We start from the raw sequence: 72,089 nt of genomic DNA, 5'->3' as shown, positions 1-72,089 counted from the left end.
TCAGCATTGTGGCCGTGTAAGGCAAACGCAGGGGCGGGGGAATATTGGTAAAAGGCTGATGCAGTGTCACTCTCAGGTGTGAACACAGCGACACGTACGTTGTGGTTGTGTGTCAGCAATTCCAGAACGCATTTAATTCAGAAAGTAAACCCCCTCAAGGGCAACAACAATACATACTTGAGGCAATCTTGATTTGAAGCTTTCGCGACTGCAGGAATCCATACTCTTTGGTTCTTTCGGTAAAGTCACGTAAAATCGAGGAGGAGGCCGCTTTCCTACCTTACAGTTACACGCTAATTTCTCACGTTAACATCACTAGCCCTGGCCACTTCTTTATGACCCATGGGCTACACACATTTCAAACCATTTAAAACAGTCTGCCTCAGCAGCACACCAAGGCTTTCCCACCTGATGACGGACGCTTGTGTTGCGCCCGAAACGTCGTGATTTATTTTATTTTATACCTACGTGACTACCGAAAGAACCAAAGAGTCTACTTGAGGCATCCAATAATAATAATACAATTCGCAGTCAACAAGCGACGCAATGCATACACACGTACACACACACACGCTCATACACGCAGGCACGGCACGTACGGAAATGCCCAGAGGTATGCTGGTGATACGGATGCCCAGATCGTGAATATCCGGAGCCCCGTATCGTTCCATGAGATGCTTCAGCAAGTCCGGCACCTTGAAGCGTGCCATCACTCCTTTGCCTCGGGAGCTGCGGCTCTTGGCCACGAAGGTCCTAAACTCTGCCGCAAACAACAACAACAACACGAGCGGGTTACGCAGAGCGCATGCTAGGGGAGCAACGACGACGCATTGATTCGGACGTGATCATTCATCCTGAAGATCGCGATATGCACACCGGATCGCGTGCGTAAGAATTTATGTTTTAGATTTGTATACGTTGCGTGTCATTGTTTCACATTGTCCAACACGCACCCACTCCAGTCACTAGAGCCGGCTGTGTTCACGTTTTAAAACAAGGCGTTGAATCTAGAATTTATTTACGAGCCCTCAATCGCGATAATCAATTGATTCGCGACATGGGTGGCTGGGGTGGCGCGTATCGCTTCTGTTTATGTCTGCAAGGAATCACTTGCTGAGCCTTCGTATCATTTCAAATACCAAACAAATTCATGCATCAGTAGCACTGGGGCCTTGAAAAAGGGAAAAAAAATCCGATAAGCGACGTTTCGGGCAATGACCCTTCTTCATATTGCATAGAAAGGCCAGAGAGATTGAGTGAACAATAAGAATTGGAAACTGCACTTCACAGCGATTACCGTGTTTCAAAAGTTATTAGGTAACCATTCATATGAACCTTATGGCGGGACCCCGGGGTCTCATAAGTCCCCGGCTCTTGCATAAACATTATATTATAGGTTATATATAATGTAAACATTATATTATATATAATGTAAACATTGTGTTATAATGTAAACATAAACTTTGCTTTTTTTCACCAATGGGTTTGAAGGATGGTGGCAAGTGTTGTCTTGTTAAACTATGCCTTTAAAACTGAAAACTACTTACCTACAGTAGCTCTATTTACATACACTATCTAAAAAATAATTTACTCCCCTCTGTCAATCATCGTGTTTCTCAGTGTGGATTTGTAAACACACTTGTTAAACAATACATAAAATAGTACGCGTTTTCAATGCGCTGTTCATATCGTAAAATGCGTTTTTACAAATGTGACTCTACAGCAGTTGCAGAGCCGCACTTTTATATAATTCAGGTCAAAGCCAGATAAACAGTGGAGGATAAACATCGCATGAAGGCGGGGCAATTGTTGTGCAATCATTTCAGGTCAAATTTACAGGTGCGTTTTATTCATGCCACACAGGTAGAGAGTTGAGAGTGAAACCTGGCCCACTGGCATCGTGAATCATGGATCATGAGTCACCCGGACTTGTGTTTGTTTATGGTTGCTATACAAGCCATCAAATCTACACCACGAAGAGAGTTGATGAACAAGTAGGAGAGTGTGTAACTGGATTACATTCATGTGCACAGGCGTTTCACATGTGAATATAAAATAAATAACGTCGACTCAAACGCCACTCTTTAGGATTTGGCACACTCAATAACATTTTAATTGATAAATTAAGACCAACAAACCATAATCAAATGGGTCATGCATCGATGTACCAATTGTGGTTACGGACTGCTAAAGAAGAAAATGATGAATGCAGATTCGAAGCGAGTTTAAACGTGAATCTACACCATTTAAATATATTTTAAACAACCCGTTGCAAACATGACAGTAATTTGAAATGTAGCACTGTACATCAGAACAATTTGAAAGACGTTAGAGATTTGAAACTGTCCAAAAAGAAAGGAGGAAAATAAATGTATTTTTACATAATACAGGTTTTTTGGGTAAGATTGCATAAATATAAAAATATGTCGGTAAACCCACCACCACCCGACACAGCCAATTAGTAAGGTTTGTCACTTAAACAGAACATGCCAATTCGTTACTAGTACAGCACACCGGTTGTGTGTTAGAGAGCAAAGCCGCAACATTAACAATCTGAGTACGTCGTTTCGCCAGTAATTACAACCAGCATCATCAGGAGGCAGCCAGAATTGTGGATTTTAAAATGTAGATTTATTTAAATCTAAATTAAAAAAACATATAGAGAAACTGGAACATTATTATTACAGAATTTGGTGAGACATGTCGAAAAGAGAATGACTCCAGCTTAGCTTACAAGAACTAAGAGACACAGTGTGGCCATGTGGCCTTAATGAGAGAGACTGACTCCAGCTTAGCTTGCAAGAACTAAGAGACACAGCGTGGCCATGTGGCCTTAATGAGAGAAACTGACTCCAGCTTAGCTTGCAAGAACTAAGAGACACAGTGTGGCCATGTGGCCTTAATGAGAGACTCACTCCAGCTTAGCTTGCAAGAACTAAGAGACACAGTGTGGCCACGTGGCCTTAATGAGAGAGACTGACTCGAGCTTAGCTTGCAAGAACTAAGAGACAGTGTGGCCATGTGGCCTTAATGAGAGAGACTGACTCCAGCTTAGCTTGCAAGAACTTAGAGACACAGTGTGGCCATGTGGCCTTAATGAGAGACTCACTCCAGCTTAGCTTGCAAGAACTAAGAGACAGTGTGGCCATGTGGCCTTAATGAGAGAGACTCACTCCAGCTTAGCTTGCAATAACTAAGAGACACAGTGTGGCCATGTGGCCTTAATGAGAGAGACTGACTCCAGCTTAGCTTGCAAGAAATAAGAGACACAGTGTGGCCATGTGGCCTTAATGAGAGACTCACTCCAGCTTAGCTTGCAAGAACTAAGAGACACAGTATGGCCATGTGGCCTTAATGAAAGACTCACTCCAGCTTAGCTTGCAAGAACTAAGAGACAGAGTGTGGCCATGTGGCCTTAATGAGAGAGACTGACTCCAGCTTAGCTTGCAAGAACTAAGAGACACAGTGTGGCCATGTGGCCTTAATGAGAGAGACTCACTCCAGCTTAGCTTGCAAGAACTAAGAGACACAGTGTGGCCATGTGGCCTTAATGAGAGAGACTCACTCCAGCTTAGCTTGCAAGAACTAAGAGACACAGTGTGGCCATGTGGCCTTAATGAGAGAGACTGACTCCAGCTTAGCTTGCAAGAACTAAGAGACACAGTGTGGCCATGTGGCCTTAATGAGAGAGACTGACTCCAGCTTAGCTTGCAAGAACTAAGAGACACAGTGTGGCCATGTGGCCTTAATGAGAGAGACTTACTCCAGCTTAGCTTGCAAGAACTAAGAGACACAGTGTGGCCATGTGGCCTTAATGAGAGACTCACTCCAGCTTAGCTTGCAAGAACTAAGAGACACACTGTGGCTCAGTAAGCGCGTTGTGACGGAGCGCGTTCCGCGTTGTGCGAAAAGCGTTCCCTAAATTAAAGAAAACGCGTTGTAGTGAAAACGCGTTATCGTGTGAACACGCGGGACAGACCCAGGTGTTGTGGGTTAACTCCCCGAGGTAAACTTTCTTCCAAATTTGTGTTTTATACGCCTTGTGCTCCGCCAATAATTGTTGTGAGTGTCGCTCCTCTGCCCTCTGTTGTTCATGGAGAGAGACTGCACCCTAGTGCCCAGTATCTTCCTCTGCGAGCCTCTTCAAAATGCTGATCTTGACACCGCTGGAAGCAGTCATCGGCCTTGACCTCACCCCACAACAGTGCAATTTTAACAGCTCAACATCAAAACACGATGATGGGTCGCTTGCACCAATCGCACAGCACCACAGCATTGACTCTCAGCTGTTACTTGTGTAGAGGGGGTCACGTGTGTCACCATAATTGCCCTAATCCTGAAACTCGTGCTGCGTAATATTTTCCTTGCCATATTATCTGTGACACACATAATGAGGACAACCGGTAAGTCAAACGAAACCAGAGTTGGGAAACCTGTTCTTAATATTATTAATTTCAGGCAATGTGAACACGACTTTTAGAAACACCGATGCAGCTATACACATGCCAGATTGTCCAGAAATTCAGTTGATACTAATAGGGTTTATTTGGCAGTATTGTACATTATTTAAATTACATTTGTTTGGGCGGCAGGGTGGTGCAGTGGTCACGCCCGTGCATGACATCTTCTGAAGGACTGCCTGGCTTCGCTTTTCTAATTATGGTCCCTTTCTCTGTATGGGTTTACTCCCATGGCAAAACAACAACAACATACAATGTAACTGGTACTAGCCAAACATCCAAATTACTCCTGCGAAAAGGTGGCAGGCCCCTCCTGAACAAGAGTCTTGAGACTCAGTGAGATTGCTTGTGTGGCGATAGAAACGTCGTGATCCATTATTATTTTTTCTACCTACGTGACTTTACCGAAAGAACCAAAGAGTAAGGATTCCTGCAGTCACGAAAGCTTCAAATCAAGATTAATGAGTGTTTACATGTGGGAGGAAATCGGAGCACCTGGAGAAATCCAAGCAAATGGGGGGGCCAACGCTCTATCACAAATCTACAGATGGAACAGGCGGAGTCCACATTATTCGACACCGCCTTCTCTACCTCCTTGACGACCAAGGGGTGGGAGTTGTCGCAATATTTTTGTAATCCACCAACCCTCACCTCCACGTAGTGGTGGTTTACAGGCATACATAGCCACCACAACCACCCGGCTAAAGTAGCTGTAATGCACATCTAAAATTCTACAAAAGTTGATGGGGCAAAGGTCGTAGGTCAATTGGTTTGATTTCTATGCGCATTAACCAGTCTCTAACGTATGCACATTTATATTCGCATTCAGCCGCCAATGGAACAGGTGGAGTCCAAAAGCTAAGTGGATGTACTGATTGTATCTTCATTGCGGGACTCATCCAGCAGTGGATTGACATGGGCTTCAGGTATCCACGTGTGGACGGGCAATAAACACTGGGGCCACCTGGCGGTAAATGTTTGCCGGTGCACATTGGGACCGGCTCACACGTCTCTGGCCCCAGGCAGCCCCCAGCCACTGGCGTGCAACACAGCGAAGGGAATCTCCCACCAATGAGAACCACGCACAACCCAGGGTGCAGTCCTATAACTTGGACTCCTAAACACAACAAAACCCATAGCCGCCAACCCACACGGTTTACCCGCATTGTTGGGGGAAAATGAGTGTGTTTCTCCCTTGTGATGGGACTTTGTAGGATGAACGTTGAGATTTATAAGGGGCACGGGGTGACCAACAAGGTCTGAATTGGTCTGTAATAAGGTAGGCACTGATAAGGGGTTGACAGCGATGCACACCCCACACAATACAAAACGGCAAGCGGCCAGCAACAACAAAAAATTATAATACATAACTGTCCAATGAGTAATTAGATCATTAAGATCAAAGAAACGTGTTCCTTAAATGGATCAAGTTTATTGTTGCAAGAGTTTGGGAAAACAGGAAGACCGGGTGTGGATTCCAGAGTGGAGCAGTGCAAACTGATTAATCTGAAAAGAAGAGTGAGGTGACCTGCATGGTGGTGAGTGGGTGGGTGAGTAAATGGGTGAGTGTTTGAGTAAACGAGTGGAGGAGTGAGTGATAGGGTGATTGAGTCAGTGACCGGATGCGTGAGTGACTGGATGCGTGGGTGACTGGATGCGTAGGTGATAGGATGATTGCGTGGGTGACTGAATGAGTGGGTGACTGAATGAGTGGGTGAGTGGATGAGTGCGTGATTGAATGGGTGACTGGATGAGTGGGTGACTGGATGAGTGGGTGACTGGATGAATGGGTGACTGGATGAGTGGGTGATTGGATGAGTGTGTGATAGGATGATTGACTGAGTGACTAGCTGAGTGTGTGATTGAATTAGTGACGAGATGAGTGTGTGATAGGGTGATTGAGTTAGTGGGTGACTGGATGATAGGGTGATTGCGTGGGTGACTGGATGCGTGGGTGACTGGATGAGTGGGCGACTGGATGCGTGGGTGACTGGATGAGTGTGTGATAGGGTCATTGAGTTAGTGACTGGATGAGTGGGTGACCGAGTTGTTTAGTTGAGTGCGTTCTTGTGACCTGCAGTGAGGCGCGGTGGTTGAACGCGGAGTGGATGAGATGAAGCGGTCAAAGTGTCTGGTAGACCGAGTCCCTTAACGTGGGTGGAGGGGGGAATCAACGAGGGGAAGTTCACTGCAACATTCACCACGGTGGTGCTAGTAGTCGCAGCGAAAAAAAAGTGATACAGGGCTGAATGAATGAAGGTTGAGGCGAGGATGCAAGATGGTGTAGAGGAGGCAAAGAGGAGGGTACAGGAGGTGAGGTGTTGAGGTGGCGTAGTGAGAAGGCGTAGAGGAGGTGTAGAGGAGGCGTAGAGGAGGGTGCCCCGCTCTTGGCGTTGATCTTGGTGAACACGTGTCCGCGCCCCGTCTCATAGCTCTGCCCGGTGCTGATGCAGCCTCCACCGGCCGAAGCGCCCAGCGTCCTCGCTGAGTACGTGCCCAGCTCCGCTCTGAGCAAGCTCTCCATTGCACGCTGTCTGCTCGCAGCAACAGACACAACGATAAACTCCCCCCCCCCCCCACCCGGTCCGGTGTGGCCTCTAAATACTTATTTCCTTGGGAGAGGTGATTTATCGGACGAAGTCTAAATGGTAAAATAACACACACAGCATCTACCGAAAGGGAATGCATACTGATGCCTATCTGAATGCAGATTCGGATCATCACCCCGCACAGAAAACCTCTCTCATCACGATGCTCATACATCTGGCTAAAACAGTGTCAGATGGTGAAAGTCTGAGGAGAGAGATTAAACATGTCAAAGAAATGCGACGATTGAATTTCTATACTCTTTGGTTCTATTCGGTAAAGTAACATAGGTAAACAAATAAAAGAAAGCATTATAATTTGTTTTTATTGCTTTATTTGATTTTTTCATTGCTTTATTTTTTTTACCTACGTGACTTTACCGAATAGAACAAAAGAGTATGGATCTTTGCAGTCACGAAAGCTTCAAATCTAGGATTGAATTTCTACAATAATGCTCAAATTAACAGAGCAGTGAATGCCAAACCAACATCGAGCAGCAATACTACTGAAAGTGATCAGGTTATTAAACAATTAAAATACCATATATCGTGGGAGTGACTGACAAATTAGCTCGACTTTTGGAAAAGCAAAAAGCTAAAAATCTAAGTACGATTTGGCACGGTACACAAAATTCAAAAAATTGTATCTTGTACTAAAGATGAATTGCCTAAGTCATCAACAGATGGTATGTATCGGATTAATTGCTTATGTGGCAGATGTTATATTGCACAGACGGGATGTAACATTAGCGCAAGACTAAAAGAACACCAAATAAATATTAAACACTCTCAAACATAACTGTTGGAAGTTGCAGTACATGCTTGCCAACAAGAACACTTAATTGATTTTGATAACGATGAAGTGTTGTGTAAAATTTCGATTTAAAGCTTTCGTGACTGCAATGATTCATCTTCTTTGGTTCTTTCGGTAAAGTCACGTAGAATGAGAATAAAATAATAAATTGATAAAATAATATTATTGTGTTATTTTATTTTATCAATTCATTATTTTATTCTCATTGTACGTGACTTTACCGAAAGAACCAAAGAAGATGTTGTGTAAAACTAATTATTACTGGCCAAGACTAATTTGAGAATTCATTGAAACTGAGAAAAATGTTATTATTTTAACCTCTCTGACAGCTACAGGCTTAGTGCGGCCTGGAAGCGTATTATTAAGTTATTGTGATTGTAAGATGAGGAGATGAAGGCAGAAGAAGAAGACGTGGGGCGATGTGGTGATGCGGTCGAACGTGGTGGCCCGAGGAGCGGAGGGAGAGATGGCGTGGGACGGGGCGGTGTGGAGAAGGTGGCAAGGACGGCGGACCCCACGTGAGTGGAACAAACGCGTGGAAGAAGAAGACATCTCACATTTATCATTACTTATAGAGGAAACATACAAATTTAATTATTACTAATCAATTATATAATTTCAATAATCCCCCTCCCCGCCTCTGATTTCTGCACCTGATGGGTTCAGTGATGACATCGCCTTTCTCTATTTAAGACCGGAAGCAGGTGGATGGCTTCACTATTCTGGCAAATCGCCCGATGATGCTGGATGTAATTACCAGTGAAACGTCGTACTCATCTTGTGGATTTCCTCTCCAAAACACCGGTGGGCTGAAGTAGTAACTAAGTGGAGTTTTGTTTACGTGACAAATTCCTTACTAATTGGCTGTGTCAGGTGGTGTAGGGTTATGACACATTTATACTTACACGATCTAACCCAAAAACCTTTGTTATGAAATTTGGACAATTTATTAAATATATTGTATACCAGAAAAAACAGCAATTGACTAAACATATACGGCAATAGATGTAACCTCGCAGCAGTGAACGTGACGAAATTTCATCATGGAAATGTCCGCTGCACAAAACCTTCCGTTCATCGCCCCACACGTGGTACCTCAGCCTCAGGATGAAATAAATCATCAGGGAGTTCTCCGTGAGCGTCGTGCGCGCTCCAAATCCAGAGTTGAGCCGTGGTCTCGGCACCCAGCCAGCTGCCTTCTCTTCTTGGGGCAGTCGGAGTCCAGCACGCTATCGAAGGACACGTGGTGAACGCTCAGGACGTGTCTCTTGAGCTTCGACTTCTGCGTCGCTCCGTACGAGCAGTCACTGCACGGGAAGGGCTTTTCCTCTGGAACACAAGACATCCACCGTTGAGCACACGCACGCGCTAATACATAATTTATTTATCACCATGCAGTGGATGCCATAGCATTACAATGTATATGGGACGTTTTATCAATCACGGTTGATGACCACAGGCCCAAAGGCCCAAAATGCCAAATGGCCAGCAACAAATACCTTTGATTAGCACGGTTGGCTACGTATGGTACGAAAGAAGTTCAACATACGTACAAATAGTAGAAAAGCAAGATACTGATTTCCTGAAAAATATCATAATACATTTTTGGGGCTTATTTTGAAGCCCCAACATTTTGCACTTCTTCGTGTGGTTGATGTTGATGCAGAGCAACAACTATAATTTAACATTGAGGTGGTTGAGCCAGATTATTCTATTACAGCTCATTAATTACACAATAATTACCTGCAATAGAACGAGTAAATACACATGGAAGTTAGGTGTTAGTACAATGAAGAGGAAATTCCCATTGTGGAAATGACTCGGTCTATACATTCAAAAATGTTCCCTAAATTTACCCACTTGTTTAAGTAAAATTTACCCCGGTTAAGAAATAGATACTTTTTGGAATTTGTCAAGCAATGTATTTTGCTCAGTTTCCTTCCAATGGTGCTATTGGCTCCATGTCATGAGATGAAGTATCCCTGTGCAACTCTCACACAGCAGTGAACCACCTCATGTAAGAGAACAGCTCGTGGAAGGAGATATCATTGCACTACTCATGACATCCCTTCGTGACCGTTTTTTATCCACTAGGAGGTTATTGCAATTTCCTACACATCACGCGACATCAGAAGTGTTTGCTGGAAGAAGCTTGGTAACTGGATAAGACCATCAATGAGAAGCCAGTTTAATCATGGCTCGGTGACTGAAACCCAGAGTTTCACGGTTTAACCCAACATCCGAGCAGCACCACATCAGATCTCTAGACTCCTCAGCGCAGGCATACAGATATGGTCAACATATGCGTACATTAACTAATTTGTGATATTATGAATTACATCCAAATGAAATGTAGTGTGTGCATTACTAGGACGTACCTAAAGGTGCCAGGTTGGGTTCATCCACCTTGGGGATGCTCTGCTCCACGCAGCCTCCTGCTTCCGTGCAGTCCATCCTCTTGATGTCCGAATTCTGGCTGTTGCTACTGCTGCAATTGGTGACGCTGGTGGTGGTCTTCTTTCTTTTAATGGGCTTAGGTCTACTTCGCTTTTCCTTCTTCTTCTGCTGCAAGGCCATAAACACTTTCATGCTCGTCATAGGATCGAGAGCAGCGTATGGTTTATTCTCACTGACTGGTGAAGCAGTTTGTTGATGTGGAACTAGGCCAAAGCATTCAAGAAAATTGGATTTCATGTCATTTATCTTAACGCCGCTATCTTTTGTCGAAGTGTAATCATGTTCAGGCTTCGGTCTGTACAAAAACTGTGCGTGAAGACTTTCATGAGTTTTCAGGATTTCAATAGGACTTAAAAATCCGCAGACTGAGCACATCTCATATGGCGACGGTGGATTCAACACCGCATTGGCAAAACTGCCGTTATTCACCAAGCCTGGTGCACCCTTTATCATGTAATCCTTCTCATGGGTCTTCAAATGCCTTTTTAATTTTCCTAGCTGATCAAACCTTTTTCCGCATATGCCGCACCATTGATCACGGGTCTCCTTGTGCGTTCTTACGTGGGCTTCTAGGCACCATGCCAGCTGGAATTTTTTCCCACAGACGTCACAAGAGATACGTTTTTTCGTTCTTGTAATTCTACCGGATTGAGGTGGGGTTGAGATGGGTGCTGGTGAAGTGCCATCAATGGTGAAGGCAATTCTCCCAGCACCACCTTGACTCGCAGCGGAGTTGCCCTCGCACATCTGAAACAAAAGACAAAGGTCACGCGCATGACACCCGTGTCACGAGTGTACTCACACAGGCATACTTAAGGTGACATAAGATTCATATATACTACAACTCATTATACCAGAACTCCACAATATTGCAGTTCCTATCATGTACGATTTTACTCCTCTTATCCACCCAAATAAGATTTTGTTTAACAACAATGACGAACTACCTCCATTTTCCTAATGTTGCCCACCAAATAGGCCTTTCTGTATATACACACCAACAATATAATGATGGCACCACACGTTCACTCCACTATTCACAACACTCTGACTCGCAATCTCCATATAAGATTGTAATATCATTTCTGTACGAGGGCCCGTCAAAAAGTTTTGAGAATGGACACTTTTTTTACAAACAACTACGTAAAATAGTCTTCAATAAAAGTACAGTATAGTACTATTAATGGCACTTATAACTGAACGTCATTATCTCTCATGCTAATTATTACAATGTTAACTAGTTACCCAGGAAAGCTTCATTGAGTCTAAGTACTGCATTTTCAGAAAGGTCCCATTGCATTGAGATGTTTGTGTGAGTGGAACCCAGAGAGACCCCACCTTGCATATGGGGAAATAACACAACTTCACACAGATGGATTCAACCCACAAGCTCAAAGGATTCCTTGTTTAACAAAGTATTCAGTGTAATGTTTAATATAATTTATTTGGTAATATATAGTATCGTAGTTGTATAGTCAATATATAGCAGTGTGGTATACAGTAGGGTTGGTAAAATAATACAGTGTAATATTATTATAATCTAAGGTATAGGGTAGTGTATAGTAACGCTGCGTATAATTCAATGTTGGGGTCTGTCTATGGCAGTTTATAATAAAACATTATTTGGAGGCATATTATAATAATTTTTGCGACATAGAAGTGTAATGTATAATGACGTATTGTTAGTAGCTCAGCTTAGTGGAGAATATATTGAGTACATTGATTATATTGATGTAGTTTATATTTAGTTCTTTCACATCGGTTTGTTGTATGATTGTTGGGTAGTTGCAGTTCTTTAGCGTCAATATACTAAATGCCTCTGTTGATATATAAACTCTGACTTTAACATAGCTACTTCCGTGACAAGTTACATGCTAATTCCTCGCATTAACATCATGCTAATCTCCCAGTTACATGCTAATTTCTGACGTTAACATCCTGCTAATATCTCACATTAACACAGCTACTTCAATGCTAAATTATTCTGTTGATATGTAAACTCCTTTGTCAAGGCGCTCTGCTCCTCCCACCCAGCTTAAAATACGCTGCCAAGCTTAGCAGTGTTCATTGGAGCGCTGTCTTTCCGACAGTTCTGTTTCTTCACCTGAGGAAGGCTACTTGTGTTGTGGCCGAAACGTCGTGAGAATTTAATTGTTTAATTTTAATTATTTTATTATTTCCCTTCGACGTGACTTTACCGAAGAACCAAGAAGATGAATCCCTGCAGTCACGAACGCTTTAAATCGAAATTTATTCAAATCAAGTTGTTTTCTTTTTACCACAGTACTTTATGGAATCCTGAAGAATAAATGCATTTTTAGAAGTATTAAACTACACTTGAAGATGTGTGAGAATGTAATTCTGCAGATGCGAGCACAGGCAAACTCGTATCTGCATATACAAATTTCTGGGCCTCCTCACTTCACCAAACCCGCATTGACCGGCATGGTGAAGTATGGTTAAACAACTCCCACGAACGACATGGTGTGGGGGAGGCCTCTATCAAAACGCTGGATCGACAAAGGGCTGATACATGTCACGACATTGTTGTTAAGATCGTTCTCTAGTCAGCACAAGCCGTCTATGTGGACAATAGAGGGCACGACACACGTGTACACGATGTTTGTGTGCGTATATTCAGCGTGTATATCACGTCATAATAATATAAGGTCGCGATTATGCTCAAAACGAACCAAATGTATAACATCACGAATAACTTTGGAAGTCTCCAGAGCCTGAACAATATTTGAAGTAGACACTGACCCAGTTACTATTAATAGCTCAGATGTGTAGGCTTTGACTTTAACACATCCATTTCTGTGACCAGTCACAAGCTAATCACTCAGTTATTTCAATGCTAAATTCTCCTAGTTATTTCAATGCTAAATTTTCCTGTTTGATTTTTACTAGGTGCCTCTGTGAATGTGTATGCTTTGACTTTAACATAGCCATTTCTGTGACCAGTCACAAGCTAATCACTCAGCTATTTCAATGCAAAATTCTATGCTAATTCCTTTGTCAAGGGGTGCCTCTGTGGATGTGTATGCTTTGACTTTAACATAGCCATATCTGTGACCAGTCACAAGCTAATCACTCAGCCATTTCAATGCTAAATTCAATGCTAATTCCTTTGTCAAGGCGCTTTGTTCCTTCTCACACAGCTTAAAGGTCTCGATCTGAGCTTGGCTTTGTTCGCTCCAGCGCTGTCCTCCAGACAGTCTCGTCCCTTCACCTGATGAAGGCCGCTTGTGTTGTGGCCGAAACGTCGTGAGAATTTTATTGTGTTATTTTATTTTTTCAATTTATTATTTTATTCTCATGCTACGTGACTTTACCGAAAGAACCAAAGAAGATGAACCAAGAATATGGCGTGTAGATGCTGCCATCTGCCGGCCACCAACGTGGCGTGTAGATTCTGCAAATTGAAAAATTAAAATAATAAATTGAAAATAATAAGCAAAAATCCAGATTCATATTCTTGGTTCTTTCGGAAAAGTCACGTAGATTTAAAAATAATGAAATAATTTTAATAAAAAATAAATCGGAAATAATAAAATTACTTTTATTTGTAATTTTTAAATTGGCATAATCTACACGCCATATTCTTGGTTCTTTCGGTAAAGTGACGTCGATTTGAAAATAAAAATAAAATAATTAAATGAAAATCATGAATTGTTATTATATTTTGATTTAAAGCTTTCGTGACTGCAGTGATTCATATTATTGGTTCTTTCAGTAAAGTCACGTAGAAGGGAAACAATAAAATAAAATAAATATTTTTAAAAATATTATTTAAATTTTTACTTTTGTTTAATTATTTATATTTTCTATCTACGTGACTTTACCCAAAGAACTAAGAATTTAGCGTGTAGATTCTGCCAATTTAAAAATACAAAAAAATAAATGGAAAATAATAAAAGCTTTTATTATTTTCAATTTATTATTATAAAATCAAAATTTTGTTTAATTTTTTTTCATCTCTGTGACTTTACCGAAAGAACCAAGAATATGAATGTGGGTTTTTTGCTTTTATTACTTTCCATTTCACACTTTTTATTTGATTTGATTTGATTATTTTTTTTATTTTCTATCGACGTGACTTTACCGATAGAACCAAGAATATGGCGTGTAGATGCTGCCAATTTAGAAATTAAAATAGATTGAAAATAATAATCAAAATCCAGATTCATATTCTTGGTTCTTTCGGTAAAGCCATGTAGGTTGAAAATAAAAATAATAAAATTAAATTAAAAAATACAAAAGATAAATGGAAAATAATGAAAGCTTTAATTATTTTTAATTTATTATTTTAATTTGTAATTTTTTTTTTAAATTGCCAGAATCTACACGCCATATTCTTGGTTCTTTCGGTAAAGTAACGTCGATTTGAAAATGAAAATAATAGAATTAAATGAAAAAATACTAAATCATGATTTTTTTTTACTTTTCTTTATTATTTATATTTTACCCAAAGAACCAAGAATCTGGCGTGTAGATGCTGCCACCTGCCAACGTTGTTGGCCACCAGATGGCAGCATCTACACGCCATATTATTGCTTCCTTCGGTAAAGTCACGTAGATAGAAAATAATAATAAAATTTAAAAAATGAAAATTATGAAAGCTTTTAGTATTTTCAATTTATTATTTGTATTTTTAAATATATTATTTTTATTTTAAAATCTACGTGACTTTAACGAAAAAACCAAGATTTCGGCGTGCAGATGTTGCCACCTGCCGGCCACCAACGTGGCGTGTAGATTCTGCCAATTTAAAAATTAAAAAAATAAATTGAATATAACAAAAGCTTAAATAATATTAAAAGCTTTTATTCAATTGATTATTTTAAAATAGTATTTTTTTTATCTCCGTGACTTTACCGAAAGAACCAAGAATATGAATGTGGGTTTTTTGCTTTTATTATTTAAAATTTCACATTTTTATTTGATTTGATATTTTTTTTATTTTCTATGGACGTGACTTTACCGAAAGAACCAAGAATATGAATTCCTGAAGTCACGTAAGTTTGTCACAATCTACACCCAACAATGGTGGCCAGCAGATGGCAGCATCTACACGCCAGATTATTGCTTCCTTCGGTAAAGTCATAATACTGGTAGGAACGAAGTTGTAAACTGAGTGTACCAGCCTGCAATAGATTAATGTGTCCGTCCGTCCCCTTTCAATACTTTAACGAAGTGAAATCTCGTGCTGTTGGGTGTAAAATCAGCAATAGGCAGGGCAGAGACTTGCCCTACCAGCCCACCCTGCAGGGACCTGTTAATAAAATTTTAATAATAAATTGAAAATAATAAAAGCTTTTATTTTCAATTTATGTTAAAATAATAAAAGCTTTTATTATTTTCAATTTATTATTTGTATTTTATTTTTTTGTATGTTAAAATTTCAAATAATAAATTGAAAATAATAAAGCTTTGATTAGTTTAAATATTATAATTTATATTTTTAAATTAAATTTAATTATTTTTATTTTCAAATCTACGTGACTTACCTGAAGAACCAAGAATATGGCGTGTAGATTCTGCCAATTTAAAAATTAAATAATAAATTTTAAATAATAAAAGCTTTCATTATTTCAAAAATTTTTGTATTTTTAATTTAAAAAGCTTTTAGTATAGCTTTTATTATAATATCATAATATTATAATCAAAGCTTTTATTATTTTAGGATTCTCCTCCACGGCGGCCTTTCTCTCCCCCAGTAGCGATGTTTACGACACACAAATATGGTTTTGGGGGGGGGGGCAGAGCTTTGTGACGTCAGCGAGCTCCGCGGCGGGAGCGAGCTCCGCGGCGGGAGCGAGCTCCGCGGCGGGAGCGAGCTCCTAGCGGGAGCGAGCTCCTAGCGGGAGCGAGCTCCGTGACGGGAGCGAGCTCCGTGGCGGGAGCGAGCTCCGCACCCGAACGCGTTGGCACGGCCATCTTTTGGATCGCTAACACGGCTGCTTTTGTCACACGTGGACATGCTACCACCGGCATGACTGCATCGACTTGCTCATCTCTCATTGCCTTCAACATATTCTCATTGACTTCGTTCATGTACTTTTACATGCTTTTCTCTTTAACTTTAACATGCCACTCTTGGTTACACATAGACTGACATTAACTTACTAATTTTTTCATTAACTTTTACATGCTTCTCTCATTAAAACACATTCTCTCTCTCTCTCTCTCCCGCCAGCCGTTCTTACGCTGAATTGCCTTTACCATCGATGGCACTTCACCAGCACCCGTCTCGACCCCACCTCAATCCGGTAGAGTTACAAGAGCGAAAAAACTCATCTTTTGTGACGTCTGTGGGAAAAAATTCCAACTGGCATGGTGCCTAGAAGCCCACCCATGACCAATGGTGCGGCATATGCGGACGAAGCTTTGATCAGCAAGGAAAATTCAAAAGGCATATGAAGACCCACGAAAAGGATTACATGATAAAGGGTGCACCAGGCTTGGTGAATAACGGCAGTTTTGCCAATGCGGTGTTGAATCCGATAGAGTCACTAGAATCCGATAGAGTCACTAGAGTGAGAAAACGAATCTCTTGCGACGTCTGCAGGAAAACATTCCAACTGGCATGGTGCCTAGAGTCCCACATGAGAATGCACAAGACCGGTGGTCAAAGCTGCAACATCTGCGATCAAAGCTTTGATCGGCCCTACAAACTCAGAAGGCATATGGAGTAACCCACGGAAAGAACTCAAGGGGCGCACGTGGCATGGTGAATGACGGCAATTTTGCCAATGCGGTGTTGAAGGTGTGTCAGAGCTACTCGGCCGCGAGTCATGGTGCTGGAAGAATTGCCTTTGCCATGGATGGCACCAGCAGCTCCAGCAGCAGCAGCAGCTTGTCGAGTCCTGGTGGTGAGGAGGCAGAGTTGCAGACAATGCCACCTTCTGCAAAGGGCGCACCTGCGTGCAACGAAGTTATTGCTATCACAGCGACCGCGCATGGAACGAAGGCGCCTGCTGGGAAACGCCACGCCTGACCAGCGCCCGTCTCGACTCCACCTCACTCCCATAGTCACTAGAGTGAGAAAACAAATGTCTTGCCAAGTCTGTGGGAAAGCATTCCAACTGCCATCATGCCTAGAGTCCCACATGAGAACGGACAAAGAGACCCCTGACCAATGGCATCTGCGGTCGAAACTTTGATCAGCCAGGCAAATTCAGAAGGCATATGGAAACCTACGAAAAGGACTATTGGATATTTCTTTGCTGTTCTATTACTGAAGTTATCAACAGAAGGTGTGTACCAGATTAATTGCACTTGTGGCAAATGCTATGTTGGGCAAACAGGATGAATGATCAGCACGAGACTAAAAGAACACCACAGAAATATGAAATGCTCACAAATACAACTGTCAGCAGTAGCAGAACACGCGTGCCCACAAGGACAATCAATTGATTTTGATAATGTTGAAGTTCTGTGCAAAACTTGTTACTACTAGCCAAGACTAATTACATAATCTATCGACATTTAAATAAATAAAAACAATTGTAATCGTTTGGATAGCTACCGACTTAGTGCTGCATGGAAGAGAATAATCAAATTACCGTTTGTACGGCTATTTTAGTACACACAATGGACACTAAGTACAAGATCAATGGGCTAGCATAATGTGCATGTATAATAATGTACGTTGATTCATTAATCCCCCCCCCCCCACTTTGCGCTCAAAGAGAGCACAAGTGTTGTCATCACATCTACGCCTCTATATAAGGAATTAAACAGGTGGACTTCTCCCAAATCTTGCTGTTGCCTGAAGAAGCTAGTTGTAATTACTGAAACGTCGTACTCCGATGGTAAATGTTGTGGCTTGGCTCTCCAACACACCACACACCGGTGTGCTGTACTAGTGATGAATTGGCATGTTCTGTTTACGTGACAACCCTTACTAGTTTGGCTGTCGGGTGGTGGCGGGTTTAACGGCACATTTATATTGTAATAGGTTTATACCCTTTTATCTGGCACGAAAACTGACACCTTTATGCAAACATGATCCCTTGTATAAATGTGTCAGTTTTGGTGCCAGATAAAAGGGTAAAAAATATTACTATATCTTGCTACTGGCAAAGGAGGTATCATAATGAAAATTCATACCCCGAGCTCTCAATACTCTGATAGTGCGCTGTTTTTGAGTTGTATGCCTTTTGGCGTCATCTGGTCCAACACCAGTGGAGACTAGGCTCTAAGAAAAGCCGTCTCGGGTGTGGACCAATCAACTTCAAGGACAGTGTATATCATTATCAGAGTTGTCTCTTTTTGTTTGCATTTTGACTGCTTGTGTTGTGGTTATTGCAAACATGATCTCTTGTATAACGGTGTCAGTTTTGGTGCCAGATAAAAGGGTAAAAACCTATTACTATATCTTGCGACTGGCAAAGGAGGTCTCACAATGACACATTTATATATTTACGCGATCCAACCCATAAAACCTGTATTATGGATATTTGTCGCGAAAGCCTACGTGTTAAACTGCCATGTATTTTTACGTCTATTGCTGTATTTTCTTACGTGCAATATATTTAATAAACCATATTAATTTATTCATATTTTTGTTCATAGTTATATCATTGTTGCGCGTGCGGTGTGGTCAGTGGATATTGTTCAGTGGATCAAACCGAGACAAATATTTTTGCAGCAGCTGTGGCTGCACATTGCAACAGCGCATTCCGTGGTGTAGAACGCACGCCCATAATCTGTATCTGTGTGCAAACACCAGGTATGGTTGGTAAGAAACACGTTTGGTTTTAAATGAATAGAACTCGAGCTTCAGCCATATTGTTCATTATAGACCCCACTTTGTAAGCATTAATCACGCAAACCTTGCGCCTGATTCATTTGAGTGGCTGTGCTCATAAGCAACAGGGCATTTGTGGCAAGGTGTTAATGTACCACAGATTAGCACGGTTGGCTACGTACACTGCGAAAGAAGTTCAACACATATTCTTTGGGTCTTTCCGTAAAGTCACGTAGATAGAACAATAAAATAATAAAAAGAAAGTGAATAAAAAAGTAAAATATATCACGACGTTTCGATCGCAACACAAGCAATCGTCATCAGGAGAAAAATGATGACGATTGCTTGTGTTGCGATCGAAACGTCGTGATATTTGTATTATTATTTTGTATTCACTTTATTTTTATTATTTTATTGTTCTATCTACGTGACTGTATCGAAAGACCCAAAGAATATTAATTCCTGCAGTCACGAAAGCTTTAAGTCAAGATTCAAGTTCAACACACATTCATACATTTTGGAAAGCGAGTATCCTTGCACGTACAATGCACTGGACCGCATGTTCGTGTTAAGTGAGTCAGGGGCTTTGTCACTGCCTACCCCATGATATAAATAATCTCAGGGAATTCAATTGCAAGTGTGCAATCTCCCTTCCGGTGGGCATCGAGGATGAGTCATACCCTGGCTTGCCAGGAGGCAGTGGAACACAACTGTGGAATCCTTTCCATCTGCACGGGATAGAACGTTGCCCCCTTGCTCACATTCGTTCGTTTTCTGCGAGTGTACTGGTTTCCCCCCACATGTAAACACTCAGTAAGTGGCTGCAAATATCGGAATGTAAAGAGAACCGCAGATCTTGGGCGATTGTTGGGAGTGCCGGCTCACCGCCTGGCTGCTGTCTCCCCGCTTGTCTGTGGGAGACATATAGAGGTACTGAATTAGATTTATATTCTCTACATAACATGATTCTTATCTACACAAAGCACTCACCGCGTGGAGTACAGCAAGTGATATTCCACGAAATAAAAAACCATGGTTGGAACGATTCACCACTGCCGGAGAGTCAAGGAATTGTTATGATTCAGGATCATGAATGCAAACTGTCCCCGTTCTCAAACCTGAGTACGATTTAAAAGGTCATAGAACGCCTTTGTCGGAAGCAATTACTTCCCCATGTCACTGCGATGGGCAGATTCATGCCGTTGCAGTCGGCTTACACATTGTCAGTAGATCCCCCATACGCAAGCGTACGCATTTGGGTTAACCCCTCCTCCCCCCTCCATGCATACATACTAAATGGATGCCCCCTAACAGCTACACCACCACTCCCCACACGAGACAAGCATGTGACTCTCGGTGTAAATGGAGCCGGAGCGCGAATAAACGTGCCGATGCCCCAAGTACAGTTGCCACCATTTCCACGACAGAGCAAACCCAGGCACATTTCTCAGCGAGCCCAGGTCTATTGTTAAAACTGTGCAGTTCACGGTAATAAAATTCAACTACAGCTATACCCGGGGTACCAGATCTTGGCCCAAATCAATTCCTGCAGCCACCCGAACACTGTCCGGGGGTCAAACGCAGACAGGTGGCAGCCCCAGTCGAGAGGTCACATCTGTGCCGACTCACGGTAAATGTGTGCAGGGCCAGCAGGAAGAGCCCCGGGATCTCGGAGCGCAGGCACTGGTTCCACGCGCTGTCTCGGTCCACGTCCTCGCGTGACGACACTTCAAAATCACCTGACCAGAAGGAGGGGGGTGGGAGGGAGAGTAAGAAGGTACGAAGGGGAACCTTCTAACTCTTTCACAGCGACGCGTTCTTCGAGTGCGTCACCCTGCAGCCAACCTCTCTGCTCTCGTGTGTGAACGTGGGTCAGTTTGGTTTAATCGTTCAGAATGAATGGGGCATGACCCTGGCCCTTGTGCAACTTATTATTTTCCATGAGATAATACCAAACACATAATTCATGTGTGTGTGTGTGGCCTGCAAGCAAAACCTACATGCTCTCGAGTCATATATCGGGAGCAGTCACAGGTGGGAAAGCATTGCCACATTCCTAGAAAGGCTCAGCTCTCTCCAACTTATGTTGAAAGCATTTATGCATTAGTTCTGCCCGTACCTCTTTGTGCCTGTGTAGTGGGCAGGCAAGTGTGGTGGAGCAGCAGGTCCAGCACACGGGGTGTCCAGCAGAGGAGAGGAACTCCCCGTGGCCGTGGCCGGGGAAGCAGAGGTCGGCGGTGCTGGGAGCGGCGTCAGTTGCGCGGCGTCTGTGGGAGAAGGCACAGGCCTCTGCTGAAGATTATCATCCGCAGACACATCACACGGCTTGCCGGACACGTCACGCACTCGGCCCTGTGATTGTGGAGGTGAGACAGGTTCGCGCGTGGCAACGAATGGCTTGTCGCTGGACAAACATCGACGGCAACATCGGGAGAACGCGGCACGAACTCGTGCAGAGTTTCTGGCACCGTATGAATTTACACTCCTTGTAGGTATGTGCGTTGAACCTCTTTCGCGCCGTACATCAGCCAGCCGTGCTAATCGGAGGTGCAGATGGATGCAATTGCAGGAAGTGGAGCAGAGGTTTCAAAATGAAAAAAAAAATTGATACAGAAATTACACAAGTCCAGGGGACTTCACCAAGGCAGTGTTATCCCAGACTCTGACAGAGCACAAAGGAAGATTGGCAATGGCAAAAAATGGCTTCATAACTATCATTGTCAGATGGCACACTTGCATCTTCAGTCTTCAGTCGGCGTCAGTAATTTAAGAATGCACGCATGATGCGTGACACCAACTACAATGGCATCGATGCTGACTAATCACATCCTCTCCAAGATGTGGAACTCAAGAGACAAGGATGCCTCTTCCAAACAGGACTACCCTTGACAATTGCGTTATCGCCTGGGTAAAAATAAAATGAACTAGGAGATTTCAACTTGAAAATCCAAACCATCGCACCAACAGTAATGGATGGAATCCTATATGAGGCGCACACTGCAGTAGCTTCAGGTGGACTCTGGTACCTGCTTAAACGTCTGTGTGAGAAGCATCTTCTCCCACTGAAATTCAAACAAAGTTGACAGTTAGACAGGACATGTTTTAAAACATCCGCAGTAAAATTCAAGTATGTATACCATTAAAGTAAACTATTTTTTACTTACCAGGTAAGGCCCATTGAGAGCTATATAGCTCTTTTTCAGAAGCGACCTGGCCACAAATTATAGCTTAACGAAGTGGCTTATCACGTGGAAATTTATAGTAGCCAAATACTCTAAACGCATTACTTACAAATAGCTCACAAAGCGGTTATCCTCCCACTACCCTTGGGTTACCTCCTGTCCCGGTCCAGCCGAGACAGTCTGTGAATTGGCATCTGTGTTTGGGTGGCATGAATTAATTTGTACCGAGATCTGGTACCGGTACTGTGCTGAACTTTACTACTGCATGGTTGTTGACAGACCTAGACAGACTGAAACATAGGTCTGGGTTTGATCTCCATAGTGGAACAGGTGGTAACCCGAAAACTAACCCAAACCCTTCCACATTCAACGATAAACACTTTCAAACCGAGTTCGCTCGGAAATGACCCCACTAAACCGCACGTATGTAAACGTTTGACTTCAGTGGTTCCTCCGCCGCGTGCGAACGATGAAGTGCACGGCCTCTCGTGATGATGACCTCACACCCGCATGGCTGCACGAAAGGCGGTGCTGACGAGCATGAGGCAGGTGGAAGAGGCAAAACGAGGAGGCAAGATTTGAGTGCTGTAGTCGGTGGGGTATAGTGGGGCCTATTTCCGAATGATTGATTTATGTGGAAATGAAATTGGTCAAGAGTCCGTTACTTTGTAAACATTAGCATGTATCTACTTTAATACCAAGTCTGCAGGGGTGGGAAAGATGAGGTCTGTTCATTCTGGTGGGCAAAGGGAATTTAGACACTCCAATTTAAGTCTGGTGGCATACGGATGAAATGCACCTTACAAATGTAAATAATGATTATTAATCCATCTTCTTCTTCACTCCCACGGTGTTTCCAACCAGGGTTAGGCCATGTAATGATCTGACGTGCTGTACACTTGTACAGTGTTACTGAATTATTGTATCATTATGAATTCAGTGCCCCTTCTGCGACCTTTCCCTAGATCCCCCTCTTGTGTATAACCTGGCCTGCTGACGTCAGGGCCGTAAGCCTCAGATCCCTTTCCCTGCCAGCAGCAGGCGCTATGCTGTTACATTACGATTCTATGCCACTACACAGGGACTCCTCTACTTACGAACATTCGACTTACGAACTTTCAGAGATATGATCAAACCTGTCCGTATGTCCAGTTTCCTGTTCGGACCGAGAGTCGCAAGTTCAACCACCGCACAATAGGTGGTGATGGTGGCATCTACATCTGCAGAACGTGAAGAACCAGAGGCAACTGTTAAAGCCATTCCCCGTGTTTAGTGTACAAGCCGTAAAACGTGTTTGAAATCAACGGGAGTAAAGTTGGACTCACGAACAAATCGACTTACGAACAGACCTATGGAACCGAACTCGTTTGTACGTACAAGAGTCTGTATATGGTGGTCACTCTGAACAACACAGACCCAGCCTCCTTTTTACTATTTTTGGTCCATTAGGACATTACCAGATGCATCTTTCTGTGCTAACGACCACACAATACACATTAGACGTGTCACAACAGTTCACGTTTAATAGTCTAACCTTGTCTGGAGTAAGTCGCATACGGTAGACATTTCTGCACATTTGCAGAATTACATGCCTATGACAAAGGAACCATGTGTATTGCATTAGACAGGGGTGCAGAATTACATGCCTATGACAAAGGAACCACGTGTATTGCATTAGACAGGGGTGCTTGATCATGTGTGGATGCAGATTCCCGCAGCAATAGAGGGAATAGGTTGTTCGCAGCGCCACTGATTAATCAGAATCAGAATCTATTTTATATCCTGGAGGAATCCGATGAGCTATGAAGATCTTTTTCACATATGTCCAGTAGGGGAGGGTCAGCGAGCTATTTCCAAAACCGATGAGAGGCAAGATGGAGAAAATGTAAGCAAATTGCTAAAAATACAAAGTACATACATTCCTGCCAATTTGTCAACAAATGCAAGCTTGGGCAAGGTAGCAACACAACAACCACAGCTCCAGACCACGACAAGACTCCACAAAGTCCCTCAATTGCATTGCATTAAAATTGAACGTTAAATGAGCGATATTTGAAATAGCGTTACCAAATGACAATATTCCCTTCGAATACCTGACTAATGAATGAGGCTAAGACGCTTGCAGTAATGTTCAAATATGCATCACAAGCCATTCAGAAGTGGTAGGCCTCACGTGACCACAGGGCACCACAGTGGCAATATGTTAACTACCTCGCCTGGTACGCAGGAGGCCGTGGATTCAATCCCGACCCTGTCGCCTGCTGTATATTTTGAGGTTGCATGTCTCTCTCACTACATTTAGAATAAACATCACGCGTTTAGAACATTTGGCCTCTATACATTTCCACGGGATAAGCCACTTCGTTGAAGATAACATTTGTGATAGCCAGGTTGCTTCTGAAAAATAGCTCCATAGCTCAGTGGGGCCTCAAACTGGTAAAATAAAAAAATATATAGTTTGTATTCTTGGTTCTTTCGGTAAAGTCGCATAGAAAGGAAACAATCAAATAATAAAAATATAAAACAATAAAATTCTCACGACGTTTCGACTGCAACACAAGCAATCATCAGGTGATGATGATCATCATCAGGTGATGATGATTGCTTGTGTTGCAGTCGAACGTCGTGAGAATTTTATTGTTTTATATTTTTATTATTTTGTTTCCCTTCTACGTGACTTTACCGAAAGAACCAAGAATATGAATCCCTGCATTCACGAAAGCTTTAAATCAAAATATAGTTTAGTTTAAAAGTTATAGTTTGAGAATGGCGGTCCGATGGGAGGGAGTGAAGGGGTATTGTGAGGAGGCGTCATCGGGAGTGGAAGCTGCTGGTGGGAGCATGGGAGGTGTGGGGAGTGTGAGGTGCATCGGCATTGTGGAGAGGGAAGGGGTGAGAGTGTTGTAAGCGATGGGGCTGGGGGAGGAGTGTTGGATATGACGATGTGGAAGCTGTGTCGGTGATGAGGTGTGTGCTTGAAGTGAGGATTACATGGGGAGCGGTGCCGAAGTGGTTAGCGCACCGTGCGACGGGATCCGGCGACCCGAGTTCTATTCCCACTCACGGCCAACATCGGTGACGAGTATCTGAACCAATCTCGGTCCCATCCCAGGTCTATTCTGCCTTAAAATGAGTATCCAGGTTCGGTGAATGAGAGGAGACAAAGGCGGCCAGGCGTGGTGCTGGCTACCCATCCCATCTCAGTGTGTCACCCCATGGCACCTGGGTAATGGAGGTGGTGATGAAGATGGTGACGACGGTGATGATGATGTTGATGACGATGGTGATGACGAGTCATTCACTCAGATTCACAGAGCCACACTCAGAGACTCACAGTCACTCACTCAGACTCACAGAGCCACACTCAGAGACTCACAATCACTCACTTAGAATCACAGAGCCACACTCAAGAGACTCACAGCTACACTCAAGAGACTCACAGTCACTCACTCAGACTCACAGAGCCACAGACTCACAGAGCCACACTCAGAGACTCACAGAGTCACTCACTCAGACTCACAGAGCCACACTCAGAGACTCACAGAGTCACTCACTCAGACTCACAGAGCCACACTCAAGAGACTGACAGAGTCACTCCGAGAATCACAGTCACTCACACAGACTCACACTCACTCAAGGAGACCCACAGACTCACTCACAGACTCACAGAGTAACTCACACACAGACTCACACTCACATACTAGTTCTGACACACACACAGACTCGCAGAGTAACACGCACTCAGAGACTCACAGAGTCACGCTCAGTCACTCACTCAGGGACTCACAGTCACTCACTCAGAAACTCGCACGCACTCACAAAGCCACACTCAGAGATTCAGACACTCACTCAGAGGCTCAGAGCCACACTCAGAGACTCACGCTCAGTCACTCACTCAGAGACTCACAGTCACTCACTCAGAGACTCACAAAGTCACTCACTCAGAGACTCAGAGCCACAGACTCACAGAGCCACATTCAGAGACGCACGGAGTCACTCACTCAGAGACTCACAGTCACTCACTCAGAGACTCACAGAGTCACTCACTCACTCAGACACTCGGAGACTCACTCAGACTCACACAGACTCAGAGTAACTCACACACTCACAGACTTACACAGTAACTCACAGTCACTCCCACTCAACTCAGTCTCACCGGGTAACACACACAGACTCGGAGTAACTCACATGAACTCACAAAGTAACTCACTCACACAGACTCACACAGACTAACAAACAAAAACAAAGATCCCCAGTGAACCCTTAACAGACTGTAGGGGCAAGTGCTGTTAGCGAGCACCTACGAAGGCCGGCACGGCACACGAGGGGGTGGGTGGCCAGCACCACGCCCGGCCGCCTTTGTCTCCCCCATTGGCGATGTTTACACACAGCAACCAGGTACTCATTTGAGGCCGAGTCGACCTAGGGGAGGCCCAAGACCTGTTCAGATAATCGTCACCGGTGTTGGTGGCCGTGAGCGGGAATCGAACTCGGGTCGCCGGGTTCGTAGCGCAGCGTAGCGCTAACCGCTGCGCCACCGCTCCCCACACCCTCGCTCACAAACACAACGCAGGCAGCGTGGGCAGCCCTGGTCCATCCACTGCTGGATGAGGGCCTTGCCATGTCGTGCGAGTTATTTGACCAGAAGCGCAGTGCGTGTTGTTAACATTCCCCGTGTGGTGGATAGAATCGGAGGGCTTTCCCCAGCCATCACCCACCAGGAATGGTGAGTATAGTCAAATACTTCCTGTGACCAACACGGCGTTAGGAGACATTCATACAACCCACAGATGGACTAATAATTATTGTAAGTACTGTGGTGTACTTAAAATAATGTGTGGATGAGGAGGAAGAAGCTCCAGAAGTCGCACTTCAGCAGCCACCACTGCCCCTTCGCAGTATCAACAACCACGCAGACAAATGCACTGCCACATCCTACAACACGCGTTTGTTCCTTCAAAGTAGTGAATTAGCGTCCCAACACGCTGGTTCACGAAGATGGAGCGGTCATATAATGAGCTGGACAGCGACAACAACTTAAATCAGCGGTAATAATGCGGCAGACACGCAGGAAGCAATACTTAGGTAGGCCGCGATGAGACCACGGGGCTCGGATGGCGACCCTGCCTGGGAAGGTGCACACAAACTCCTCACAGAGTGAGCACCACAATGTTGTCCTTACAACACACAGTGGTCTCGCTTTTCTTTCATATCCACGAGCACAGCAACATCCAGCAACACATATCTCCTCACATTGTGCCCAGGACTGCTTTAAATAAAGATTTTAAATAAACTTTCCCGCCAAAAAATGTTATTGAGGCGTGTGTGGGTATCGATGTGGAACTTGTGATCACATTGCTAAGAGCCGAAACACAAGGGACCCACCACCCCACACATCCTACTACTGTTGCTGCTGTTGCTGCCTTGTGAAGTCTATGATGATGATGAGCAGCAGCAGCGAGATAATGAGGAGGTTGAATGTGATGATGATAATGTGGAGTAGAGTCAGGGGGGTTATGCCCAAAGTTCTCTGTCCTCACCTCCCCACCACCGCCACGTCCCAACTCTGAACATCCACACATCATCATCATCGACCAGCAATGACCAACAGCAGCTCACAGCCCATTAAATACACCACCAGTAGGACAATTGTATGGAGGAGGCCAAACAAACATCTAAAACTAACAAAATAACAATTGCCACCGAGAACTGTTTCACATAACTCGTGCACTCAAAGTCCTCAGACAATTGCAGTTATCTAAAGGTTCTAATTGTGCCCGAGTGTGGCTGCGTCTTGCCTCGACAAAGGCATCGCCAATCCGCAAACTCTCGACGGCTCCGGCTGGCTCTCTGAGCACAAACTTTGACATTTGAACCTCACGAAATGTCTCTGCACAAGTTCCAGCGGTGTCTAGGTGGCAGTAAGTGAATGCACGCACGTGTGAACGAGGAGGAGGAGTGTTTCTATTATGAGGACAGTGCTGCTGCTGCTGTTGTTGTTGTTACTCTACGATGTTAGTAGAGCTTAGCTAGAAAAGTCTTTGTCAGGAGGCCCCAAATATCCCCTCCACCAAACAAAACTGTCGGGAACAGAGACTTGAAACTCAGTAACGCTTCGACAAAAGTGCGTCAATGTTCTCATCGCTAGTGCACACGTGTCGTCATTACCTTATCAGTGCCCTACCTTATTACAGACCAATTCAGACATTATCGGTCACCCCTTAACAATCTCCACCGTTCATCCTACAAAGTCCCCATGACAAGGGAGAAACACCACACAGAGACATTGTGTTTTTTTAACCCCTATTGAAACGTCCGTACGCCGTAAGGAGCCGCAAACTCAATGTCCCCGCCGCGCAAGAAGACGGCGTAGAAGACCGCGCGGGTCGGCAGGGGTCACGCTGCTGCTGCTGCTGCGGAGCTCCGCTGTGAGTCGACGCAGAAGGGCGGCGGCGGTGGTGGTGGTGAGAGCCCCGACTCCCGGAGTCGCAGTGACAGTCGCGTGGCACGGCAGTCGTGGTGGGGCTCTCTGGCTGCTGCTGCTGCTACGGGAGATGAGCGGCAACTCCGCGATGTCTGCTCCCTCCTCCTCCCTTGTGGTGTCAATGGGGGGGGGGGGGGGGGGGGGGAGCGCTCCTTGAGATCCTCTCGGCAAGGCCTGGCCACCCCTGATGGCTCTCCTCCTGCTCCTCCTCTCGGCGGTGTCACCACCTCGTCCACCTCCTCTTCAGCCTCACGTTGGGATTTTGCTCCACGTAGCACACCACTGTCACTGAGAGTTTACCGTGACAACAACAACAACAATCCTTGTACAGAGACGCAATACGCCCGCCAATATTCCTCTCCCACGATGATATGAGGCCTGTTACTTTCGTCAATTACCCCCTCAAAATATCGGATGGGAATCACTTTGAGATAAAATCACCATCTTAACACGTTAACATAACTGCTCCTCAGCAACAATATTCACCCAAAATAAATATTTTTATTGATGTAATATTTTAAACGATAGTCAACTACTTCGTTTTTTTAATACCAGCAGACAGCACACATCTATACAGTAAACATACAGAACGATAATCTGTAGTGGTGTCCACTTTAACATTATTTTAAGCCAGCTTCCTCATTGCTGTGCATTCGTCAGACACTAAATTAATCTCCCTATGCCTGTCCTTAGCCCAAATAACTTATATCGCCTTGTAACTCGTGTCATAGATCACATTTAGCCACACACAGAGATCACAAATGAATACAAATGTATGCAGCTGCCCCCCCCCACCCACCCCCAATTTTAGTCCAAAATCTAAAATGTGTGCATATTTGTGACTTTGGTTTAAAGAGAAAAAAATATGAAATTATATAATTATATCTGTGAAAAAGTTATTTGCAGCTCATCAAATTCCTCCAGTATAAATACACATGCCGATTCTGACATTCATTGTAAGTATGTAATGTTCAACTTCTTTCGCACCGTATGTAACCGACCATGCTAATCGGAGGTGCAGAGGAAGGGCAACAAACTAAACACAAACAGCGTGTTCACGGTGTGTTTAATGGTTCCCTCAGCCAGTGGGATTCACACTCTTGGCTTAGGACCACTCATGGAGGGTGAATGAGCATTGCCTCCGCCCCTGCGTGTTGCGATGTTCAGAGCGAGGTGACAACTCTCATTCCGTGCGTTCTCCCCCCCCACCCCACAGCATCAACAACAAGAGACAGCAGCTGGAGTTGGAGATCATGAAGATCCTGCAGAGCAAGGGGGACCCTGACAACAACAACATCGTCACCCTCCTGGACAACTTCACCTTCCGGGGACACAACTGCGTCGTCCTGGAGCTCATCAGGTGAGTGTCATGGCGTCCGATGAACACCGATCCAAAGACAAAGATTAACCAGTATAGCCTGAGAAGATTGTTGGGGCAAGTGCTGTTAGCAAGTAGCACCTATGAAGACGGGCAAGGCACACGAGGGGGTGGGTGGGCAGCACCACGCCCGGCAGCCTTTGTCTCCCCAGTGGCGATGTTTACACACCGCACCAGGTACTCATTTGAGGCTGAGTCGATCTAGGGGAGGCTCAGGATTGGTTCAGATAATCGTCACCGGTCTTGGCCGTGAGCGGGAATTGTAGAGCAACGCGCTAAACGCCGCACCACCGCTCCCCCAAACACCGATGCGTCCGTGTGTTCACACACATGAATCATTTGGATGTAGAATAAATGTCTGTAGGCTTTCAGAATGCCCTAAAATTATTGTCTTTGTACGCGGCTCCATGGTCAGACATAACTGTTTATAATGCCTTCCTGCCTCATTGACTATCTTTTGAGTTGAGCGGCAACCCTGTATGGTTACTCCGTGCGGCTTCGCCTCAGTCAAGCACGTGTGCTCCCGTTCAAGGGGCCAATCAGGGAATGGGTCACAAGCAGGAAGAAACTGTAACCGTTCACGTTTTGTGCCGTCACGCAGCGGAGACCTCCTCCAGAAGCTGGACGAGACCTATGGCTTATACATGACGGAATTGAAGCCGTACGTGGGCTCCATGCTGCGGGCCCTGGCAAAGCTGAAGGCGATGCACATCATTCACGCGGATCTGAAGCCGGTTAGTAAACTAAGCAGCCCGCTGTGTCTTTTGTCCGTCAGTATGGAGTTAGTGCCTCAGTTCGTGCAGTTGTAGAAAATGAGAGCACTCTTAAATTTTGATTTAAAGCTTTCATGACTCCAGTAATTCATATTCTTAGCTCTTTCTTACCGAAAGAACTAAGAATATGAGAACACTCTTGTAAACCTTAGTAACAGGATTTCGAGATATCTTATTCTACACCGCAACAACACTCATGCCACGACTTGCTATTTCATAAACACAGATAGCCGAAACTTGCATAGAAATACAACTTTTCACGTGGATCTCTGTTTGCTCTCAACAACCAACGCTCCGCGGAACATTTAATATTTTCTAATTTGCGTTAAACAACAACGACCACTGCCCTAAGCAACAATTCCGAATGCCAAAGCTAAATGATGGGCGTAGCAGTGGTGCGGTAGTTCGCAAACTGCACTCAGAGGTTAATGACCCGAATTCGATTTCTGGCCACGGCTTAAACCAGGGTTTGGATGATATCTGAACCGGTCCTGGATCCCATTGCCTTCAACAGCCCCCTGAGCAGCATGGTGAGGTATGGCCATACAACCCCCTTGATTAACACGGCATGGGGTAGGGAGATCTTTAAGCATGATGACATTTACAAAGGGCATTAAGTGTTCAACAAAAATGAGTACATGAAATCCTTGAGTAAACCGCCATGAACCAATTCAACAAGACGCAATCTCACCGACACACCACGAGTTTCACTGACAACCACTCTGTCTTTTTTGCAGGCAAACATCTTAGTCAAAGACCACATCAGTGGCAATATCAGGCTCACGGATTTTGGCCTGAGCATCAGCGAGACCTGCCCAAGTGAGTGATCTAGCTGCCCTGTGTGTGTGTACGTGTGTAGCAGCATGTGTGTGTGCGTGTCACAGTGTTTGTGGGGAGCGGTGGTGTTAACGGTTAGCACGCTGCGCTACGAGCCTGTTTAAGCTATATGGGGGGTCTTTGTCTTCGTGCTGTGGTGGCGTGCTGGTTAGCACCGCTTAAACAAAGTGTGGTAGTGACACTGATACCCTTCAAACGTTACATTTCGTCAATCATTTGGCCAGGATTTCAACTCTCAACCTCCCAGTTTTGAGGAGGGTAGTTGTCAAACAAGAACCAGTAAACCGGTAACAATTTTCATAATCGATTGCTGGAATTGAAAGTCTGGAGTCAGTAGCCAATCCCATTGGAATTTTCGTCGCGGATGGCTGATTTACGTGTGATTTACATGTGATTTACATTTGCAAATGTACAGATCGCATGGCAGCAATAAGTACCTTTGTCCTCATTCCTCACTTAACCTTTTCCCGTTCCGAGACGTCTGCACGTTACAGGGTGGTGGTAGGTGTCCCCGGTTCATCACTGAATCTTGAAACGCGCAAAGCGGCTCGGCGTTAATTTTATTCAGAGAGGCGTCGCAGCGCCGTTGCTTTTAAAGAAGTTGTTACTCACCGCAGAGAACTCTCGCGACACGACAGCTGCACTCTATGATAGCTGGCACCAGTGTAATGAAAATAATTTACATTTCTAAGTGCTACCCAGCTGATACACGCATTTACGTGGGCGATCTTTGTCATTGTGCGTATTTTGAGTGCCATACGTGACTGCGTGTGCATACCCTCATCTATTCTGCACTTCACAAGTACAGGTGAATAATGTGCAAGTGCCACCTTGTTTGGTCACCTGTCTGTCCGTGTGCCGCTAGGAGCTTGGTGTCTTGGCTCGATGTGGTACATGGCCCCCGAAATGTACTTTGGGCTCCCGATCACATGCAGCGCGGACATGTGGTCACTCGGATGTGTGGTGGCCGAGATGCTCCTCGGGAACCCGCTCTTCAAGACAAGCTCGGAAGACCACATCGGCTATCTCATCCAGGTATCTGATGCGTAGGAAAACACCACTGCATATATATCCAGTTGGTTATAAGGTCCTGCTGTTGAGCTACAAGGCTGTCAGTGGGTTAGCCCCACAATACTTACAGGAGCTGATCCACTCATGTACACCAATGAGGTCCTTGAGATCTTCTGATCTCCTACTCAGTTTTCTGAGGTCAAGTCTCAATTCCTGTGGGCGATCGGGCTTTTTGCCAGTGCAGCTCCAAAACGATGGAACGCGTTGGCCTCTGATAACAAGACAGAATTTTTAAAGCTATTTAAATCTCGCCATGAAAACTCACCTAGGTAAAATGGCCAATTCCCCATAGTTTTGGTCGTCTCATTTCCTCGTTTTGGTCGTCTCATTTCCCTGCTTTCCATACACGGGGCACATTGGGATCATCGGATTAAATGCGCCTTACAAATATTAATTATTATAACATATACATACTGATGAATTCTATAATTTTTATTGTAACAAACCTTGAGCCCGATACGGCACCACCAAACCGGGCGTCATATTTCCCATGGGACCGTTCCAACTGCGCCATATAAAGGAGGAGGGACGGTTTAATTCGAATTTGAAGCAACGATGGAGTCCACGATAAACAACAGCAGCAGCAGCAGGGGGTTGGTTATGACTGATGGCGCACGACGATCCACCAGCGTACAGACCCGCTGTGCGATGGCTCATGCGACAAAGCTGGTTACGTGCAGGGCTGTCGTCATCCTCTGGGCCTTTCACTGGTCAAAAAATGTCGCTCAGCTGCCGGTACACGGGAGAGGAGTGGACGTGTTCACTGCGTGATCACGCACCATTTGCATGAGTAAAGAAGGAAAGAGAGATTTCGGGTTCATCGGTAATACCAGATAATCAGAGCGTCAGGCTGATGTCCTTCGGAATGATTACTATTATTATGATTATTGTGGTTTGTTGTTAATCCCCGAGGCTTTCAGAGCCTGTGTTGGAGAGCAACGAAGCCGCACGTAGTAACCACGTCATCAATTAAAGACCAAATATGTATGCTTCGCCTGATGATAGAGATAAATATCTGCAAACAGTATGTACAAGAGCAGGCAAAGTTCATTGTTCATCGACGTTTCAATGAGACAAAGTGCAGCGTACGTACGCTCTGTTCACTCGAGCGACGGACCTCATCCAACTCATCCCTCTTGTGATCTTGGTTTCAGATGTTGGGGCTCCCACCCAAAGCCATGATTGACGCCTCGACCCACAACATTATCTCCTTTGGTGAGTGGACAGGGGGGGTGGTGAGGTGGTGGTGTTGGAGTTCGTAGCTGTTGCTGCTGCTGCTGCTGTCACTGCCCGGAGAGTCGTGGCCATGCAGCCGCGCGTCTCGTGCTCTGTGCTTGAATAGAAAGGCATGGAAACTGCTTCGCGTAATGTAAAAATGAACTGTGCTTTATTTGGGTTTAAAAGTCACAACGGTCTTGGCAACGTACTCGTCAGTACGTGTTGAATTAGTGTGACAGTAAGGAGTCTTATGAAAAAAATACTTTAAAAGGAACGGTAATGTTTAGGTAGCACAGTATATTTGGAAAACCCATAGGGATTTGCAATCCAACAGAGGACGTGTGTATTAATTACATGGAATTCTGGCCATCACATTTTTCATGAAGATGAGTGGCCGTTTTTTTTTTATTTCAGCATGACTTAGCACAATTTTTAAAAATTGTGTGGCAGATGCGACGGTATCCTAAATCAGCATAGAGCAGTTCTACCATAGTACAAAACAACCACAGAGAACAACCCTCCACACAAACTGTGGGTCCTTGATTGAGAAATACATTATGCTTAAAAGCATGCTTGTACAACAAATTACCATCCTCTCCAAGTGATGCAAATAATAATATAATTCTAAAATAAACATCAAAGTGTCTCCTTGCTCAAACAAGTATCAGGAGGTTCTCGTCTCCTCCGGTGGCCCAGAGTTGAGAGTGGGAATTTCACTTTCACGCTTAGGAGCCATCCTTTCCACACGACTACTGCAAACGTCTCACAAACGGTTACAAATTTTATCGACCCTGGAGGGATGACAGGCTGTAGTCGACCGCCAACATGGAATCATATTTGCAAACATCGCAATTGGAGGGTTAAGGACCGCCGCCGCATTGTACTGATCGCCACAACTAATTCAGTGTTTCTCTCTTTTTCTCTCTCCGATAAACAGACAAAAAGAATCGCCCCGTCGTCAACGGGAAACGGATCGTCCCGTGCTCCGTGTCTTTGAAGGCGGTTCTGGGAACCCGCAATCAAAAGTTCATCAATTTTCTCCGCGGGTGCCTTCAGTAAGAGACTTGTTACTATTGTCTACATTTCACCTCGTACAAATAATTACATATAAATCACTTTGCGTCTACCATCAACATTACTGGAAACGATCTTAGACCTCACGTGTCGTTTGGGCTAGGACTGCAAAGTTTTGTGTCACACCGGGGCATCGTTTCTTCATCTCGTCGCTTTTTAAAATAAATATCGTTTCTGACAAAAGTGTTGAGGATAGAATTGCGCATTTCACCCCAGACCACGATTCAATGAAGCGATTTTAGAATGCAACAGGCACCTGACTCCCTCCGTTTGCCTCCTTGGCAGGTGGGATCCCCAACGTCGCCTCACACCCACGGAGGCCCTCAACCACCCATTATTGTTGGGCAGCAGGGCCGTGCCACCGCAAGCGAACTTCCCGCCTTGCCCAGCCATGGACACGGAGCCGGTGGCGGCCTGCAGCCTCTCGGCAGTCCCCCGTCTCAGCCAGGGAGATTGCCAAGTCCCTGCTGCAAGCGAGCAGACTTCGGAGTCCACTTGGTCAAATCAGAATACTGCAGGCTCAGTTTCTGGGAGCGAGTGGGCTTCGAACTCAGATTGGGGAATGGAGTCGGAGCGGGGAGTAGAGTCGGTGGGTGACTGTGCGGTAACACGCCTGTCTGAAAAATTCCCCAATCAAAGTGGTGGCACCAATGACGTCATCGCGGAGGAGGAGATGGAGTCGGCCACGAGACAAGAGTGAGTCTCCACGCAGAAATGCACCTTGAGAAAAATGTGTATTGGGGAGGTCATTCCGACAAAGTGTCTCCTGATATAAATTAGCATATAGCAAACACCATCGATCATCAGAAATTAGTTATTTGAGTAAATCACACAATCCTATAGCAAGGGCAAGTCGATTCATATTACAACCACTGTTGATTCCCACAATATGGTATTCACGATTGAGAGGAAGTAAAAAATATTGAGGACACATGAGATTTGGGTTCTGTATCAGATGAGACAAGTTCTGTATTGTAAAAACGGGGAATATGTTTCATGAGAAGTTGTGAAATGAGGATTCTGTAATGGCATTCACCTCTTTAGTTCATCTCACTTGAAGATGTAAATATCCCAGGGCTCCACAGAATGTAATATCTTATCCCTAACCTCATCTCCACCAATCTGCAGCTAAATGCATTCCTAGTAAAAAATATATATCTTAATTATAAATATATGAATTGCACTGCATCCCACTTGGAGGTGCTGCAGTTAGAGCACTCCACGATCACTGTACACTTGCGAGTTCAAAATCCAGGTGAAGAAGGTTAACAGCTTATTTATCAACCCGAGCTATAGTCAAATAATAAATCCCATTTTGTGGGAAGTCAACAGCGGTCATCCTATTATACACCAACATTGGCTCCTGTTATAGGAATGTAGCATTCCGTTACTGGCCATAGTGAGAGATGTGTGGCATCCTCCTACCTCGCATTTGAGCGGCCGGACACATATGAGGTGCACTGCAGCAACCAGTGTAAGCACAGCCGAGAATGCACGATGGGGCAGACGGTGGCGTAATGGATACGCGCATGTGTGTACGTTGAAATAATTTTGAACGCGTACGTAGCCGATTGTGCTAACCGTAGCCGACCGTGCTAACGATGGCGCGTGCGTCCATTTGCCAGGCGGGGCCCTGCTCTCCAACCAGGCAACAACAACAACGAGGAGGAGGATGATGATGCCGTCGACAAGATTGGGCCAAAGGCGTCACGCGGGCCTGGTCGGAGATTCTCCCGCCTGAGGCGGAATATTCGGGGGATTCTGCGATTCTTACGGGAGCGCTGTTTCTGTTGCCGTGACGATACCGCTGAATAAATGCTGTCATGCGGCTGGGCCCTCCCTGCCCTGTGTACATATTTTTCAATGTTACTGTCGTTTTTATCTCACTTCTTTCTGGTCCAATGACTCCAAGACTCACGGTTTAAACTGAAGATCCCAGTGGTCCTCAAAAATATTTACGGGGACTTCTTCACTTAAAAAACATTCAACTTAGAAAGTCTCAGAGATACAACGAAACCTGTCCATATGTCCAGTTGCCTGTTTGTACCGAGATTCATAAGTTCAACTGCCACGCAATAGATGGTGGTGTTGGCATCTACATCTACACAACGTGAAGAACCAGTGGCGTCTACGTCTACAGGAGATTATACAACTCTTAAAGCCATTCCCTGTGTTTAGTGTACACGCCGTACAACATGTTTGGAATCGACAGGAGTAAAGTTGGACTTACGAACAGACTTCTGGAACCTAACTCGTCCGCAAGTAGAAGAGTCCACGTATATGGTGGTCACTCTGAACAACGCAGACCCAGCCTCCTTTTTACGATGTTTGGTCCATTAGGACGTTACCAGACGCATCTTTCTGTGCTAACGACCACGCGATACACATTAGACGAGTCACAACAGGTCGCGTTTAATACTCTAAACTTGTCTGGAGTAATTTGCATACGGCAGACATTTCTGCACATTTGCAGAATTACATGTCCATGGGAAAGGAACCATGTGTATGGCATTACAAGGGGTGCTTGGTCGTGTGTGGATGCAGGCTGTTGGCAGTGCCACTGATTAATCAGAATCTTTTTTTTCATCCTGGAGGAATCCAATGAGCTATGAAGCTCTTTTCACATATGTCCAGTAGGGGCGGGTCAGCGAGGTATGTACAAAAACGATATGAGAGGCAAGATGGAGAAAATGTAAGCATGTTGCTAAAAATACAAAGTACATAGATTCCTGCCGATTTGTCACCAAATGCAAGTTTGGGCAAGGCAGCAACACAACAAAGCACCAGACCACGACAAGACAACAATTACATTGCAAATGTAATTACATTGCAAATTAAAATCGAAAGTTCAATGCGCAATATTTGAAACAGCGTTACTAAATGGCAATATTCCCCTTGAATACCGAATGAACGAGGCTAAGACGCTTGCAGTAATGTTCAAATATGCATCGCAAGCCATTCAGAAGTGGAAGGCCTCACGTGACCACAGGGCACCACGGTGGCTGGGAGATGTTAACTACCTCCCCTGGTACGCAGGAGGTCGTGGGTTCCATCCCAACCCTCACGCATGCTGTATATTTGTCTGCTATAAATGTCCACGTGACGATAAGCCACTTCGTTGAGCTATCATTTGCGATGGCCAGGTCGCTTCTGAAAAACTGCTATATATGCTCAGTGGGCCTTACCTGGTAAAATAAAAATAGTTTGTCAATTAGTAAATAAATGAAGTATATAAGTTACAATTGCATTCATACATACATTTCCAAGCTTGGGAAAGGCAGTAAAACAATAGCAAAAACATCCAAAGTCCACACCAAGACAACATACAGTGCCTCGGTAAAATTGTACTTTAAAATTGAACTGTGGATACATTGTTAAGAATACAAAAAATAGTTTAGTTAGAAATCATTTTGTTGATGAGGACCTGGGTAGTGATCTGCGATTATTGAGTGGGGGTTTGGGAGTCGCTGACTGGGAGGAGTGGGAACGGGTGAAGCCGGATCTGCCACGCGTTGCGCTCACCAACTCGAGCTTCGCCGGGACAGCAACAAACGAAGAGACGGAGAGAGGAGCTACCCCGGGTTTACATCGCCACGACTCACGACGCACACAACACACACGGCACATGCCCAGGGGGAGGAGGACGATGACCACCCCACAGTGCGATAGCTACGACTCCCCTTTCATTTAGTGAGCCATCCTCACACAACGCTGCACGGAGTGTGCAGCGTTATCAATGAACACGGCACTACCACTGCACAGAGTGTGCAGTGTTATCAATGAACACGGCACTACCACTGCACGGAGTGTGCAGTGTTATCAATGAACACGGCACTACCACTGCACGCGAGCAATCGGCTGCTTAGTGAGTTACACGGCACGGTACGGAGCTATTAACGCGACACGAACCACAGCGTGTTCCCGGGGTACTCAACTACCTTAGTTTCTCAACTACCGGGATTACTCAACTCAATATTTCAAGAGGCGCAATGCACTGTGGTGAATACGAGACAGTGGTCCTTCATAAATAACATCACCAAACAGTCTTTAAAGAGCAGCATGCGGCACCGGGAGACGCAGATTGCCAACCCCTAAGCTATTCTATTCCAGCGCATGAGGGCAACATGTTCAGGAGCCATAAGCCAATGTCCGAGGTCTGCTGGTCACGACGAGAGGGCTTCAGGAGAAACTTCGTGTAGGGTTACTATTCCTACTCCGTTGAAGGAGCACAGACGACTGTGGTTCACAATATCGTGCATAGTTTGGGTTGCATGGTCACAATCACACTGTGGCTTGACTTTAATTTTCTATTGCGTCGTTTCACGTTGTACGATCTGTTCTGGATGACCACAGTCAAACACTGGAGAGTTTAAAATTTTCCATTTGTGCATCAGGTATCCGCAGCTGCCATGGTTTGTGCAGATGCGGTTTAGGGGGACCATGATCTTCGTGGAATATCAAGCCCAGGGATCTTCTGCGTTGGGTTTTTCACAAGGTGTGTCAGTTCTTTTGAACTTACACTGATCATGTCGACTCTCTGCAGTGGCAATGTGAAACTATTAAAATAAAAAGCGATACAATTTTTTAGAAGTTGATTCTTACACGTGCAATTCAATACATGAATTGTCAGCTGAATAATAAATATTAATCGATTTAACCGATGTATCGCGCTGTTACTACTAACTAGCACAACTCTTTATTACGATCACAGCATGTACAAAGTAACATTTTAATAAAAAATATACTTCCTGAAGTAATGATGGTTTATTCATACTGTGTGCAATATCAAGCAACTTCGGAATGATTTCTGAAGCACTGCTGCAATGTTTGGTGCACTGCGATACTAACGCGGCGATCCGAGTTGGATTCCTAGCCATGGCTAAAGTCAGTGGTGACTGATATCTGAACCAGTCCTGAACCTAATCCCCGCCCCCTTCACCAAGCGTGGTAAAATTTGGTGCAACAACCCCCATGACCAAAGCAACGTGGCGAGGCCTTCATCAGGCAGTGGACTGCCAGAGGGGTGTTACACACACAATCATCAGTTTGTCTAGACAATCACTTGCCTTGAACATTGAATCCTTAAGTTACATTACCAATGGCATATTGGTGTGGCTCACTGACCCTTTGATGTGAAAGATTAAAGAACCCCAAGTGTCTGTCGCCGACTCAACAATTTTGAGGAGCGACCCGTGGCGGTCAGGCAGATCACGAGGTGAGCAGAGGGGTGAGGAGGAGGGCACTTTGGAGGGGGCTGCCAAACCTCGAGTCGCGAGCACACAGCGCCGTCTCTTCGTACAAGACGGCGCACCGATAGGCACCGCCGCTGCTGCCACCGGGCTTGGCCTTCTGCGCCAGTTTTACCAGGTTGGCCACGGGGCCGTGCCCAAGGTTGCGGCAGGAATGCACGCCGTAGTGCTGCCCCACAGCGCAGTCCACGGCCGGCAGCTGCAGAGCACACAGCCAACAACAGAGACCTGGAACCCTCTCTCTTTCGTTTGGAGGCGGCCGAGTTGCTAGCAGCCCTTTTCCACTGGCGCATCCGATCCGTGCCAGCGCGTAGCACCCCCACGGAACGGGTGGTTTTCCATTGGCCATTTGCTGTGCCGATATAAAATCAAACTGTAATACGTCGCCCTTACAAGACCTCTCAAAATGGACCAGGAGCCAAACAGGTCCAGAGGTGGTGCTAATAATAAAGTGTCCATTGCGTACGACGTGAACAGCGTTAATGTGACTGCACAAATTTATGGAAACATGGCCGAGTGGTGGTTCTCGGATCAAGCCCAGCATCCGCCCTGGTTAATGTTGCCAGTTTATTCACCACAAACAAAGAGATCTGTTTCACAATGTATGATAATAATCCTGTGACGCCGTATTAAAAAAATAGAATTGGCCACGTGTAATCGCATCATGTTCCAAATTTGCCAAATCAGATCAAATACTTGCAAATTACTTTACCGGGGAAAAAACCACGTAGGAAAATCAAACATCGCTCCCGAATGGCAGACATGTCCATTCACAGGCCGGTAGTGCGTGCACCACGTGCCAAATAGGAACAGCTGCCATTGGGGGGGGGGTCCCCTCGGGTAGACTGCCGTAGAGCAATGGAATGGTTGAGATGAGACGTTGCTGTAAGGCGCTTTGAGTTGAAGAGTTTATTTACGCGAGCGCCCTATATCTCCAAATCCTTATCCCCATCTCTGAGCCGCCCCTGTGGCCCCTACTGGGGCCCGTGTCTCACCGCTGCGGTGTCGAGGCTGCCGCACTGGTGGATGAACTCCATGCAGCTCGTCGCGCTTTGGACAGAAGCTTCCCGCTGTGGCTCCAGATCCACCCAGGGCAGAGATCACAACCCCAGTCTCCTCCAACAGCTACCACAGACACAACAAATCCGTCAACATCAGTTGGTTGACACCGAGGCGACCGCAAGGCAAACACCGGCTTAAAGCTAAACGATACGCATGGAGCTGCATCTCACAATGCAGTGCACAAAAACTGATTAAATATTACAGATTTAAGTTTGCAAATTAACACAAAATTCGTTCTCAATTTTAGTTTTCCAAATGCACTATCGGCGTAATGTCAAGAGACAAATAAATCATCCATGCGTAAATCTCGCATAGCCGTGCAGGCCCTGTGTCATAAAATGCGATGGGTGGCCTTTTATCTTGTACACAATAGGAGCCAACACTTTCACATTAGCTGTGTTATGAGATTGTGCGGCGCACGAGAGTCAAGCTGAAATTGTTATTCTCAGAGATGGAATTAGGAAAATGAAGTGCAAAACCCAAGTTTAATGAGACTGTAATTTTGTGCAGTCGCTGGTGACTGGGCTCGGACGATCGACTTGATAAGACTTGAGACCTCGGTTTCAACCCAAGCGGTCAAAATCCAGATTCAAGCCCAGAATCGAATTATTGTCATCGCACCGCTTTGATATCTGAGCCACCTGGCCACTTTGCATATATAGTGTTATCATAAATGTTATCTGAATGTCACCGCTGTACACTCAATTTTAACGGTGATTTCAATATCTACCTTTGGGATGTTTGCCAAATTCACAGATATTTTTTAAGAGTGACAAGAGAAAACCCATGCATCTTACGTGACACTTTGTTGTGCTCTGCATTGGCAGTGATTACATAACGCTTAAACGTATTCGAGTTATCGACAAATGAATTTTAAGTTCGTAATAATAAACTAATATTACGGCGCACAATTTTGGAAACAAACTTAACATTGAGCGCCACTCGGAGGCGGTAAGTACACTCAAACTTTGCACGGGCAGTGTCGTACACCTACTTGCTGTACTGCCTCTTACCAGCTGGAGGCGGGTGGGCTCACGCACGCCACGTACGCACCTGGGCGTTGCGATGGAGGATGTCCAAGGAGCCGAGGCCCAGGCTGGGGAGGTCGCACGAGTCAAAATGCTCGGCAAGCTGCTTCTCCACGCGTAACAGCGCAGATAGGCTCGGGGGCTTTGCCATCTTACTTACGTGGCTCAGCAGACGGACCAGATGCTCGGCTACTGCCTCTGCGAAGGAGACAAGCAATGCCATTGTAGGAGAGGACAACGATGCTGTAACTCGCTCCAATAGGCTCAACAACTGCAACTCTCTCTCTGCCCCCCCACCCCCACGTCTCATCTACGGCCTCCCGATAAGTTTCATCATCACTCTCCAGATGACTCAAAAAACAAGTTTAACACGAAGGCCTTCGCGACCAATGATTATCCATAATAGAGATTTTTGGATTAGGTCACGTAAATAGTGCATATTAACGCGTATTATTTAGTGCATGTATACATGATCTAACCCAAAAATCTAGATGATGGACTCAAAAAACCACTGGCAGACTTCTCACACCCGTATGCAAGACGATATCGCCCCAATATTCAAATTGTTCAACTATCCCCCGAACCAGTCCAGAATAAATTTCAAGATCACACTCAGCATTTTGACAGTCCTCCGTGGTCTGATCCCTTATGTACAATACGAGAAACTACATTTTATTCAGATTGTGCTTTCGATATCGTGTCATGAGACGGAGTATCCACTCGGATCTCTCACGGAGCAGCAGAACCCGTCCTATTGGAGAATGGCCCACAGAAGAGAACTTCACAAAGCTACCTCTGACATCGCTTCTAGTGACCTCTGGTCTACAGAGTAAAGGGAAGCACATTCTAACCCACTCTGAACGTGAGAGTAATGTCCGTCACATGAAAGTTGAGCCGATATTGGACTTGGTCAAATTAGCAGGAAAGTGTTATCACCCAGCACGTGCATCGATCGGTTGATCGTTAGTTTGTGGCATAGAGATCCGCAAAAAATAGATATCTTTGGATCATCCGAGATTTTTAATTATCCGCAGCCATCCTCCACGTCATTAGCGCAGATAATCGAGTCTACTGTATATGCAAATTTGTCTCCTTACTCCCCGGAGTAGGCGGCGGTCTGGTGTCGGGAGTGCTGATGTTGCCGAGAAACGCGGCCGGTTTCTCCTTGACCACGAGGTCGCGAGGAGTCTCGAGGGAGCTACAGCACAGGGCCAACTGAAACATATTCCGGGCCGGCGTGTCCCCTTTCACCTGCCCCAGGAAGTCCTGCACACACTGTCGGTAGAAACAACAAAGGACCCAAACCACGTGCAGGCATATCACTCTGTTGGGACAAATAGAGGGTGATACATGCATAGATGTCCGACCGATTTCAATGCCCCCCCTTACTTTTGTTTCAACGTGTGACTGAATTTTGTGAAAGCGATGGCCCTAAATATTATAGAGGAGTGTTAATTCAGTGGTAGAGCAAGTCTTTTGATAATGGTGGAAGTATCCACAGACTTGAAACGTATGGCGATTATCACTTATTAAATAATTCCGAGGACAAATGTATTATGGAAAATCTTTGACAAATCTAAGCAAATGCATGAATGTTCTCGCAAGGTAATTTTGTTGCATTAAGTCCAGACGCCATGGCCCCACCTTCTTCAGCTTATTCACAAAGATGTCCTCGGCGTTCTGGAAGACCTGCAGCACCATCTCGGCCGCCGGCTGTGTCGTGAACTGTCGGCGAAGATCGGCGCTCGTCCCTGGCAAGGGGAACGACTCCAACAGGTATTTCTTGATCTTGTGTGGCCGGCCCTCCACCTCCTGCTTAATGTCACACTCGATGCGAGCCAGCCCACGGTCCATCGCCTCCCGCTCGCCTTTCTGGGCCTTGCCGATCACCTAAACAAACAACACAATGTTAGCAACTGTGGCGGCCACAGGTGCAGGGCAGTGCTGTAGTTGCGATGATGGAACACGTGATGGACGAGTGGTTCAACAGCGAATGCAAGGTGTGCTGCTAATGCACGATTGCAATCGAGAGATGGGATTGGTGGATCATCCTAGCAGCAGTGGCTTTTGGCAAGCCATCGAACAAAGACAGTCACCGCATCACTCGCTTTCAGATGGGCTTCTGCGGCCAACTGGAATGCTCTTCCTTCCGATATTAGGAAGCCATTGGAGCTATGCACTTTTAAATCTAGATTGAAAACAATTTCTTTAGAACTGCTTTTTGTGTTCAGTTTGTTGCCCTCCACACCTCCGATTAGCACAGTTGGCTACGTACAGTGCGAAAGAAGTTCAACATATATACATGTGGTTTTACCCAATCCAGTCATTTCTGAGTACTTGTTTAGATTTGCAAATTTTGATTCTGACGCCGGCACACATGTCCTCCTCATTCATTAATAACAACACGGGATATTTGTTTTACATTATTTGTGAAGCATATAGAAATGCAGTTTTGGATAATACACCCGCAATATTAACTAGGGCGACTCCTGGGATCGAATCGCGAACCTCTGAAACAAGCGACAAATGCACAACCACTCGGGAAAGAAGATTTCTGTAAGGAGCGGTACAGTAAAATAGGCCTCAGCCTTCTATACGATATATATTAACATGATGTACTTACACGAGCAGTTACTTCAGTGCTCTTGTCACAGCACTGCACCCCCAAAACTGAAGTCGTGTTGGAAGTCTGTCTCAGACTGCATGACAAAAGGATACACCACATTCACTTGACAGGGAGACAGGTGTGAAACTTGTGTGTCTGAGCAACTGAGGATAGCTCAGCATTGTGGCCGTGTAAGGCAAACGCAGGGGCAGGGGAATATTGGTAAAAGGCTGATGCAGTGTCACTCTCAGGTGTGAACACAGCGACACGTACGTTGTGGCTGTGTGTCAGCAATTCCAGAACGCATTTAATTCCGAAAGTCAACCCCCTCAAGGGCAACAACAATACATCTTTGAGACAATCTTGATTTGAAGCTTTCGCGACTGCAGGAATCCAGACTCTTTGGTTCTTTCGGTAAAGTCACGTAAAATCGAGGAGGAGGCCGCTTTCCTACCTTACAGTAACACGCTAATTTCTCACGTTAACATCACTAGCCCTGGCCACTTCTTTATTACCCATGGGCTACACACATTTCAAACCATTTAAAACAGTCTGCCTTAGCAGCACACCAAGGCTTTCCCACCTGATGACGGACGCTTGTGTTGCGCCAGAAACGTCGTGATTTATTTTATTTTATATCTACGTGACTACCGAAAGAACCAAAGAGTCTACTTGAGGCATCCAATAATAATAATACAATTCGCAGTCAACAAGCGACGCAATGCATACACACGTACACACACACACACGCTCGTACACGCAGGCACGGCACGTACGGAAATGCCCAGAGGTATGCTGGTGATACGGATGCCCAGATCGTGAATATCCGGAGCCCCGTATCGTTCCATGAGATGCTTCAGCAAGTCCGGCACCTTGAAGCGTGCCATCACTCCTTTGCCTCGGGAGCTGCGGCTCTTGGCCACGAAGGTCCTAAACTCTGCCGCAAACAACAACAACACGAGCGGGTTACGCAGAGCGCATGCTAGGGGAGCAACGACGACGCATTGATTCAGACGTGATCATTCATCCTGAAGATCGCGATATGCACACCGGATCGCGTGCGTAAGAATTTATGTTTTAGATTTGTATACGTTGCGTGTCATTGTTTCACATTGTCCAACACCCACCCACTCCAGTCACTAGAGCCGGCTGTGTTCACGTTTTAAAACAAGGCGTTGAATCTAGAATTTATTCACGAGCCCTCAATCGCGATAATCGATTGATTTGCGACATGGGTGGCTGGGGTGGCGCGTATCGCTTCTGTTTATGTCTGCAAGGAATGACTTGCTGAGCCTTCATATCATTTAAAATACCAAACAAATTCACGCATCAGTAGCACTGGGGCCTTGAAAAAGGAAAAAAATCCGATAAGCGACGTTTCGGGCAATGACCCTTCTTCATATTGCATAGAAAGGCCAGAGAGATTGAGTGAACAATAATAATTGGAAACTGCACTTCACAGCGATTACCGTGTTTCAAAAGTTATTAGGTAACCATTCATATGAACCTTATGGCGACTCGCGCATAAACATTATATTATATATAATATAAACATTATATGTAAACATATCATGTAAACATTATATTATATATAATGTAAACATTATATATAATGTAAACATTATATTATATATTATATATATAATGTAAACATTATATTATAATGTAAACATAAACTGTGCTCTTTTTCACCAATGGGTTTGAAGGATGGTGGCAAGTGTTGTCTTGTTAAACTATGCCATTAAAACTGAAAACTACTTACCTACAGTAGCTCTATTTAAATACACCATCGAAAACATAATCTACTCCCCTCTGTCAATCATCGTGTTTCACAGTGTGGATTTGTAAACACACTTGTTAAACAATACATAAAATAGCACGCGTTTTCAATGCGCTGTTCATATTGTAAAATGCGTTTATACCAATGTGACTCTACAGCAGTTGCAGAGCCACACTTTTATAAAATTCAGGTCAAAGCCAGATAAACAGTGGAGGATAAACATCCCATGAAGGCGGGGCAATTGTTGTGCAATAATTTCAGGTCAAATTTACAGGTGCGTTTTATTCATGCCACACAGGTAGAGAGTTGAGAGTGAAACCTGGCCCACTGGCATCGTGAATCATGGATCATGAGTCACCCGGACTTGTTGTGTTTGTTTATGGTTGCTATACAAGCCATCAAATCTACACCACGAAGAGAGTTGATGAACAAGTAGGAGAGTGTGTAACTGGATTACATTCATGTGCACAGGCGTTTCAGATGTGAATATGAAATAAGGTCGACTCAAACGCCACTCTTTAGGATTTGGCACACTCAATAACATTTTAATTCATAAATTAAGATCAACAAACCATAATCAAATGGGTCATGCATCGATGTACCAATTGTGGTTACGGACTGCTTAAGAAGAAAATGATGAATGCAGATTCGAAGCGAGTTTAAACATGAATCTACACCATTTAAATATATTTTAAACAACCCGTTGCAAACATGACAGTAATTTGAAATGTAGCCAATCGTTGCGCGTGACGCAAACGTTATTTTTATATATATAAATAAATAACTATGCCGTTTTCAAAATAAATTTATGCAAACCGACACACCTGATGATGACCGTTTGAGTTATGGTCGAAACGTCGTGAGAAATTTTTTTATTGTTTTATATATATTTTGTTATTTTGTTGTTTCTCTTCAACGTGACTTTACCGAAAAAACTAAGAATATGAATTACTGCAGTCACGAAAGCTTTAAATCAAAATTTAATCGCCTCTACGGGGAGGGTTTTCACATAACTTTAAGATCCTTCAACAAACTCCGGGATAAGAAAGCTCAGCTGATCGAGTCTCTCACCTTCCTGAAGAGATGCCGCGACTCTGGGGTAATACCAATCGCATTTACACTCACCTCTGCTACTGTAACTTCTTCTAATGCGAAACGAATTCTTTTCAAAACTAGCTTAGCTCTTATCTCAGAAAAAATCAGACTTATACGCACAGAACTAGATCAGTTAGACAAGACACTCTACAAATCACACTTATCATTGACGGCAATAATGTCCACATCGGATTGGGAACATGTAGACAATATGACTGCCTCTTCAGCTGCTACTATGTCGACCAAATGTAAGGAAAACCTGATTTCCAAATTTAACCTCCTCTTAAACAAAAGACCGGACCCACACACCAAAAAGTTAGACGTTAATAAAGTCGTAATTAATCGCAGTAACAGTTCTATTTCCGATGGTCTGAAATCCGTTTTAGCTAAAGGTCTAAACTTTGCAGTCACACCTAAACACATACCAGTTAATGATATAATTGCCCAAGTAGACGTTGCTCTCAGGGGCCTGGGTCACATCGCTGCAGACGTAGCAAGATCTGAAATCGCTGCAACCCTCAAAAACGCTAAGATGCCAGCTAGCAACCTCAGCAAAGATGAGCGTTTTGAATTATATAAATTAAAAAAGAGGAATGATATTGTAGTTCTCTCAGCTGACAAAGGCAATGCTACTGTTATCATGGATAAAATAGAATACAACAACAAAATTAAAGAATTACTCGACGATGGTAGTTATACAAAAATAAAAAGAGATCCCACCAACAGCCTCGTCACACAAACCAACAAAATAATTTCTGATTCAACCGCATTAATTGATCAATCTAAACAGTTTTCGTTGAAACCTTCTGCTGCCAGGCCACCAAGATTATACGGCTTACCAAAAATACATAAAGTTGATACACCTCTTCGTCCCATAGTTTCTACTATCAGCTCCCCCACCTACAAACTAGCTCGTTTTTTGTCTGAAATCCTGCGTCCTTTCACTGGAAAGACCACCTCTGCGGTACAAAATTCTACTCACCTGGTATCAACAATCAAGGGTATTTCCCTGTCCCCAGACGACCTGCTTGTCAGTTTTGATGTAGTTTCCTTATTCACCAAGGTTCCTGTACCTGACACCATTGCAATCATTGAAGACTTGGTTCATCAAGGACTAAACACTGAGGTACCCCCCCTGGTGAGACACTGTTTAACCAATACATACTTCACTTGGAATGGAACTTTCTACAAACAAACTGAGGGCACCCCAATGGGCTCCCCCCTTTCTCCAGTTATAGCTAACATTTTCATGGAGAAATTTGAGACTGACGCCATCCAGACTGCCACTCTGCGCCCAACCTTATGGAAGAGGTACGTGGATGACACTTTTGTCATCTGGCCACATGGCCGGCCTGCTCTAGACCAATTCTTCGACCACATCAATTCCATACACCCAGCCATCAGATTTACCATGGAAGTCGAAATAGATGGCAAGATACCTTTTTTGGATGTCCTAATTAAAAAGAGACCTGATGGTTCAATGAGCCACTCTGTCTACAGGAAAGCTACCCATACGGATGCTTATCTGAAACCGGATTCCCACCACCATCCATCACAGAAGAATTCTCTCATCAAGACTCTGTATCATAGAGCCCAATGCATATCCGACCAGGAACACATAAGCAGTGAACTCAAGCACGTACACCAAGCTCTTAGGGCTAATGGTTACTCCGACTATACAATCCGCAAAGCTATCACTCAAACCATGAAGAAGAACCCTCTTGAGGAGCCTTTCAAAACCATCACTTTACCCTACATTGCTGGGATCACAAAAAAGATCTCCAAAATCTTGAATAAACACAAGATCCAGGTCCGTTTCAACACATTACATAAAATCCGTGATCTGGTTCCGTCTGTAAAAGATGTGATTCCGGACATACAATACCCTGGTGTCTACAAACTAAGTTGCCTCTGTGGTAGTAGTTACATTGGAGAAACCAAACGCCATATCTCGGACCGCATTCGTGAACATAAAGCAGACCTTAAACACGGTAGGACCAACACCTCGGCCGTAGCAGATCATTGTTCTAATTCAGTAGGCTCACATGCCATTGACTTTTCCAAGACGGAGGTTCTTTGTAAGCCATCTGGCTTCCATGAGAGATTCGTTCATGAGGCTATCCACATATACAAACACAGAGACAATTTCAACCGAGAAGATGGATTTTATCTTAGCAATCATTGGAAAGATTTGATAAATCATTTCAGTTCTTGATTGATTGTTCACGCTTACAGTGGCTTTCAGACAGCATACATAAAAACAAATTTCGTCTCCCCCCTCCTCTTTTCAAAAAATAGATGGACTAGTCCTGGAAAACAGCCAATCGTTGCGCGTGACGCAAACGTTATTTATATATATATATAAATAAATAACTATGCCGTTTTCAAAATAAATTTATGCAAACCGACACACCTGATGATGACCGTTTGAGTTATGGTCGAAACGTCGTGAGAATTTTTTTTATTGTTTTATATATATTTTGTTATTTTGTTGTTTCTCTTCAACGTGACTTTACCGAAAAAACTAAGAATATGAATTACTGCAGTCACGAAAGCTTTAAATCAAAATTTAATCGCCTCTACGGGGAGGGTTTTCACATAACTTTAAGATCCTTCAACAAACTCCGGGATAAGAAAGCTCAGCTGATCGAGTCTCTCACCTTCCTGAAGAGATGCCGCGACTCTGGGGTAATACCAATCGCATTTACACTCACCTCTGCTACTGTAACTTCTTCTAATGCGAAACGAATTCTTTTCAAAACTAGCTTAGCTCTTATCTCAGAAAAAATCAGACTTATACGCACAGAACTAGATCAGTTAGACAAGACACTCTACAAATCACACTTATCATTGACGGCAATAATGTCCACATCGGATTGGGAACATGTAGACAATATGACTGCCTCTTCAGCTGCTACTATGTCGACCAAATGTAAGGAAAACCTGATTTCCAAATTTAACCTCCTCTTAAACAAAAGACCGGACCCACACACCAAAAAGTTAGACGTTAATAAAGTCGTAATTAATCGCAGTAACAGTTCTATTTCCGATGGTCTGAAATCCGTTTTAGCTAAAGGTCTAAACTTTGCAGTCACACCTAAACACATACCAGTTAATGATATAATTGCCCAAGTAGACGTTGCTCTCAGGGGCCTGGGTCACATCGCTGCAGACGTAGCAAGATCTGAAATCGCTGCAACCCTCAAAAACGCTAAGATGCCAGCTAGCAACCTCAGCAAAGATGAGCGTTTTGAATTATATAAATTAAAAAAGAGGAATGATATTGTAGTTCTCTCAGCTGACAAAGGCAATGCTACTGTTATCATGGATAAAATAGAATACAACAACAAAATTAAAGAATTACTCGACGATGGTAGTTATACAAAAATAAAAAGAGATCCCACCAACAGCCTCGTCACACAAACCAACAAAATAATTTCTGATTCAACCGCATTAATTGATCAATCTAAACAGTTTTCGTTGAAACCTTCTGCTGCCAGGCCACCAAGATTATACGGCTTACCAAAAATACATAAAGTTGATACACCTCTTCGTCCCATAGTTTCTACTATCAGCTCCCCCACCTACAAACTAGCTCGTTTTTTGTCTGAAATCCTGCGTCCTTTCACTGGAAAGACCACCTCTGCGGTACAAAATTCTACTCACCTGGTATCAACAATCAAGGGTATTTCCCTGTCCCCAGACGACCTGCTTGTCAGTTTTGATGTAGTTTCCTTATTCACCAAGGTTCCTGTACCTGACACCATTGCAATCATTGAAGACTTGGTTCATCAAGGACTAAACACTGAGGTACCCCCCCTGGTGAGACACTGTTTAACCAATACATACTTCACTTGGAATGGAACTTTCTACAAACAAACTGAGGGCACCCCAATGGGCTCCCCCCTTTCTCCAGTTATAGCTAACATTTTCATGGAGAAATTTGAGACTGACGCCATCCAGACTGCCACTCTGCGCCCAACCTTATGGAAGAGGTACGTGGATGACACTTTTGTCATCTGGCCACATGGCCGGCCTGCTCTAGACCAATTCTTCGACCACATCAATTCCATACACCCAGCCATCAGATTTACCATGGAAGTCGAAATAGATGGCAAGATACCTTTTTTGGATGTCCTAATTAAAAAGAGACCTGATGGTTCAATGAGCCACTCTGTCTACAGGAAAGCTACCCATACGGATGCTTATCTGAAACCGGATTCCCACCACCATCCATCACAGAAGAATTCTCTCATCAAGACTCTGTATCATAGAGCCCAATGCATATCCGACCAGGAACACATAAGCAGTGAACTCAAGCACGTACACCAAGCTCTTAGGGCTAATGGTTACTCCGACTATACAATCCGCAAAGCTATCACTCAAACCATGAAGAAGAACCCTCTTGAGGAGCCTTTCAAAACCATCACTTTACCCTACATTGCTGGGATCACAAAAAAGATCTCCAAAATCTTGAATAAACACAAGATCCAGGTCCGTTTCAACACATTACATAAAATCCGTGATCTGGTTCCGTCTGTAAAAGATGTGATTCCGGACATACAATACCCTGGTGTCTACAAACTAAGTTGCCTCTGTGGTAGTAGTTACATTGGAGAAACCAAACGCCATATCTCGGACCGCATTCGTGAACATAAAGCAGACCTTAAACACGGTAGGACCAACACCTCGGCCGTAGCAGATCATTGTTCTAATTCAGTAGGCTCACATGCCATTGACTTTTCCAAGACGGAGGTTCTTTGTAAGCCATCTGGCTTCCATGAGAGATTCGTTCATGAGGCTATCCACATATACAAACACAGAGACAATTTCAACCGAGAAGATGGATTTTATCTTAGCAATCATTGGAAAGATTTGATAAATCATTTCAGTTCTTGATTGATTGTTCACGCTTACAGTGGCTTTCAGACAGCATACATAAAAACAAATTTCGTCTCCCCCCTCCTCTTTTCAAAAAATAGATGGACTAGTCCTGGCAAACAGCCAATCGTTGCGCGTGACGCAAACGTTATTTTTATATATATAAATAAATAACTATGCCGTTTTCAAAATAAATTTATGCAAACCGACACACCTGATGATGACCGTTTGAGTTATGGTCGAAACGTCGTGAGAATTTTTTTTATTGTTTTATATATATTTTGTTATTTTGTTGTTTCTCTTCAACGTGACTTTACCGAAAAAACTAAGAATATGAATTACTGCAGTCACGAAAGCTTTAAATCAAAATTTATTGTCACCTTCTCACCAAGCTGCTTGGCAATGGTCTTGTAGCCCATTCCAGCCTTGTGTAGGTCTACAATCTTGTCCCTGACATCCTTAGAGAGCTCTTTGGTCTTGGCCATGGTGGAGAGTTTGGAATCTGATTTATTGATTGCTTCTGTGGACAGGTGTCTTTTATACAGGTAACAAGCTGAGATTAGGAGCACTCCCTTTAAGAGTGTGCTCCTAATCTCAGCTCGTTACCTGTATAAAAGACACCTGTGAGCCAGAAATCTTTCTGATTGAGAGGGGGTCAAATATTTATTTCCCTCATTAAAATGCAAATCAATTTATAACATTTTTGACATGCGTTTTTCTGGATTTTTTTCTTATCTCGTCTGTTAAAAGCTCTAACAGATAGGTGAAAATCCTCCCCGTAGAGGTTATTAATTCTAGATTTGAAGCTTTCGTGACTGCAAGGTTTCATACTCTTTGGTCACAGCTCATCGAGACGCTGACCTTCCTCAAAAGATGCCGCGACAATATATAAACCCGATCGTCTCAGAGTTGTGTACTCAACACAGATTTTTTGCTGACTTCCACCTGAAGACGGAAGCTTGTGTTGCCTCCGAAACGTCGTGATTTAATTGTTTTTTTTAAATTTTATTTTACCTACATGACTTTACCGAATAAAACCAAAGAGTATGAATCCTTGCAGTCACGAAAGCTTAAAATATAGAATTAATAACCTCTACGGGGAGGATTTTCACCTATCTGTTAGAGCTTTTAACAGACAGCGAGATAAGAAGTCACAGCTCATCGAGACGCTGACCTTCCTCAAAAGATCCCACGACTATATAAACCCGATCGTCTCAGAGCTGTGTACTAAACACAGATTTTCTGCTGTGACTATTCCACCTGAAGACGGAAGCTTGTGTTGCCTCCGAAACGTCGTGATTTAATTGTTTTATTTTATTTTACCTACGTGACTTTACCGAATAAAACCAAAGAGTATGAATCCTTGCAGTCACGAAAGCTTCAAATCTAGAATTAATAACTTCTACGGGGAGGATTTTCACCTATCTGTGAGAGCTTTTAACAGACAACGAGATAAGAAGTCACAGCTCATCGAGACGTTGATCTTCCTCAAAAGATGCCGCGACAATATATAAACCCGATCGTCTAGAGCTGTGTACTCAACACAGATTTACTGCTGACTTCCACCTGAAGACGGAAGCTTGTGTTGCCTCCGAAACGTCGTGATTTAATTTTCTTTTATTTTATTTTACCTACATGACTTTACCGAATAAAACCAAAGAGTATGAATCCTTGCAGTCACGAAAGCTTCAAATCTAGAATCCATCTATAGAGTCTACCAGATAAAGCTTGAGTCAACACTTTTCTTTACTTTGTGCCGGTGCACGCCATACACGTCCACCCTGCTCTTCTCCAGAAGCGCCCCAATCGCCCCATCTCTCCCCATGATGTCACCTCTCCCTTTCCTCGTAACATCATCCTGAGACTCTACCCTTGGATCGCGTGAGTATTTCTATCCTCGAATCACGTATCAACACTAGATTACCTCCCTGTGAAGAAAAAGTCGTCCTCGACTAAACACAACCCGTGCAAATACAAGGGATTTGGGGGAACCCTGACAGAAAAAAAAAACACTTTTGTTGGTCAATAAACAAGCAATTTAGACTCAACCGGAGTCCTGGACATTTGTGTGTGTAGGTGTGGAATGCCTGTGTAGAGTAGTATGACGGCGTGACGTCATGAGCGCTGTGAGAAGCAATGACGTCATGTCACGGGATATACTTTAGGGGGACCCCATGACGAAAGAGGGGTCACGACGTTTCGGCCACAACACAAGCGGCCTTCATCAGGTGAAGGGGGCGAGACTGTCTGGTAGGACAGTGCTGTGTTATTTTATTTTATCAATTTATGAAAGAGGGGTCGTTGTGGTATCCCGGGATGGTGAGCGTCTGAAGAAGGTCTCTCCTATTCTTTGGTTTGGTAAAGTCACGTAGGTAGAAAAATAATAGATCACGACGTTTCGATAGCAAAAAAAAAAGTAGTTTTTTCTTGCTGTGGTTGTCCCACCTGATGACGATTGCTTGTGTTGCGATCGAAACGTCGTGATCTATTTTTCTACCTAGGTGACTTTCCTGAAAGAACCAAAGAGTATGGATTCCTGCAGTCACGAAAGCTTCAAATCAAGGTTTCTCCTGCTCGTGACCGGACGGTGTTGACTGATCCCCTGTCCGGGTTCTACGAGCAGGAGAGCCGAAGATATAGCCAGGGGTAGGGCTCAGAGAAGTATGCAAGAGCCCGCTAAGATTACGTGGGGTGTTGGATGAGCCCCCATTCCGACTCGAGTGAGAGAGCCCAAGAGATAGCCCAGGCTAGGAATACATAGAGCCTGAGGTCCGCGTGAAGAACCGAGTGTAGGGACACCTACCTCTGGTGTGTTTTGTTACCCCTGTGTCAATAAACTGGCGCAAGCCCTTACTAAGAGTTCAGTATACAAGTCGTCCTGCATCACACAACAACTGGTGCCAGAAGTGTCTCCAGCCTTCGCCGCCATGTTAAATGGCGGTGAAGAGGAAGTACCTACCTGTGGTGAGGTTCGACGATGAAGACGGCATGGAGGATGTTCCCGCAACGTCCCCGGAGTCCGGGGCCCCGGAGATGCGCCCCGTGGAGCCAGGCCAACCGGAGCAGGAGAAGGAGGCAGCCGTGGGTGGCTCCTCACCGCTGCCGAACACCTGGCATATCCTCACGAGCCAGCTCAGACAACTTCTACAGTCCGCCGCGCAGCTCGTCACGATGATGGTCGAGGTGGGAGCCCAGCCGCGTGCACCCGACACTTTTTCAGCGCGGGAACGGCGGATTCCCGCCATTGCGCCTCCTGCCTCGTTCGTATTTAGTGCCAATTCTATAATGGACACGACTCCGGAGTTGGGTGCCATTGTTCCGCGGGATTCGACGCAGCATTCAGGCACCATTTTGTCAGCGACACCGCAACCGGGTGCCATTTTCTCTGTGTCTCCGCAACCGGGCACCATTTTTTCCACGACTCCGCAACCGGCTGCCATTACCGATGTGACTCGGCAACCCGGCGTTGCTATGGCTCCTGCAGCGGCGTGGGTGCGCCCTCACCCGTAATTACGTCTGGCGGCCATAAACTCCGTCGCTTGCCTCCCGTACGCCCGTTCATTGCGACAGGCAGCGATAGGATGGCTTTCCAGGACCGATTTGATGCAGCGTAATTTTCAGTAGGGTGGCCCATGGACGAGGCTCTCAAAGTGCTCCCCACAGCACTGGATGACAGAGCTTTAGTGGCGTTTAAATCCATTACACCGGTGGATAGGGCAACGCTTCCAGCTGCGTATGCTCAGATGGCTGCTATCTTCGAGCCGCCTTCCAGTGCGCACCTCAAGTTCTGAATGCGGAGGTGAGAGGAAGCCGAGACACCGCTCACCTTCTGCAGCTCCTCGCTGGCGCTGGCACGGGCAGCTTTCCCCAACATGGATGGATCGGCGCTGGACTCGCTGACTCTTGAGCGGTTACTCTCCCTATGCGGGAGCTGGGAGTTGTTCTTGCAATCGCCAAGGAGGCCGACATTTCATCTCTGAGAGTGGCGCAGGGCATTCAGGCACACCTTGCCCTATGCCAGTCGCCCAATGTGGCGGCGTGCACGGGGGTTCCGGTGCCCGCGGGGGCTGCCACGCCACAGGGGGAGGATGGCTTCGCTGCCTTCATTGCGGGCGACCAACGCGGGAGAGGTGCCGGGAGCCGCCGGCCAGAGCAACGGTGGCGGATGAGGGCTCCTCGCTCGCAGGGGTCGGCGTCCACTGCCTGCTTCTGCTGTGGTCAGCAAAGCCACATCGCGTTAGGCTGCCATAACGCCCCCGGGGCCTTCAGCAGGCCCTCATCATCCTCCGGCTCCACGTCAGCGTCATCATCCGGGCCCCAGGCGAGTCGCGAGGCATCGATCACTCGGCCGCTCCCCTCACCTCACTCATCTAGCGGGGTTATAGTTCATGATCACCCGGCCATCACTAAGTGCTCTGCTTCGCCCCGTGCTTGTTCGTTACCATTCGCTGGGTGGCCTAGGTGGGTCCATCAATGCAATGCACTCACGCCTCGGGTTGTAGCAGCCACGGCGGGTTCCCCTGCGGTCGCTGGTTATGTCCAGGGAGTGGAAGTACGGGTTTTGGTGGACACGGGTGCGTTGGCCACTATTATATCCGAATGTATTTTCGGGTTGTTGCCACATAGCATTGGTCCATTACGGCCAGTTCAAGGGACTTGTGTTGCCACCAATGGTGGTAGTTTGGGCATTTTCGCCCACATTGCCGCCTCGATCAGGATTGGCGATATCGAATTGGAGGGGCCCATTCTCGTCTCAAAAGAGTTGGCGGTGCCATGCCTTTTGGGGACGGATTTCTTGGCAAAGATGCCCATTCGTATTCTCATTGACCAAGGTTGTGTGGAGATCCCATACGGCCGTCGGTTGCACTTTCTGCATTTTCCCACCGTGTTGTCCCCCCTTGTCGCCAGTGTATGGGCTTTGTCCAGGGATTCTATGACCATTCCACTTGGGTCACAAATTTTAGTACGCCTGAGGTTGCGCAATCCCCTGGATTTGCAGTCACCAGATCATAGTTAGTTCATAGTTCATTTATTTGGTATAGCCCTGTGAGCCATTCGGCTCTTGAATCGGGTGCAACCGCAACAAACAAAAACATGAACAAGAAAAACATCTTAAAGTGATTATGTGACTGTGCAAACAGAAAATCCAGGAAAAAAACATCAAAATATTCCTGAAATAGCACCGTACACCAACGCTGTGTGCAAAAATCCCAGTGGGATGCAAGTCAAATAACAACAACCACAAGACAACTAAGATTAAGGCCATCAGTCTAACTCCGTACTACAATAAACAAAAACATGGCCAAAACAAAAAACGTTTTCGAAATCACCAAAATAAAAGCCATAAATGCAATGTAACAGTGATCATAGGGACTGTGACCGAATTTTTAACAATAAACTACATAAATAAATTATAACACCAAAATCTAGAGCCATATTTTAGGCCACTGAATAGCAGTGGCAGCTAGGGGTGTACAACTCCTCTAGAGCAGTTTTGAGTGAAGATCTCATAGGTAGTAATTCAAGTTGCAGTTTATTGGTATAGCATTCCAGACCCTGGGGGCATCAATAGCAAAGGCCCTTCCTCCGGTTTTTGTATGGCAATAGGGAATGTGAAGCTGGTAAATGAGCGAAGACCTGAGGTCAAATTTGTTCTTTGAAACAGAGAGGAGATCCAGTAGGTAGTCTGCAGATTTTTTTGTAAGTACATCGTGAATAAATAAGATCTGGTGCACAAGCCGTCGAACATTAAGAGATGTTGAGTTTGACCCAATGTAGAGATCACAGTGGTGAGTCCTATATGGGCAGTTCAATGCAAATCTTAAGGCCGAGTGATAGATGGAATCAAGCTTCTTCAGTACAGTACTTGGGGCTGATTTATAAACGATGTCACAGTAGTCAAGTAGAGGCAGTATGGTAGCTTTTATCAATTCCAAACGGAACATTGGGGGGAAGCAGTGCTTGTGTCGATACAGAAAACCAATGATTATTTTTGTCTTTTTACCAATATAATCAATGTGATCTTCAAAATTAAGTTTTGAATCCAGGATGACCCCATTGTACTTATAGATCTTGACTTGTTCAAGATCTATAAGTATCAGAGACGAGCATTCTTCTTTCTCCCTCTAATTACTTTTCGAGGACGTCCTGTTTGGTGGGTGCCCTGACGGCCGTGTCAATGGACCAGGACCCCTTTTTACAGATCCTCAATTCAGGCTCTTCACAGGTGATAATTCCGGCTGGCACCGTTTTGGCGCACGCAACCCCAGCTCCTCCACTCAATGACGCCGTGCCGGCTGGGGGAGTTGTGGCGAGCGTGATGCAGGATGGGAAGATTGACGCGTCTTGGATTGATGCGCTGTGTCAGGAGAATGCTCTATTGTCCCCTGAGGAGAAACAGTGGCTCTGTGCGCTCATTGAACGGTTCACCGATGTATTTAGTCGGAGTAAATTCGATATTGGACGTACGACCCTATTGGAACATCGCATAGACACAAGAAATTCGCCCCCTATTTGGCTAAATTTGCATCGTTTCAGCCCTAAAGAAAAAGATCATGTCCATTTGGTCGTTGTTGGCAGCAGAAATTATCTCACCTTCTACTAGCCCTTGGGGCGCCCCCATTGTGCTAGTCACGAAACAGCATGGGAGTCTCTGTTTCTGCGTCGATTTCCGGAAATTAAACAAGGTTTCGGTGGCTGATGCCTATCCCCTGCCCCGCATGGATGATTCCCTCGACGCCCTCAGGGTGCGTGGTTCTTTTAGACCCTAGACTTGCTCTCAGGCTTCTGGCAATTGCCGTTGGACGAGGCCTCTAGACCCCAGACAGCGTTCCGCACACCCCAGGGGCTGTTCTAATTTAATCGGCTTCCTACGGGCTTCTATTCAGCCCCGACCACCTTCCAACGTCTCATGGAGATGGTTTTGGCGGGTCTGCAATGGGAATCTTGCTTAATTTACTTGGACGACGTCATTGCATTCAGCCATACGTTTGACGAATACTTGCGTCGTCTTGAGTCGGTCTTTGTCAAAGTACGTGCTGCGGGCTTAAAATTAAAACCACAAAAGTGCCATTTGTTACAGCCATCGGTGAAGTATTTTTGGCCATATTGTTAGTGCGTCAGGTGGTCCCCACAGATCCTGAAAAGACAGTTTGCATTCGGGCGTCGCCGACTCCCACATCTGTCGCTGAAGTGTGCAGCTTCGTTGGCTTCGCCTCGTATTATCGCAGCTTTGTGTGCGATTTTGCCATGGTGGCGAAGCCGCTGCATGCACTGTTTGCGAAGGGTCAAAATTTTTGCTGGGGCAAAGAGGAGGAAGCGGCCTTTGTAGCACTTCAAATATCCTTGGCGGATGCGCCGCCCTTGGGGTACTACGACTTTTCCATGCCCTTCGTACTTGACACTGACGCCAGCAACACAGGCATTGGGGCTGTCCTGGCACAGGTGGTCAATGGTGTGGAAAAAGTCGTCGCGTATGGCAGTCGCGTTTTGTCCCCCGCTGAACATAGGTATTGTGTGACTCGGAGGGAGCTGCTGGCCATTGTGTTATTTGTACAACTGTATAGGCCCTATTTGTATGGCAGGCAGTTCACCGTGCGGACTGACCATGCGGCCCTGCAATATTCATTGTGGATCGATCAGCCCTCGGGTCAGCTGTCCCACTGGCTCGAGGTGCTGCAGGAGTACACCTTTGACATCATCAACAGGAAGGGGGCACAGCATGGAAATGCTGATGGGCTGTCCAGGTTGCCTATGGAGGGCGGGTGCGCGTGTACCATGGGTTCGAGTCGCTGCAGGGCCCCAGTTGACACCACGGCTAAGTTGATCACAATGGCCGACACGGCCCCCCCTCCAGGTGTGTTGTTGCCTGCTGATTTTGGCCTGGGTCTCCCTCGGGATGATTGGGCTAAATTGCAGATGGAGGACTCCTCTCTGCTGAGGCGGTGACGCCGTGTTGGGCTGAGCGCCCGGAGTTCAGCTCCGTCAGCCACTCCGGTCGTCGCTGTGCACAACGGCCTCCTTATGCATTGGGATACAGAACTGGAGCGATATTGTGTAGTCGTGCCCACTGCGCTGCGAGGATAATTGACCTGAGCCATTCACGAGAAACTCATGCACCTTGGTTACCATTAGACTTATTTGAATGCTAAAGCAAAATTACTACTGGCCAGGTGTGGAGAGCGACGTGGCACTCCTGTTGAAAGGTTGCTACGATTGTGCACGGCGGAAGGCCCCAGTTGGCCGTGATTGGGCCCCGCTGCAGTCCATCCGGGTTTCTCGTGTTAATAAGCTCGTGGAACTCGACATTTTGGGCCCATTCTCAACATCCCAACAGGGCCACAAGTACTTCTTGGTGGGTGTTGAATACCTCACACGTTGGCCTATGGCGTAGCCTTTGGTGGACCAAATGGGCTCGTCCATCACCGAGGTGTTTGTGCAGGGTTACGTTCTCAACAAGGGTGCTCCCGAACTGTTAACCTACCAGGGCCGTAATATCTCTTCACGACTGCTCAAGGAGGTCTGTGACCTTGGCACCAAGAAAAGTCATGCCTTGCCCTATCACCCTCAGTCCGATGGGATGGTCGAACGATTGAACCACACACTCACGTCCATGTGCCACCATGTGAGCACGTCCCAGTCGGACTGGGACTTCTTCATTCCGGGGGTCCAAGCAGCGTACAGGCTGCCCCCTCATGCCTCAACGGGTTTCTCGCCTTTTTAGTTAATAGTAATAGGTTTTACCCTTTTAACTGGTACAAAAACTGACACCTTTATTCAAGGCATCATGTTTGCAATAACCACAACACAAGCAGTCAAAATGCAAACAAAAGAGACAACTCTGATAATAATATGCACTGTCCTTGAATTTGATTGGTCCACACCCGAGACGGCTTTTCTTAGAGCCTAGTCTCCACTGGTGTTGGACCAGAAGACGCCAAAAGGCGTACAACTCAAAAACAGCACACTATCAGAGTATTGAGGGCTCGGGGTGAGCATTTACATTATGAGACCTCCTTTGCCAGTAACAAGATATAGTAATAGGTTTTGCCCTTTTAACTGGCACAAAAACTGACACCTTTATTCAAGGCATCATGTTTGCACGGTCGAGATTCAGAACCCCCGATTCAGGTACAAATGGACCTGGGATTCTCGAAGAAGGGATCCACAGTGCCCGCTCCAATGAAAGCCGCACTTGAAAGACTGCGGGAGGCACGGCAGGCGGCCGTTGATAATTCGGCCAGCCGGCAAGCGGCTAACGAGCGCTTTCCGAAGCATCAGGGCTCCGGGCTTCCGTGGGAAAAAGGGTAAAAAGCATGGCTTCATTGTCCCCAAGTGCCTGTTGGAACTTCCCAAAAATTACATCACCCTTGGCAGGGCCCTGTTGAGGTTTGGAGGTCGCCGGCACTGGATTGTCCACCCATCTCGGCTGAAAAAAGATGTGCCACCTAGCCCTGTTGATTCATCTCCATTTCCTGAGCGGGCCAGGATGATGCACAAGTTAAACACTCTTTCTGTGCACTCACAGAACCTCCCCGAGTAGCTCTGGAGGCACCGCCTCTTCCTGTTGGAGCCCCGGCGACGGGCCTGTCGCCGGCTGATGCTCCGCCTGCCCCGACGACCGACACCGCATGTGGGAGCGGACCGGCGGCTCAGACGCGCTCAAGGAGCATTCGGTTCCACAGACCGCCTCCGTCTGGGCCCGTTGTCATCGGGTTCCAGCCGTCGCCATCGTAATCGGCGCATTGCTTCGTGAGATGACCGGCCTTCCTAATTTGTCATTCTGCCTTAACATTCACCTTTGGTTCCCCCGCAGGCGGTTCCGCCTTCACACTTGCTTTCACATTGTTGTTATTGTTGTTATTGGTTGATGCCTGCTCACCGGGTTGGATGGGGCTCTGCTTTCGTATAGTTGACAGCCAGGACGGCTGATTTTTTTCACGGGGGGGGTAATGTACAGGAGTAGTATGACGACATGACGTCATGAGGGCTGTGAGGCACGATGACATCATGTCACGGGATATACTTAAGGGGGACCTCGTGATGAAAGCAGGGTCATTGTGGGAGCCCTGGATGGTGAGCATCTGAAAAGGTCTCTCCTGCTCATGACCGGACAGTGTTGGCTGATCCCCAGCCGAAGATATAGCCAGGGTTAGGGCTCAGAGAAGTCTGCAAGAGCCGGCTAAGTTTACGTGGGGTGCTGCTCTCCTCGGTCGGGCGGTGTTGGATGAGCCCCCTTCCTGACTCGAGTGAGAGATCCCAAAAGATAGCCCAGGCTAGGAATAGATAGAGCCTGAGGTCCGCCTGAAGAACCAAGTGTAGGAACACCTACCACTGGTGTGTTTTGTTACCCCTGTTAATAAACCGGCGCAAGCCCTTACTAAGAGTTCAGTCTACGAGTCGTCCTGCACCGCACAACACCTGTATACAGAACAGAATCTAAGATAGCAACAAACAAATAACTGTAAGACAAGATGGTACACACAAGGGGTCAATCGGACCCCCCAACCACGACATGCAAACAACTGATGAACATCCTCCGATGTGAAAAACGACAATGTCGTTTCTATCTGCAGTCCCGTGGTCTTGCATCACAGGGGCCCGTGTCTGGGTCACCGGGCCTGCAACTCAGTCGGATGCTGTTTTACCTCCTTGGTCACGGGCGGCCCTGGGCAAGGAAGGCAACCTTCTTGAGGTTGGTTCATTGCGGCAAGTGACTTCCCTGACCTCGGCAGTGATGTTAAAGGTGAGTGAAGGGGTGAAAGTGCAGGTGTTCACAATAACCCGGTTTTGGTGAGTGTTGTGGGTATTCTTCCGAGTGTAGTGGCACGTCTGTGGTAAGGCTTTGACCGGTCCGGCTTTAGACTGGCGGGGTCCACACACCATCACTGGCGTTCCAATTGGACCCATACATACAAATTGGTGCCTGAGAATCTCCACATTTACAGGGCCCTGCCACGGATGGTGTATTTTTGGCGAGGTCACTAAGGGGACCAGTGGACAGTGTAGCCACGCTCTCCCACTTTTAAAGGCAGGGGCATCACTCCCTTTTGCCTGACCCGTTCATTCGCGTAATGGGCAGAAGCCACTGCAGTTTGTGCCGCCTCCCTCACTGTCTCCCACTGCTGCATGACACGTCACACCGCTATTGGCCATTTTGCAGCCCCAGCTGGGAGGTCAAGGCTGGCGCTCGATAGGAGGGTCAGGCTCCCTACTATACATTGAATAAAATGGGGAGTATCCCGTCGATGCATGTGGGGCTAACCAGTATGCTGCCAGGACCCTGCCTCTGTGTAATTCCCAGTCTGTCTGAGACTCATTGAGCATCTGACAGCATGGAAGTGATAGTGCGATTTAGTTGTTCCACCATCCCATCAGTTTGTGGGTGGTATGGAGAAGTGCGCACTTTCTTAGTGCCTAGGATGTCGCACACTTCCTGTATCAGTTGAGGAAAAATGTCTACCCTTGTTTGTTAGAAGTTTTTCAGGGTCACCTTTGTCCATAACATATCCCTGAACAAAAGCTTTGGCTATTGACTGAGCAGTTTGATCTGCCAGGGGCCATGCTACCAGCCATCGCGTGAAATACTCAACTCCTACTAGCAGATATTTGTGATCTCTATCGGTAGGAGGTAGGGGTCTCAATATATCCAGGGCCACCAACTCATTGACCTGCTAAACCTCGATTGACCGTAGGGGAACTTTGACCGGGGACGCTGGTGGTTTCCACCGTGCACATTCTATGCATGAGGCCGTCCATGTACGAATATCTGCCATCATGCCCGGCCAGAAATAATGTTTTAATGGTGTAAAGTGTTTTCAGCTCCCCCAAATGCAGGAGGCAGCGGCCATGCACCTCCACCACCAATTTTTGCGTATGGAGGTTGGCACGACGACACAGTAGGACTGTGTGTCGATCTCCCAAAGAATCAACAGCCCTTTGTAATCTAAGAATGTCAAAGCTGTTGGAGGCCTGTCCTGTTCTGGGCTGGATTTAGCTATGGCTCGAATGAAATCATGGGTCTCATCTTCCCTTTGTAATCGACGCCATTTCTCTTGATCTCGTCCTAAATCACGATCGGCCAGGGGAGGGTCTGGTTTGCCTTCCCGCATGTGCACAGGTGCTGTGAGGCACGCCGCATCAGGTGAGAGTGGTTTACACCTAGGCGAGCCCTTAGCACATGCAAAAGTACTTGCCTCGGGCAGACGCGATAAAGCATCCACATTGGTGTGGTGCAACTCCTTCCTATGGAACACCTCATAGAAAAATTATTGCGGCCTCTCAATCCACCTGGACATTTGAACTTTATGGCGAGACCCCGGGGTCAAAATCGTAATAAAATTATTTTTGGTGACTCCGTCCCACCGCGCACATAAACGCCACAACCCACCTGGTGCGGATCATGCTGCTGTCATGTCATCCAAGCTCAGCGAGGACGAATGCCGTAGTCATAAACAACATTTTTAAACTTTGATCAGCGCATCGTGTAGAGCTCGTCGAGAGGAATAGATTGCCATGTCGTTCGCCTTCAACAGACATAAAATGACGTCGCAACGCAGTTTATGCGAGAGCCGAGGGCTTATGGAACCCCAGGGTCCCGCCATAAGGTTAATTTGACCAGAGGGTTGGTCGAAATGTAACGAGTATTGTAGTGCTGTGTGGTCAGACCACATTGCAAATTTTCGTCCGTACAAGTATGGGCAAATTGCTGGACAAAATTCACAATGGCCAGGAGTTCTCTCCTCGTTATGCAGTAGCACTCAACCAGACTACACCTACATGATATACATACATGGACAAACCCTGATATGAGGGGCGGGGAGGTGGTGTCGCTGCAGTGTACAGAAAGGACATTAAAACATCCACCATCTCTATCCCTGCTGTTCAGTCCTTTGAACACATCACTTTCAAACTCTCTGGTCCCACTCCTCTGGTCACTGCCATAATCTACCGACCCCCCAAACCAAATCCTTCCTTTCTCTCTGACTTTTCTGACTTTTTAACTCAGTTATCTGCCATCTCACCTTCTGTACTGCTCCTGGGAGATTTGAACATCCACATTGACAGTGACTGTAAATTTGCTACTGAATTCCTGGAACTGCTACACTGCTTCAATTTAACCCAACATGTCAACTTTCCGACCCACAGCCGTGGTCACATTTTGGATCTGGTCTGCTCTACTGGTCTCACCATACCGCTCCCCGAGCCCCACAACCTCAACATCTCGGACCACATGGCAATCGCCATGAACAGTGATCTCCCCATTTCTACAACCAAGGACAAAAGGACAATTTCTTTCAGAAATCTTAAATCCATCTCTAGTCCTGCCCTTTCAGCCTCTCTTGCCAGCAAAATATCCTCTTCCCCCCCACCCGTGACTGACAACCCTTCCGACCTTACCAATTACTACAATGAAATACTTTCCACCAGTCTCGATCATCTGGCTCCCATCAAAACTAAAACTGTCTCATTCACTCACTCTGCTCCCTGGTACACTCCTATTCTGCACAAAATGAAATCCCGTAAGCATCAGCTTGAAAGGCTCCATAAGAAAACTGGTTTAACTGTTCGTCTACAAGCTTACACAGATTACCTTCAGCAGTATAAGGAAGCTCTTAACACTACCCGGTCCACCTACTACTCACACCTCATACATTCTGGTTCTACCAACCCAAAGGCTCTTTTCTACACAGTAAATAAACTTCTCAAACCCAGTGACAATATCGTCAACTTATTCACAACTGATAAATGCAACACCTTTCTATCATTCTTTCAGACCAAAATTGACACCATTTACACCAACCTGTACTCTTCTTCTGCTACCACTGTCTGCTCTGTCATCCCATCATTTGTTCCCCCCACCACACCTCTCAGCCACTGTCTCAGTTCTCCCCAGTGTCGCCGGGGGAGCTGTTTAAAATCTTGACAGGGATGAAAACATCAGCATGTGTCCTGGACCCCATCCCATCCCACCTCATCAAAGACTGTTTACCAGCTATCTCCACACTCATCACAAAAATCATTAACTCCTCTCTCAGCTCTGGCTCAATCCCATGTTCACTCAAATTGGCTGCTGTAACCCCCATTCTCAAAAAACCTGGACTTGACCCCAACATTATGTCAAACTTTCGGCCCATTTCCAATCTCCCCTTTCTGTCTAAGATACTGGAACGCACTGTCGCCAAACAACTCAAAACCCACCTCTCCTCAAATGACCTGTTTGAACCATTTCAATCCGGCTTCCGTTCACAACACAGCACTGAAACAGCCCTGCTCAGAGTTACCAACGACATCCTCCTCTCCGCAGACTCTGATCACCTCAGCATCCTCATCCTCCTGGACCTCACTTCAGCTTTTGACACTATCAACCACACCATTCTTCTCTCTCGCTTCAAATCTACGCTCAACATCACTGGTACCGCCCTCTCCTGGCTCCAATCTTATCTCACCGACAGACAACAGTTCATCCACATCAACAACTGCACCTCCTCCACCGCTCCGTTGTCCCAAGGTGTCCCCCAGGGCTCGGTGCTTGGTCCTTTGCTCTTCATACTATACCTGCTTCCCCTTGGCAACGTCATTCGCCACCATGGTCTTAACTTTCACTGCTATGCTGATGATGTCCAGCTCTACATCTCCACCAAATCCATCACCTCCGCCACCCACTCCACTCTGTCTAACTGCCTCGCTGACATTAAATCGTGGATGCACACCAGTTTCCTTAAACTTAACTGCGACAAAACAGATATGAGCATCATCGGTCCCAAATCTATCACTAAATCCATTCGCAGTTTCTCCGTCACTGTCGACCCCTACACCCTGTCTCCATCCCTTCAAAGTCGCAACCTTGGAGTCATTTTTGACAATAATCTCTCCTTTGAACACCACGTAAAACAAATCACCAGAACTGTCTTTTTTCACCTCAAAAACATCTCCAGACTTCGCCCATCACTCTCTTTCTCCGCTGCAGAAACCCTCATCCACGCCTTCATCACCTCCAGAATCGATTACTGCAACAGCATCCTATACAGCACCTCAAACAAAACATTAAATAAACTCCAGTTCATCCACAACTGTGCTGCTCGTCTGCTCACTCACACCCGCACCGGTGACCACATTACCCATGTCCTCCAGAACCTCCATTGGCTCCCGGTCCCACAGCGAATTCAATTAAAAATCCTCCTCACACATAAAGCCCTTCATAACCAGGCCCCATCCTACCTCACTGACCTGCTCCACCGCCACAACCCATCCCGTAGTCTTCGCTCATCTGACACCAACCTCCTGACTCCACCTCTCAGGACCAAGCATCGAACCTGGGGCGACAGAGCCTTCTCTATCGCTGCCCCCTCACTTTGGAACTCTCTCCCAAAACAAATCCGTGACTGCACCGACCTTCCAGCGTTCAAATCATTGACTAAAACTCACCTTTTAAAAATTGCTTTTAATGTTTAGCTAAGTTTGATGTGTTTTTCGTTTTTTTACCATTTGATGTTGTTTTTGCTGCTTTTATGATTTTATGTAAAGTGTCTTTGAGTATTCAGAAAAGCGCTCACAAATAAAATGTATTATTACTATTATTATATAAGGAATACTGCAGTCTATAACGTCGACTTATTCTCATAGCCAAGCTTCAACTTTTTCTGTACAAAATATATATCAGTTATAATGTCCGTTTGCCCTGTGCTCTGTGTCCGCGCCTGTGGTTCTGGATATTTGTTTGTGAACTGTCCAAAGTGCCAAGCAGGTCATGGCGTGTGGTCCTTTGGCAATCTGGAGATTTTGCAGATCGTCGTTAACCTACCTTTGCCCTGGAGTTGATTATTTAATTGCCTTTTACGACCTCCAGATGCTTGGTGTTTGTGGGAGGTAGCGGGTTTGAGGGTGTTTATTTATTTATTTTATCAATTATTATTTTAAAAATGGCAGAAATATTCTTAATATATATTTTGGAAAAAGGCCTATATATACAACAATACTCCGTCTACATGAAAGCCACCCACACAGATTCCTATCTGAAACCTGATTCCTACCACCATCTGGCACAGAAGAATTCCCTCATCATAACACTACACCATAGGGCCCACTGCATTTCTGACCAACACCACCTAGCCAGTGAACTGGAACACGTACACCAGGCCCTTAAGATGGATGGATATTCGGACCGCATTATCCACAAAGCTGCTTCTCCAACCATGGAGAAACAACCCCCTGAGATGCCGATCAAAACCATCACGTTACCATATATAGCAGGCGTTACCAAAAAGATTTCCAAAATCTTAAACAAACACAAGATCCAGGTCCGATTCAGTACAGTACACAAAATCCGTGATCTAATCCCATCTGTGAAGGATGTCATTCCTGACATGCAATATCCTGGAGTCAACAAATTAAGTTGCACCTGTGATGATTGTTACATTGGGGAAACGAAACGTCATGTCTCGGACCGTGTTCGCGAGCACAAAGCAGATCTGAACCACGGCAGAACTAATACCTCCGCTGACCATTGCTATAACGCTGTGGGCTCTCATGATATTATTTTTCCGAGACCAAGGTGCTCTGCAAACCTTCGGGCTACTATCAAAGGTTTGTTCATGAAGCCATCCAGAAATATAGACATAACTTCAACCGAGAAGATGGATACAAACTGAGCAATCATTGGAAGGACGTTATTAAACAAGTAAAGTCTTAAATTACTGTGATGTTTCCATCCTACCTGCCTGTTTCAGTGTTATTTCTGACTCTCCGAGTACATCACCAGGCAAAATATCTGTGAGGCAGCCAAGGCACAGGATTCCCACCACCTCTGGTGGCTGGGGACCTTCTCACATTGACATGCTCATCTCTCACAATTACATTTATGTACAAATTCCTTCTCTAGCTTTGCACACTTACCCTAGGGTGAGGCAGCCAGGCACAGGATTCCTACCACCATCTGATGACGATTGCTTGTGTTGCGATAGAAACGTCATGGTTTCTGCAGTCACAAAAGCTTAAAATCAAGATTGTTAAAAATGACTTCCAAAATGATGGTTGCGGATGCCCCTGTGTCTACTAGCATGCGAAACACAACCCCTTCGATAGAGCCAATGATCACGAAGGATCCTGCGGTTGCAGCGACGACTCTATGGGCCAACTCCGACCACTGACCCGGCCGGAGCGCCCACATGGCCGTAACAACCCTCTGACCCCCTACACCCAACTTGTGGTGAATACACGGCGCGGCACAACTTATTTTGGATGATGGTGGCAGGGGCCAATATGCACTGCTCTAATCATAGCAGTAACCACCACAGTCAGTACGCACTGCTGTAATCATAGCAGGTGCCACCACAGTCATTAGGCACTGATGCAGTGAAAGCGGCTACGACCAGTCAGTATGCAATGTTGTAATCAAAGTAGGTACCACCGTAGTCTGTATGTACTTCTGTTAACAAAGTAGTTACCAACACAGTCAGTACACACTACTGTAATCATAGCAGGTACCACCACAGTCAGTATCCACAGCTATAATCATATCAGGTACCTCCACAGTCAGTATGCACTGCTGAAATCATTGCAGGTACCACCACAGTCAGTGTGCACAGCAGTTGTGAAAACAGGTTCCACCACAGTATGTACTGCTCTAATCATAGCAGGTACCACCACTGTCAATATGCAATTGTCTTATCATAGCAGTTACCAACAGAGTCAGTACGCACTACTGTAATCATAGCAGGTACCACCACAGTCAGTATGCACTGCTGTAGTTAAAGCAGGAACGACAACAGTATGCACTGCTGTAATCACAGCAGGTACCACAACAGTCAGTATCAACTGCTGTAATCATAGCAGGTACCACCACAATCAGTACGCACTGCTGAAGTGAAAGCAGGTACCACCATTGTCAGTATGCGCTGCTGTAATCATAGCAGGTGCCACCGCAATATTCACTGCTGTAATAATAGCAGGTACCACCACAGTTATTATGCACTGCTGTAATCATAGCAGGTACCACCACAATCAGTACACACTGCTGGAGTGAAAGCAGATACCACCAATGTCAGTGTGCACTGCTGTAGTTAAAAAAAGAACCACAACAGTATGCACTGCTGTAATCATAGCAGGTACCGCCACAGTCAGTATCCACTGTAATCATAGCATGTACCACCACAATCAGGACACACTGCTGCAGTCAAAGCAGATACCTCCACAGTCAGTATGCACTGCTGAAATCATTGCAGCTACCACAACAATCAGTATGCACTTCTGTAATCATAGCAGGTGCCACCATAGTATGCACTGCTGTAACCATAGCAGGGAACCACCACAGTCAGCATGCACTACTGTAATAATAGCAGGTACCACCACAGTCAGTATGCATTGCTGTAGTTAAAGCAGGTACCACCACAGTATGCACTGCTGTTATCATAGCAGGTGCCACCACAATATGTACTGCTGTAATCATAGCAGGGACCACCACAGTCAGTATGCACTGCTGTAATCATAGCAGGTACCACCACAGTTATTATGCACTGCTGTAATAATATCAGGTACCACCACAATCAGTACGCACTGATGGAGTGAAAGCAGGAACCACCAAAGTCAGTATGCACTGCTGTAGTTAAAGCACGAACTACAACAGTATGCACTGCTGTAATCATAGCAGGTACCGCAACAGTCAGTATCAACTGATGTAATCATAGCAGGTACCACCACAATCAGTATACACAGCTATAATCATATCAGGTACCACCACAGTCATTGTGCACTGCTGAAATGATTGCAGGTACCACCACGGTCGGTATGCACTGCTGTAATCATAGCAGGTACCACCACAATCAGTATACACAGCTATAATCATATCAGGTACAACCACAGTCGGTTTGCATTGCTGAAATGATTGCAGGTACTACCACAGTCAGTATGCACTGCTATAATCATAGCAGGTGCCACCGCAATATGCACTGCTGTAATCATAGCAGGGACCACCACAGTCAGTATGCACTGCTGTAATCATAGCAGGTACCACCACAGTTATTATGCACTGCTGTAAACATAGCAGGTACCACCACAATCAGTACACACTGCTGGAGTGAAAGCAGGTACCACCAAAGTCAGTATGCACTGCTGTAGTTAAAAGAGGAACCACAACAGTATGCACTGCTGTAATCATAGCAGGTACCGCCACAGTCAGTATCCACTGTAATCATAGCAGGTACCACCACAATCAGGACGCACTGCTGCAGTGAAAGCAGGTACCTCCACAGTCAGTATGCACTGCTGAAATCAGTACAGGTACCACAACAGTCATTATGCACTTC

At 45.5% G+C, this 72,089-nt stretch overlaps 1 long non-coding RNA gene across 1 annotated transcript; it reads right to left on the bottom strand.

The window, feature by feature from the left end:
* Positions 1-44,066: 44,066 nt before the first annotated feature.
* Positions 44,067-45,967, bottom strand: LOC142922641 (uncharacterized). Its single transcript, XR_012940209.1, has 3 exons — positions 45,809-45,967; positions 45,051-45,126; positions 44,067-44,317 (listed from the first exon to the last, which is right to left on the bottom strand). It is a non-coding gene; the product is annotated as an uncharacterized LOC142922641 (long non-coding RNA).
* Between the last annotated feature and the right edge of the window lie 26,122 nt (positions 45,968-72,089).

The sequence above is a fragment of the Petromyzon marinus genome, unplaced genomic scaffold (genome assembly GCF_048934315.1).
Source record: "Petromyzon marinus isolate PM22_M1 ecotype Great Lakes invasive population unplaced genomic scaffold, UKy_Petmar_22M1.pri1.0 PM_Scaffold_13, whole genome shotgun sequence".
In the NCBI taxonomy this organism is placed as follows: Eukaryota; Metazoa; Chordata; class Hyperoartia; order Petromyzontiformes; family Petromyzontidae; genus Petromyzon; species Petromyzon marinus.
The sequence above is the reverse complement of the archived record's forward strand: the minus strand, read 5'-3'. Positions and strand labels throughout refer to the sequence as shown.